At 44.1% G+C, this 72089-nt stretch overlaps 1 protein-coding gene across 1 annotated transcript; it reads left to right on the top strand.

The window, feature by feature from the left end:
- Positions 1 to 34268: 34268 nt before the first annotated feature.
- On the top strand, positions 34269 to 66104 carry fam83b (family with sequence similarity 83 member B). The gene is made up of 5 exons (XM_055635224.1): positions 34269 to 35619; positions 38848 to 39348; positions 45264 to 45428; positions 54753 to 54877; positions 59167 to 66104. The coding sequence occupies exons 2-5, from the start codon at positions 38896 to 38898 to the stop codon at positions 61316 to 61318; spliced, it is 2895 nt and encodes a 964-aa protein (XP_055491199.1). The 5' UTR covers positions 34269 to 35619; positions 38848 to 38895; the 3' UTR covers positions 61319 to 66104.
- The last annotated feature ends 5985 nt before the right edge of the window (positions 66105 to 72089 follow it).

Raw genomic sequence — 72089 nt, 5'->3', positions numbered from 1 at the left:
CAGCACATCCTTCCTCAAATATGGTGCCCAAAATTGCTCACAATTCCTCTCAGTGGAAGGAATGGCAGAAGAGTTGAATAGGTACTTCGGATCTGTTTTCACTAAGGAAGACACAAAAAATCTCACAGATGTACTGGAGGACAGAGGATCTAAGGGGGAAGAGGAACTGAAATAAATTTTAATTCGGCGAGAAATAGTATTGGGTAAGCTAATGGGACTGAAGGATGATAAATCCCCGGGGCCTGATGGTCTGCATCTCAGGGTCCTCAGGTAGGTGGCTAGAAATAGTGGACGCATTTGTTATCATTTTCCAATGTTGAATAGATTCAGGATCAGTTCCTGTGGATAGGAGGATAGCTAATGTTATCCCACTTTTCAAGAAAGGAGTGAGAGAGAAAATGGGGAATTACAGACCAGTTCGACTGACTTCTGTGGTGGGAAAGAGTCAATTATTAAAGAGATAATAATGGGGCATTTGGATAGCAGTAAAAGGATTAGTCCAAGTCAACATGGATTTATGCAAGGAAAATCATGCTTGACTAATCTTCTGGAATTTTTTGAGGATGTGACAAGTAAAATGGATGAAGGGGTGCCAGTGGATGTAGTGTATCTGGACTTTCAGAAAGCCTTTGATAAGGTCTCGCAAGGGACACTGGTGACTAAAATTAGAGCACATGGTATTGGGGGTAGGGTGTTGACATCGATAGAAAATTGGTTGGCAGACCGGAAACATAGAAACATAGAAACATAGAAAATAGGTGTAGGAGTAGGCCATTTGGCCCTTCAAGCCTGCACTGCCATTCAATATGATCATGGCTGATCATCCAACTCAGTATCCTGTACCTGCCTTCTCTCCATACCCCCTGATCCCTTTAGCCACAAGGGCTACATCTAACTCCCTCTTAAATATAGCCAATGAACTGGCCTCAACTACCTTCTGCGGTAGAGAATTCCAGTTACTTTGAATCCCTTCATCCAAATCATTGATGTATATTGTAAATAGCACCGAGCATTGCGGTACCCCACTAGTCACTGCCTGCCATTCTGAAATGAACCCGTTAATCCCCGTTTTCTCTCTCCCGCCTTTCTTAAAAAGTGGGATAACATTAGCTACCCTCCAATCCACAGGAACTGATCCTGAATCTATAGAACATTGGAAAATCAAAAGATACAGCACGGAAGCAGGCCCTTCAGCCCATCAAGACCATGTTGATCATCTATCACCCACTGAGCAATGTTTAATTATGTTATACGTTCTATGTTATCCCAGTTTCGTATCCACTCCTTACATGATTGGGGCATTTTACAGAGGCTAATTAACCTACAAATATGCATTTGGTTGGGAGGAAACAGTGGTGAGAGGATGGATGTGCAAACTTCACATAGAGAGCCCACAAGATCAGAATCAAACCCAGGTCTCTGGTGCTTTGAGGCAACTCTATCAGCTGTGTCATTGTACACAAATTCTTCCCCAGGTAATGGTATGAAACGCACTGGCAATGTCACAAAAAGTTAAAAAGCTTGAGGCAATACGCAACTGATTTTGCTGGATGTTGCTTCGATACATTCCCTGCCAACTCGCACCTAAAAATGTTTTGCCCTCAACCATTCTGAGCAGATCATTAATTTACCACTGGTCACTTAGAAACATAGAAAATAGGTGCAGGAGGAGGCCATTCGGCCCTTCGAGCCAGCAATGCCATTCATTGTGATCATGGCTGATCGTCCCCAATCAATAACCCGTGCCTGCCTTCTCCCCATATCCCTTGACTCCACTAGGCCCTAGAGCTCTATCTAACTATCTCTTAAATCCACCCAGTGATTTGGCCTCCACTGCCCTCTGTGCAGGGAATTCCACAAATTCACAACCCTCTGGGTGAAAAAGTTTTTCTCACCACAGTCTTAAATGGCCTCCCCTTTATTCTAAGACTGTGGCTCATGGTTCAGGACTCACCCAACATGGGGAACATTTTTCCTGCATTTAGCTTGTCCAGATTTTATAATTTTATAATTTTATATGTTTCTATAAGATATCCCCTCATCCTTCTAAATTCCAGTGAATACAAGTCTAGTCTTTTCAATCTTTCCTCATATGACAGTCCCGCCATCCCAGGGATCAATCTCATGAGTAGACAAAATTCTGAAGAAGGGTTTCAGTCCGAAACATTGCCTATTTCCTTCACTCCATAGATGCTGCCGCAGCCGCTGAGTTTCTCTAGCAATTCTGTCTATCTTCGATTTTCTAGCATCTGCAGTTCCTTCTTGAACAATCAATCTCGTGAACCTAAGCTGCACTGCCTCAATCACAAGGATGTTCTTCCTCAAATTAGGAGACCAAAACTGTACGCAATACTCCAGATGTGGTCTTACCAGAGCCCTATATAACTACAAAAGAACCTCCCTACACCTATACTGAAATCCTCTTGTTATGAAGGCCAACATTAGCTTTCTTCACTGCCTGCTGTACCTGCACGCCAATTTGCAGTGACCGGTGTACAAGGACCCCCAGGTCTCTCTGTACCACCCCCTTACCTAACCTAACCCCATTGAGATAATATTCTGCCCCCTTGTTTTTGCCACCAAAGTGGATAACCTCACATTTATCTATATTATACTGCATCTGCCACGCATCTGCCCACTCACTCAACCTGTCCAGGTCACTGTGCAACCTCCTAACATCCTCTTCACAGTTCACACTGCCACCCAGCTTTGTGTCATCCACAAACTTGCTAGTGTTGCTCCTAATTCACTCTTCCAAAACATTAATATATATGGTAAACAGTTGCGGCTCCAACACCGAGCCTTGCGGCACTCCACTCGCCACTGCCTACCATTCTGAAAAGGACCCGTTCACTCCCACTCTTTGCTTCCGGTCTGCCAACCAATTTTCTATCCATGTCAACACTCTACCCCCAAAACCATGTGCTCTAATTTTAGTCACCAGTCTCCCTTGCGGGACCTTATCAAAGGCTTTCCGAAAGTCTAGATATACTATATCCACTGGCACCTCTTCTTCCATTTTACTTGTCACATCCTCAGAAATTCCAGAAAATTAGTCAAGCATGATTTTCCTTTCATAAATCCATGCTGGCTTGGACTAATCCTTTTACTGCTATCCAAATGCCCCATTATTAATTATTTAATAATTGACTCCAGCATCTTTCCCACCACCGAAGTCAGGCTAAGTGCTCTGTAATTCCCAGTTTTCTCTCTCACTCCTAACTTCTAGTTAAAAACTAGTGACGGGCAAAACTCAGGACAGAATCCAGTTACTCCCCAGGGAAGGTGAATCATTATATGTTATGTTATGATGCTTCATTATTTCTCATGACAGGACATGACAAGCCAAATGCCCACAGTAACCCAATTATGCTATTTTCCACAGGCACAGTCTAAACATAACTACTTGTGCAATGCTTAATGGTAAGTGCAATTAAGTATTCCTTTTCTGTTAACAACATTGAGCCTCAACACCAGTGATTCAGATTTGCTCTGTCGTTCACCGTAGAATAAAGCTCCATGCATGGAGATGCACCATCCACTTTCTCTGTTACTTCCCGTCTACTTCTAAGCCTCAAGAGTTTATGCTGAATTTCATAAATTAATTAATCTACAGCTTTACTCCAAGGGCATATTTTTGTCTCTTAAGACTGAATTGGCGGGGTAATTCTTAATAAAAGACTAACACCGATGTGATTGTAATATAAAGTCTGAACCTGTTACTCAATAACTATGGAGGTGACATTGTGACTAATAATGACACCTGTTTTATACGGGCAGAGTTACCACCAGTTTATTGAGCAATGTTTAATTATGTTATACATTATATTGTATTTCACAACTAGACTGGTTGTGAAATTTTCTGCAGTCTCAAACTTGTTCTCAGCAGATTACTATTTATTTTACTGCAGACCATTATACAAAGACACAATAGGTAATGCAATAATATCTCAATGGATTCCCAATCATAATTCAAAATGTTTACGTTGCTTTATGGGGAGTTATAGAGTTACACAGTGAGGAAACAGCCACTTCGGCCCAACTTATCCACGTTGACCAAGGTCTCCACCTAAGCCTGCATTTGGTCCATGTATCTCTCAACCTTTCCTGCCTTTTAAACATTGTAATTGTACCAACCTCTACTACTTCCCCTGGCAGCTCATACCATTTACCCACCATTTACACATGTCCCTCGGGTCCCCTTGAAATATTTTGCTTCTCACTTTAAACCAACGCCCACTATGTTTCAGAACCGAGGGCAAGACAATCAGAGGGAGGCAAAGGGGAGAAGAACTTTCCCCCAATGTGGCACTAGATTTAGATGTGATTAACAAGGAATGAATACTCCATGGGATTACACTCTCATCTCAATCTACTAGTTGAGAAGTGAATCGACTTCAGGAAGCAGTATGGAATACATGTCCCAATCAGCATCAATAGTGTCAAAGTGGAAATGGGTAAGATCTTCAAATTCCTTGGCATTAACACTGAACAATAGCTTCATTTAAGCTTTGAGAATCCAAACACCTAGTTCAAACCAAACTCCTCAGTTCCTGGTCGATAGACATTTAATGGACAAAACAGGATTTAAAAGACATTTGGACAGGTGCATGGATAGGAAAGATGTAGAGGGAATGTAGAAACAAGGAACTATGAAGAAGGGTCGCGACCTGAATCGTCACCCATTCCGTCTCTCCAGAGATACTGCCTGTCCCGTAGAGTTACTCCAGCATTTTGTGCATATCTTCGGAACTGCAGATATACACAAAAGGAAATAAAAATGCCGGAGTAACTCAGCAGGTCAGGTCGCATCCCCGGTGAACATGGATAGGTGACGTTTCAGGTTAGGTCTGGAGAAGAGTCCTATCCTTTTCATCTATCCACTTCTCCAGGGATGCTACCCCACCCGCTGAGTTACACAAATTTCTTGTACCTTTTCTTCACTTCCTTGTTTCTACTTCATTGAAAATTTTGTCTAGGTTGTAGGACCCTTGCTGTGCACATTTGAATAACTTGATATTAACATCTCAATGATATTTTATCAGCTGAGATGTTTGCTTGGGCAGGTTCAATTTACTTTGAATCATTATTCTGTCAACTCTTTGGTGAACAAATTGACAACTAACATATCCGCAGATTTAGATGGAAATCTGAATTCTAAGAAGAAGCAAATCATTTGATAACTGACAGTAATCTGCAAGGATGGCATTTGAAGCAAAACATGTAATCTCATTTTTAATTGGCGGATCTTAACTCAGATCGCATTTGCAGGTCAGAAAAATGTAGTAATGTTGGTTGATATCATGTGATGATTGTCTTTCAGTCATGTTGTTCTGATCATAGAAACATAGAAACATAGAAATTAGGTGCAGGAGTAGGCCATTCGGCCCTTCGAGCCTGCACCGCCATTCAATATGATCATGGCTGATCATCCAACTCAGTATCCCGTACCTGCCTTCTCTCCATACCCCCTGATCCCCTTAGCCACAAGGGCCACATCTAACTCCCTCTTAAATATAGCCAATGAACTGGCCTCAACTACCCTCTGTGGCAGAGAGTTCCAGAGATTCACCACTCTCTGCGTGAAAAAAGTTCTTCTCATCTCGGTTTTAAAGGATTTCCCCTTTATCCTTAAGCTGTGACCCCTTGTCCTGGACTTCCCTAACATCGGGAACAATCTTCCTGCATCTAGCCTGTCCAACCCCTTAAGAATTTTGTAAGTTTCTATAAGAAATTTCATATTTCCTGGTAATTTACTTTTTGTATATAAATGTCGCTACGTCTTAACTCCAATTGTGCAGTGGTGCTGCCAGTTGAGTCGCTGCCTCCCAGCTCCAGGGAATCCAGATCAATCCTGATTTCAGGTGCTGGCTGTGTAGAGTTTGCATGTTCTCCCTGGAAACATGCGGGTTTCCATCAGGTACTCCAGTTTTCTCTCTTATCCCAAAGATGTGTGGGTTGGTTAGTTAATTGGCAGGTGTAAAATGTGTCTCCAGTGTAGGTGAGTGGTGGAATCTGAGGGGGATAGTTGATAGGAAAGTGGGGAGAATAAAATACATTGGTTACAATGATTTGAGTGCCACTCACTTCTTGTTAGCAAAGCCATAAGTATTATCCTCACCTGCCACATAAACTGCCACATAAACTATTTCCTTCGCTCCAATAGATGCTGCTGCACCCGCTGAGTTTCTCCAGCATTTTTGTGTACCTTTGAACACATAAACTGTTATACCTGGTTCACCATCATCAGCCTGAATGGACATTATGTGAGGGTGATTTGGCCCCAGACCATTTCTTTGCAGAATGATTTCTCCTTCTGTACTTGTAGTTTGCATATTACCAAGAATACAATTCTGACCAGTGCTCCTCTCACACTCCCAATGCTCTCCTGTCCTCAGGCTTTATTTAGCCCTAGAAAGTAGTTTTTAATCTGACACTTATATCCTGGCCCACTGACCATCCACATTTTCTTACACATGACTAATCTCTGCTGTTTTCTTTGAGATCAGGTTAGTTTCTCGGGGCAATTTTTCTTGATTCTGAGCTCTGAATATTTCAAACACACAACTACCACTGATTATTGAGCAAACTGTGAGATACAGCAGGTCAGTCAGCATCTGTGAGGGAAAGGTACAGACAACGTTTGGGTTTGGGACCCTTCTACAGACTCTGACTTAAGGTACCACCCCACCTCGGACTAATTTCCTTTTATGAAGTTGCATAAAACTCACAACCTGTGGTGGGTTTTTGCAATGTTGTTCTCTGCTGATGCTGCACGCATCTTGCCTCCTGTCTATTGTCCTGCTACTTGTATATGGAAGGGATTTTTTTGTTTTGCAGTTGGTAGTACTCAGTGAATTTCTTCAATACAAACAATGTGTTCTTTCTGTGACCACATGGATTTTCTCCGCATGCTCCGATTTCATCCAATACTCCAGCTTTGTAGGTTAATTGGCTTCTGTATATTGTAAAAATTGTCTTTAGTGTGTCGGATAGTCTTAGTGTACATGGTGATTGCTGCTCGGCGTGAACACGGTGAGCCGAAGGGCCTATTTCAATGCGGTTTCAGTAAAATCTAAAGTATACTCTTCACCCCTGGGTTTTAAAGGAAGTGGCCAAAGGGAAAGTGGTTGTAATTTTTCCCACACTTTCTGAATTCCAGCAGCTACAGGCAGACTCAAAATCCGTGGATCTGACCTCCACTGTTCTCAGAGGCAAAGAAATCCAAAGACTCATGACCCTCTGCAACAGGAAGTTCCAACACACCTCCGTTTTAAATGGATCACACCACAACCTGATTATATAATCGATTTGGATTGAGAATGTACAGGGCTGATTAGTGAGTTTGCAGTTTGACACTGAAGTGGGCGGAATTGCAGAAAGCAAAAATGGTTTTCGAAAATTAAAAGTTTAAAGACATTTGGACAGGTACATGGATAGGAAAGGTTTAGAGGGATGTGAACCAAATGTGGGCAGGTGGGACTACTGGGAAACACATAAGATAGATATGGACTTAGATGGACAGGGCTGATTAGGGATAGTTAGTATGGCTTTTGTACATGGGAAGTCATGTCTCATGAATCTGACATTTTTGAAGATGTGACCAAAACGGCTGATGAGGGCAAAGCTGTAGATGTTGTATATATGAATTTCAGCAAGGCATTTGACGGGGTTCCGCATGGTATGCTGCTCTGGAAGGTTAGATCGCATGGGATCCAAGGAGAGATAGCTGAATGGATTGAAAATTGGCCATGGAAGGAAGCAGAGGGTAATGATGGAAGGTTGTTTTTCGAACTGGAGGCTTGTGATTAGTGATGTACCTCAGGGTTCGTTGCTGGGCCCATTGCTGTTTATCATCAATGTCAATGATTTAGATGAGAACGTCCATGGCATGTTTAGCAAGTTTGCAAAACACAAAAGTGGGTGGCTTTGCAGATAATGAAGATGGTTGTGAAAGATTGCAGCAGGTTCTTGATTGGTTGGACATGTGGAATGAAGAATTTAGTGGAAGTCGAATATGGGCAGAATCTACACAGTGAATGGTAGGGCACTGGGTGTGTTGTCGAGCACAGGTACCTAGGTGAGTAAGTACATCGTTTCTTGAAAGTGGTGTCACTGGTAGATCAGGAAGTCAAACAGGTTTTCGGCACATTGGCCTTTATCAGAGAGCATTGAGTGCAGTAGTTGGGAGGCCATGTTTCAGTTATATAAGGCATTGGTGAAGCCACATTTAGAGTAATGTGTTCAGTTCTGGGCATCATGTTATAGGAAAATGTTGTCATGCTCGAAAGGGTGCAGAAAAGATTTACGAGGATGTTGTCAGGACTCGAGGGCTTGAGCTATGGGGCGAGGTTAAACAGGCTAGGGCTTTATTCCTTGGAGGGGTGATCGAAAGGAGGTTCAGTTTAGTTTAGTTTAGAAATACAGCATAAAAACAGGCTCTTCGGCCCACCGGGTCCGCACCGACCAGTGATTCCCCGCACATTAACACTATCCTGCACCCACTAGGGACAATTTTCTTTTGTACATTTACAAAGCCAATTAACCTATAAACCTGTACGTCTTTGGAATGTGGGAGGAAACCGAAGATCTCAGAGAAAACCCACACAGGTCATGGGGGAATGTACAAACTCCGTACAGACAGCACCCGTAATCGGGATCGAACCCGGGTCTCCGGCGTTGCATTCGCTGAAAGGCAGCAACTCTACCGCTGCGCCACCGTGACCACCCTAAAAGGGCAGGTGAACAAAATCATGAGAGGAATAGATAGCTAAACGCACATAGTCTTTTGCCCAGAGTAGGGGAATCGACAAACAGAGGACATAGGTTTATGGTGAGGGGGGAAAGATTTAATAAGAACTTGAGGGGTAACTTTTTTACACAAAGGGGGGCGGGTGTATGGAACGAGCTGCCGGAGGAGGTAGTTGAGATGGGTACTATTGTTATGTTTAAGGAACATTTAGATAGGTACCTGGATAGGGTAGATTTAGATGGTTGTGGGACAAACGCAGGCAGGTGGGACTAGTGTAGATGGGACATGTTGGTTGGCATGGGCAAGTTGGGCCGAATGGCCTGTTTCCCTGCTGTGTGACTCTGTATGAAAGGAAGGAAAGCAATGACTGCGGTCATCGGTTCCCAATCTCCTGCTACCTACTTTGGAAGGTTTTATTGCGTTCTTTCAAGAGTGTGGGATTCCTGTCTAGTTTTTAGTTTAGTTTAGATGTATAGCATGGAAACAGGCACTTCAGCCCACCGGGTCCACACCGACCACAGAACACCAGTACATTCATTTTATCCTACACACATAGGGACAATTTTACAGAAGTTAATTAACCTAGAAACTGCACATCTTTGGAATGTGGGAGGAAAGCGGAGCACCTAGAGAAAACCCACACAGTCATAGTGAAAGCATACAAACTCCGCACAAACAGCATCTATAGTCAGGATTAAACTCGGGTCTCTGGCTCTGTGAGGCGGCAGCTCTTATGCTGCGCCATTGTGCCCTTGAATTAATGAATGAATCTCTTTATTGTCATTGCACATGGTACAACAAAATTTAAAAGTCAATCCCACGGTGCGATTCAACAAGAGCAATTTTAAATATATAAGAAAAGGTAAAAATATATACATATAACATTTTTTTTTTAAATTACAGATAAATAACAATAGCAGCTGAGGTAGAACCATTCAGTTGAATGTGAGTGTTATTTCTTATTTTGCATTGTTAAGTTCACGTATGGCTATGGGGTAGAAGCTGTCTCTGAGTCTGTTTGTGCAAGTTTTGAAAGACCTGTACCGTCTGCCAGAGGGCAGCAGGTGGAACGGGTTGTGTCCAGGGTGGGAAGGGTCCTTCAGGATGTTGGCTGTCCTGCCAAGGCATCGAGAGCTGAAGATGTCCTTCAGGGAGGGCAGTGGGCAGCCAGTGATTTTATGTGCGGCGTTGATGACCCTTTGAAGGGCTCTCCTGTCCGCTGCAGAGCAGCTGGCATACCATGTGGTTATACAGTACGCCAGCACACTCTCGATGGAGCAGCGGTATAAGGACACCAGCAGCTTCTCCTCCAGGTTGTTTTTCCTGAGGATCCTCAGAAAGTAGAGTCGCTGCTGGGCCTTCTTGACTGCTGTGGTGGTGTTTGTAGTCTAGGAGAGATCCTCCGTAATTTGTGTGCCCAGGAATCTGAAGTCTGAGACCCTTTCCACACAGTCCCCATTGATGAATAGGGGTTTGGGGGCTGCACTGTTCTTATGGAAGTCTATGATAATTCACACTGTATAGTAGTAACTGTCTAATTGGTAAGCAGCAGCAACATTAACTACCATGCAATGTATGTCCTGTTGTGATATTCCAATGGCAATGTGTGCTTTGGAAACAACCTTGAATACAGGAACAGGCTTTGAGCCTGACGTGGTTACGACTTGTTGCATGAGGTGTAAGTGAGATTTTAATAGCAAGCTGAGCCATAATTATTGCTCGGCAAACATCGTTAAAAATCTTAATGTTATGTACCTTGATTTTAACTTGTCCATGTAAACCTAAATCTAATAGGGTAACGGAGATTTTTTTAAAACTTTTGTAGAATTTCAATGCCCTTGTAGGTTCCATTGCAAACATTGAGCATTCCCTGCTCTGTAAGAGGTTCAGTGGACACTACTGATAACAATGGATTAGTAGAGCAGCTGCCTCTCAGAGCAAGTGACCCAGGTTCAATCCCTGACCTCCAGTGCTGTCTGTCTCAATTCACACATTCTCTGTGACCACATGTATTTCCTTCGGGTGCTCCAGTTTCTGCCCACAGCTCAATGACGTGCGGGTTTGTCGGGTAATTGGCCACTACAAATTGGCCCTTGTTTGTAGCTGAGGGGCAGAATCTGGGAAGATGACGGGAATGTGTGCAGAATAGGTAACATAGAAAACTAAGTGGGATTGGGATTGCTCTGAGAGCTAGCATAGTCTCGATGGGCCAAACATATGTTATAAGGAGATATGGAGCGCTGCCAGCCAAACATAATGCCTGCCTCTTTGTAGACTACTTTGAACAATTGTTGTTCCAGGTGTACACTGGCCTTATCCCCAAACTCTATCTTGTTACATTAACGACTGCATCAGCGCTACCTTCTGTACCCATACAGAATAGATGGACTTCATCAACTTCACCACCAATTTCCATCCTGCACTGAAATTTACTTGGACCATCTCCCACACATCCCTCCCCTTTCTTGATCTCATAGTCTCCATCACAGGAAATAGACTATCGACTGATGTCTATTATAAACACACTAACTCCCACAACTACCTCAACTTCACCCTGCTTCCTGCAAAGATTCTATCCCCTACTCCCAATTCCTCTATCTATGCCGCATCTGCACCCAAGATGAGGTGTTCCATATGAGGACATCTGAGATGTCCTCATTCTTTAGGGAATGGGGGTTCCCCCTCCCATCATAGATGAGGCCCTCACTCTTGTCTCCTCGTACTGTGCAGCTCCGCACTTACTCCCCCTCCGCTAGTCGCAACAGAGACAGAGTTCCCCTATTCCTTACCTTTCACCCCATCAGCTGTCGTATACAACACATAATCCTCCAAATTGTTCGCCACCTCCAACGGGATCCTAACACCAGTCATATTTTCCCATCTCCACCCCTTTCCTCCTTCCGCAGAGACCGTTCCCTCCGCAACTCCCTGGTTAACTCATTCCTTCCCACCCAAACCACCCCCTCCTCAGGTACCTTCCCCTGCAACCGCAGAAGATGCAACACCTATCGCTATACCTACTCACTCGACTTTGTCCAGGGACCCGACAGTCCCTTCAGGTAAGGCAGAGGTTCTCTCGCACATCCTCCAACCTCATCTACTGTGTCCATTGTTCAAGATGTGGACTCTTATACATCAGTGAGACCGAACGTAGACTGGGCGATCCTTTCCCCGAATATCTTCGCTCAGTCAGCCTGAACTTACCTGATCGCCCGGTTGCTAAAAACGTTAATTCTCTTCCCATTCCCACGCAGACCTTTCTGTCCTTTGTCTCCTCCATTGTCAGAGTGAGGCTAAAAGCCAATTAGGGGAACTCATATTTTGCTTGGGAAGCCCAGTGGTATTAATTTCTCTGATTTCAGGCTCCTGTACCTTCTACCTGATGGCAGCAGAGAGATGTGTGTGTGGCCAGGATGGTGTGGGTCCTTGATGATGTTGGCAGCCTTTTTGAGGCAGCAACTGTGATAGATCCCTTTGATGGTGGGGAGGTCAGAGATGATGGATTGGGCAGTGGTCACAACTTGCTGCATTCTTTTCCGCTCTTGGACTCTCAAGTTGCCGAACCAAGCCACGATGCAACCAGTCAGCATGCTCTCTACTGTGCACCTGTAGAAGTTCGAGAGAATCCTCTTTGACATACCGACTCTCCGTAATCTTCTCACGAAGTAGAGGCGCTGATGTGCTTTCTTTATGATTGCATCAGTGTGCTGGGACCAGGAAAGATCTTCGGAAATGTGCACATCCAGGAATTTGAAGTTCTTGACCCTTTCCACCATCGTCATAAACGGGATTTTCGCACCAGCTTCTCGTTTTCACCCAACAAACAGTATCATAGAAATATAGCCAATGAACTGACCTCAACTACCCTCTGTGGCAGAGAGTTCCAGAGATTCACCACTCTCTGTGTGAAAAAAGTTCTTCTCATCTCGGTTTTAAAGGATTTCCCCCTTATCCTTAAGCTGTGACCCCTTGTCCTGGACTTCCCTAACATCGGGAACAATCTTCCTACATCTAGCCTGTCCAACCCCTTAAGAATTTTGTAAGTTTCTATAAGATCCCCTCTCAATCTCCTAAATTCTAGAGAGTATAAACCAAGTATATCCAGTCTTTCCTCATAAGACAGTCCTGACATCCCAGGAATCAGTCTGGTGAACCGTCTCTGCACTCCCTCTATGGCAATGATGTCCTTCCTCAATAATGTCTATCAATGGCCTGTTTCTTTTATCATTGTCACATTTTTGCATATCTTTCATTCATTGTTCTTTATCTCTCATTTCCCTTATACCTAACAAGTCTGAAGAGTCTTGGCCTAAACGTCACCCATTCCTTCTCTCCAGAGATGCTGCCTGTCCCGCTCAGTTACTCCAGTTTTTTTGTGTCTATCTTTGGTTTAAACCAGCATCTGCATTTACTTCCTAAACATAATAAATCTGTTTGCTTTCCAATGAGGGGGAAGCACAGAACTGGCAGAAACATTTGATTGCAGAGCAAACAAAGTTACTGGGTTCTGAAAACAGGGTGCACTTAAAGCGTGAGGAAACTGTGTTTACTTACAGTAGAAACCACAGCTTCTTCCAGTGACATGTTTCAAATCAATCAGCATAATTACAGCAATGTCATCAAGCAGCTTGACTGATAGTGGAATTGCACAATCATCTGCCTGGGAAGAGCATTGTTAATAACCTTCACTGGTTCACTGGTTCAATGTTGCCTTTAATGTCACATGTGTGAATTGCAAGCACACAATGAAGTTCTTTTCTTACAAACAGTTGAGTAGAGTATTGCCATAGCCAAGCACATCCCCGATCAGCAAATTGTACAGAAATAGTCTACTGTCTACCCTTAGTACATTAGTTATAAACTGTCCCATGGACTTAGCAAATAAGATGTGCTCAGCAACCAGGCAGTATCTGTGGAGAGAGAAGCAGAACTGATGTTACAGATTGATGATAGGAGAGATCGTGTGATGAAAGATCATTTGAGTTCATGAGTAGGAAGGAACTGCTGGTTTACACCGAAGATAGACACAAAATGCTGGAATAACTCAGCGGAACAGCTTTTCTGGAGAGAAGGGATTAGTGACGTTTCGGGTTGAGAGTCTCGACCTGAAACATCACCCATTCCTTCTATCTAGAGAGGCTGCTGTTCTGCTGAATTACTCCAGCATTTTGTTTCTATCATTTGAGTTCATGTTTCAGGTTGATTACCTTACATCAAACGTTCTCCACTGTTGTTGATCTGAAGCATTATCTCTGTTTCTCACTCCACAGGCGCTGCCTGACCTGCTGAGTAAACACAGCACGTTCTGGGGTTTTTTTCCACAAAGAACATTTCAAATGCAGGGAACGGTGTGATATGGATTATTTGCAGGCAGATAAGGGTTGGTCTTGGCACGGATATTGTGGGCTGAAGGGCCTGTTCATATGCTGTACTGCTCTATGTTCTGTCCTCTAATTGCTGCTCTGCATTCAATTACAACTCATACATTCATTAGAACAGGATCCCGTGTAACATCTCATATGAAAGATGCCAAGTGCAAGAATGCAACGATATTTCATTTACTCATATTTCAGCCTTCAGATTATGTGCTCCAATTTCAGTGGAGGTCTTTAGATGATCATCTTCAGGCCAGGGGCAAGAATGCAATCAACTGCACTAATGCCCCTGTCCCACTTAGGAAACCTGAACAGAAACCTCTGGAGACTTTGCGCCCCACCTAAGGTTTCCGTGCGGTTCCTGGAGGTTCCCGGAGGTTTTTGTCAGTCTCCCTACCTGCTTCCACTACCTGCAACCACCTGCAAACTCCGGGATCCACACGGAAACCTTGGGTGGGGCACAAAGTCTCCAGAGGTTTCCGTTCATGTTTCCTAAGTGGGACAAGGGCATAAGCCTCAAAATATTATTACTATTATCAAATGCTTATATTCATTATTTAGATCAGGTGAGCAATTATTATTTTCCTCCCTTTCAAACTACCATGTGATAAAATGGCAGCTATCTGCCTTCTTTCCATAGTGATGATTGCTGAGGTGAGAACCAAGCTCCAGATGGCCAGCTATTTGACTGCAGGCACCAGCAAGAACAAGCTTCACATCCATACTTGCTGACTACATCTTCCACTAAACTCGGCCCCATCTCTTACAAGCAAAGGGTGGCACAGTTGCACTGCCGATAGAGCTGCTGCCTTGCAGCACCAGAGATCGGGTTCGATCCTGACCTCGGGTGCTGTCTGTGTAGAGTTTTCACGTTCTCCCTGTGACCACGTGGGTTTCCTCCAGGTGCTCTGGTTTCCTCCCACATCCCAAAGTTGTGGTGGGCTTGTAAGTTAATTGGCCTCAGTAAAATTGACCCTAGTGTGTAGGGTGTGGGTGAGAAAGTGAAATAATAACACAGAACAAGAGTGAATGGGTGATCAATGGGCGGCATGGGCTCCTGTATCTTTAGAAAGTTAAAATAAAAAGAAGTTGTTGGAAGAGAAATAACTCTGTGGTTACTGGAATTCCAACCAGGAAGGTTGGTGTTTCATGTGGCTCAGACCCAAGCTTACTTCATGTTTACTTCCTTGATAAGAAGTGAGACGACACAACTGGCAGATATACCTTCTGCCAAACGCTATTAATAATCCTCTGATGCTCAAAATAAAGCAGCAAATAACCTGCATACATTGGGTGCCTGAAGAAGACGCAGGAAGTGCAGAGAAAATTCAATAGGTCAGACATTATCTGTGGGAACAATGTGATCCGATCGGTTTCAATTTCCACACCTGAAATGTCACCTTCCCCTGAAGTTGACAGGTGCATTCAGTCAGTGATCGGCTGTTTGATAAGTGCTTAGATTAGAGATACAGCGAAGAAACAGGCCCTTCGGCCCACAGAGTCCGCGTCGACCAGCGATCCCCACACATTAACATTATCCTACACACACTAGAATCAATTTACATTTGTACCAAGCCAATTAACCTACAAACCTGCATGTCTTTGGAGCATGGGAGGAAACTGAATATCTCTGAAAAACCCCACATGGTGATGATGAGAATGTACAAACTACATATAGACAAGCACCTGTAGTCGGGATCGCACCCAGGCCTCTGGCGCTGTAAGCACTGTAATGCCCCTGTCCTACTTAGGAAACCTGAACGTAAACCTCTGGAGACTTGCGTTGCACCCAAGGTTTCCTTGCGGTTCCCGGAGGTTGCAGGTAGTGGAAGTAGGTGGGGAGACTGACAAAAAACCTCTAATGGGCCTGTCACAATTTTTCAGGCGACTGCTGGCGACTGTCAAGCCCATTCATGTCCTTCACCAGCCCGTTATGCAGACGGGGGACAGGGCAAGCGGGGGGAGGACTGCCTGAGTGAAATTCACACGGTGCAAAGCCAATGTGATACAGACATACACTGCGATGAACAGGAAGGTTGGCTTTGTAATTAAGACAGTGAAAGCACAGTATACGTGATGGACTGCATAACTTCTTTAAAAGAGGGGGGAGGGGGAGAAGAGGGAGAAGGGGGGAGAAAGGGGAGAAGGGGGAGAAGGAGTGGAAAGGAGCTTTTAAAAAGCCAGAGATACACAACTGTGAAGCTCGGCGGACATTAACATTACCGGTCGGTTATCCTTGGTTCTGAAAACTACTGCTTACGTTTTTTTTTCCCCCAATGAGCCAATGAAATTCACTGGTCAGCACCAGCTACAACCTCCGAGAACCTATGACAACCTTCGATCTCCTGGCAATCCACTATCACTGCACCAACATGTTGAAAGATTTGTGGCAACCATAAAGAGGTTGTGACTAGTTCCCAGAATGTGGGAACTCCTCACGACCATGAAGGCGACTACCCGGCAACCATCTGCGAACATGTGGCGACTGCATAGTTTCCTGTGGTCACCTAAAAAGTCGCCAAAGTGGGACAGGCCCATATGGAATAAAGTCCTAGCCTGGTCAACCTCTCCCTACAGCTCAGGCCCTTGAATATTGGCAACATCCTTTAAAATTGTTTTAATTTCTTGATTCTCTAATAATTTCAAATTAAAATTAGCAAGAACCTTTAACCTTTCTCTGATGATGCATATGTTGAGTCTGAAGTTGCAATACCATATATTTTTTGATAACAGGACAATTAACATTTTGGTCAAGAAGCATAAATTGAAGATGGCTGCTCACCACCACTTTTTCTGGGACAACGATGATGGGCAATAGTACTGGTCTTGACATCAATGCCCAAAGATGAGTACATGAGTTAGGGGCAATCAAGAACTAGAGGACATTGGTTTAAGGTAAGGGGGGGAAATATTGAATAGGAACCTGAGGTGTAAACCTTTTACATAAGGGGTGGTGGGTGTATGGAACGAGCTGCCGGAGGTGTCATGGTACACCAGTCATTGAAAGTAGGCATGCAGGTGCAGCAGGCAGTGAAGAAAGCGAATGGTATGTTAGCTTTCATAGCAAAAGGATTTGAGTATAGGAGCAGGTAGGTTCTACTGCAGTTGTACAGGGTCTTGGTGAGACCACACCTGGAGTATTGCGTACAGTTTTGGTCTCCAAATCTGAGGAAGGACATTATTGCCATAGATGGAGTGCAGAGAAGGTTCACCAGACTGATTCCTGGGATGTCAGGACTGCCTTATGAAGAAAGACTGGATAGACTTGGTTTATACTCTCTAGAATTTAGGAGATTGAGAGGGGATCTTATAGAAACTTACAAAATACTTAAGGGGTTGGACAGGCTAGATGCAGGAAGATTGCTCCCGATGTTGGGGAAGTCCAGGACAAGGGGTCACAGCTTAAGGATAAGGGGGAAATCCTTTAAAACCGAGATGAGAAGAACTTTTTTCACACAGAGAGTGGTGAATCTCTGGAACTCTCTGCCACAGAGGGTAGTCGAGGCCAGTTCATTGGCTATATTTAAGAGGGAATTAGATGTGGCCCTTGTGGCTAAGGGGATCAGAGGGTATGGAGAGAAGGCAGGTACGGGATACTGAGTTGGATGATCAGCCATGATCATATTGAATGGCGGTGCAGGCTCGATGGGCCGAATGGCCTACTCCTGCACCTAATTTCTATGTTTCTATGTTTCTAGGAGGTAGTTGAGGCAAGGACCATTGCAACATTTAAGCAACATAAGACAGATGCATGGATAGGACAGGTTTAGAGGGATATGGACTAAACTCAGGCAGGTTGGACTAGTAAAGATGGGGCATGTTGGTTGATGTGGGCAAGTAAGGCCAAAGGGAGATTAAATCACAATACTCCATTTTGATGGAAAAAAAAACACTTTTATCAACACATGCAGAAACAAATACCCACATTGGGAAGACTAAGAAAGTCCCAAACTTCTATATCATGTTTTAAACTAATGATTACGCCCTAAGATCCTCTGCTGGAACTGGGGGAAGTAAGGCACAAGCATTACACCCAACCGTTCAGCAGTATTCATCTTGAAACAATCTTTTTCTGCAGTTCACTGATGTACATTTCATGCTTTTGCAAACACTGACAAACCTAAATCATTTCTTTATTTCATGCAGTTCCAAGTTGCCTTATTAGCTCCCTGGGGCGTTACTGAAATTAGTTCTCTCTTCCATTCATGTTTTTCTTCATAGTTATTCTGGGTGGCGAACCTAATGTTATGCTTGTCACACTGTTATAAATGCTCATTAAGCAACAGTCAAACAAAGGTATGGGTCTGGTTTTCCAGAAACACTATTAATTAAGACCAAAGTTGAAATCTCATTCTTTGTGGGGTTTTAAGATCTCGGCAACTTCTTCCTTAGAATTAAAGAATCCCAAGTGAGTGTATATATTCCAAATAGTAATATCATCTACCCTGTACGTAATTTTAAATATTGCACTCTCATGATAAAATGGCTTCCTTCACTTATTCACTCACAATCTCATGCCTTTCAGTCATCGTAATCTTGCACATAAATCCACACCGATAGGGTACAACGATAGCACTGACTCTAACTCATGGTCACAGATCTCAAACACGGAGCAAACATCTTAAATAGACAGCAAGTGCCGTGAGAGTGTAATGCCCCTGTCCCACTTAGGAAACCTGAACAGAAACCTCTGGAGACTTTGCGCCCCACCCAAGGTTTCCGTGCGGTTCCCGGAGGTTGCAGGTGGTTGCCAGAGGTTGCAGATAGTGGAAGCAGGTAGGGAGACTGACAAAAACCTCCAGGAACCGCACGGAAACCATGGGTGGGGCGCAAAGTCTCCAGAGGTTTCAGTTCAAGTTTCCTAAGTGGGACAGGGGCTTTAGTGACTGGAAATGCTTCTGGAAAATGACATGCACATTACTAAATCTTAGTTTAGTTCAGAGATGCATCATGGAAACAGGCCCTTCGACTCACCTTGTGCACGCTGACCAGCAATCACCCATTCACACTAGTTCTATGTTATCCCGCTTTCTCATCCAACACATCAGAGGAATTTTACAATCAACCTACAAATCCATGCATCTTTGGGCTGTGGGTGGAAACCGGAGCACCCAGAGGAAACCCATGCAGTCACACGGAGGACGTGCAAACTCCGCACATTCAGCACTCCAGGTCAGGATCAAACTCGGATCTCTGGCAACAGTTCTACCAGCTGCGCCACATAAGATAATGTGAGGTACCAATATTATATGCTTGAGATTATATAAGATTTACTTTTCTTGAAGAAGTACATTCCAAGAACACACAACACAGAAAAAAAGGAGCAAGCCTTTCTGTAGATCTAGAACAAGCAACCTATAATTAATGACTACAAATGCTGTAAATGATTCTGAGAAATCCTAGACTTGGATTACATTCTGTTTTGCATGGAATTGATAATAGATCAATAATTATTACTTTGTAAACAGGGCATGGACTTTGATCCTGCTGAAATTCTGAGGAAATAAATGAGGTAGAACTGATTTGTTTGAACATATTCCCAGTGGGCCGAATGGTCCTCCTCTATGTCATATGAAAAATAAAATGATCATGGAAACTAAAAGGGAATTGACAATATAAGACATTTAGAGTCATAGTCATACAGTGCGGAAACAGGCCCTTTGACCCAACTTGTCCATGCTGACCAAGATGCCTCATCTAAGCTAGTCCAATTTGCCTGTGTTTGGCCTTTATCCTTCTAAACCTGTCCTAGGTAGACACAAAAAGCTGGAGTAACTCAGCGGGACAGACAGCATCTCTGGAGAAAAGGAATAGGTGACGTTTCAGGTCGAGACGGGTGTGAAGAAGGGTCTCAACCTGAAACGTCACCTATTCCTTTTCTCCAGAGATGCTGTCTGACCCTCTGGTGAATTGTTGTTAGCTCACCATTCAGGAGCAACATTACGGAGGAATTTCAATGGACTCTGCTCACTTGGTAATTTTAGCCTGCGATGAGATTATCAACACAATGTTCTGGTAAAGCAGCTGGGAATTGCCGTACCACACCTTGTCTCGGATGCCTCGTAGTGTCATCCATGACATCATTGCCCAGTTAGTTGAAGTCGTGCAAGTTTCAGTGTTAAGTGTTGCCCCGGTAACGGCGACTGCACAGACAGGAATTGCAAGAGTGTTTACAACAGGATGTTGCCCAGTCCTGAGCACACCAGGTGGAGAGATACAGCATGGAAACAAGCTCTTATCCCACTTCTGCTTCCACTCCTTACACACTTAGGGGTAATTTACAGTGACCAATTAACCTATTAACCCGGACGTCTTTGGGGTGTTTGTGGGAAACCAGAGCACCTGGAGGGAACTCAAGCGGTTTCCCAGGAAGAACGTGCAATCTCCACACAGACAGCACCCGAGGTCAGGATTGAACCTGGGTCTCTGGCGCTGTGAGGTAGCAACTCTGCACCAGTGTACCGCCATGAAATTTGAAAGGGAAAACATGGGAAACTAATACCGGCCAAATGACATGAGCAGATTCTAATACTGTTCTCCAGTCTTCATAATGGGGCCAACAGCCATGCTCTCTGTTTGATCTTCAACATTTGTTGCACACAATATCCCTGTGAATAAATCTAATGCAGTAAAGTTTAAAGCTAAAGGTCTTTGCGAAAATGTGTAAATTTCCACTGGCCAGTGATTTGAAGCCCTCATGAGGTTCTGGGACATAATGCCAAGGTACAAATGTCACCATTATTATCTAAATGGTGGCCGATTGGGAAAGGGGGAGATGCAGCGAGACCTGGGTGTCATGGTACACCAGTCATTTAAGGTAGGCATGCAGGTGCAACGGGCAGTAAAGAAAGCAAATGGTATGTTGGCTTTCATAGCAAGAGGATTTGAGTATAGGAGCAGGGAGGTTCTACTGCAGTTGTACAGGGTCTTGGTGAGACCACACCTGGAGTATTGCGTGCAGTTTTGGTCTCCAAATCTGAGGAAGGACATTATTGCCATAGAGGGAGTGCAGAGAAGGTTCACCAGACTGATTCCTGGGATGTCAGGACTGTCTTATGAAGAAAGACTGGATAGACTTGGTTTATACGCTCTAGAATTTAGGAGATTGAGAGGGGATCTTATAGAAACTTACAAAATTCTTAAGGGGTTGGACAGGCTAGATGCAGGAAGATTGTTCCCGATGTTGGGGAAGTCCAGGACAAGGGGTCACAGCTTAAGGATAAGGGGGAAATCCTTTAAAACCGAGATGAAGAGAACTTTTTTCACACAGAGAGTGGTGAATCTCTGGAACTCTCTGCCACAGAGGGTAGTTGAGGCCAGTTCATTGGCTATATTTAAGAGGGAGTTAGATGTGGCCCTTGTGGCCAAGGGGATCAGAGGGTATGGAGAGAAGCCAGGTACGGGATACTGAGTTGGATGATCAGCCATGATCATATTGAATGGCGGTGCAGGCTCGAAGGGCCGAATGGCCTACTCCTGCACCTAATTTCTATGTTTCTATCCTGTAACATGCTTAATTTAGGAAGGATCTACGGATGCTGGTTTATAGCTTAGAGAGACACAAAATCCTAGCGTAACTCAGGCAGCATCTCTGGAGAAAAAGAATATGTGAAGTTTTGTGTTGAAACCCTTCTTCACACCTGACCCGTTGAGTTACTATTTGTGTCTATCTACATGTTTTGTTTAGTTTAGTTTAGTTTATTACCAAACTACAATGAAAAGCTTTTCTATTCTACATTTTCCTTGAATTTCATCCCTTTTGATGTCTTGTTTTCACACCTTACACTTCCTCCTCTCTGTCTCCCACTCCCCTGAATGTCCGTCTGAAGAAGAGTCTCAGCACGAAACTTCACCCATTCCTTCTATCCAAAAATGCTGCCTGTCCCTGCTGAGTTACTCCAGCATTTTGTGTCTATTTTCAATGAAAAGCTTTTGTTTGCGTGCTATCCAGTCAAAGAAAAGGCTATGCGTGAATACAATCAAGCTGTCCACAGTGCACAGATAAAGGATGTCATGAATAGGCTAACACAAAAGATGTGGAGCACCGAAGTTAAACACAAAAAGCTGGAGTAACTCAGCGGGTCAAGCAATATCTCTGGAGAGTAGGAATAGATGAAGTTTCGGGTGGAGCACGTGCGGTTTTACTATCAGCCCATGATATGTGGTTTCACTGCTAGCCTGTACAATATTATCTATCCCACATTATTATTGTTGGTCTGTGATTCACAGCAAGTATTGTTTATGGTATGTCACAAATCCCATTTGCATTAAAATGGGACAATGTAAACTCTGGAATTCCCTTCCTGGACCTCTGGAAAATAGTACAGCACAGGAACAAGCCCCTCGGCAGCAATGTCTGTGCTGAACATGATGTCAGCATAAACTAATATCCTCTGCCTGCATGTGATCCATATCTGTCTATTCCCTGCATTTATCCATGTGCCTATTTCTATCGTCTCAACCCAAAACTCCCATTCCTACTATCCAGTGATGCTGCCTGTCCCGCTGAATTACTCCAGCATTTTGTGTCTATTTGCTTTTGCTCTTTTGTGCAGCTGCTTGCAGTGTAGCTGCTGCTGGCGCCGACAAAGGCAGCCACGGGGCACTGCTCCTTGCTGTTTTGTATGTGTTTGTTCGTTTGTGTCGTCTGTGAAAACCCTACAAAGATGCAGACCTCTACAGGAGGGCCAAGTACAAGCTGAGAAGAGGAATCAGAGCTGCCAAGGAAAGGTACTCTGAATAGTTGAGGAGCAAGTTCTCAGCTAGTGACTCTTCTTCAGTTTGGAAGGGCTTGCATGAATTTACCAGCTACAAGAGGAAAGCCCCCCGCTCTTTGGACAATCGTCAGCTGACCAACGACCTGAATGAGTTTTACTGCAGGTTTGAAAATCAGAAACATAACCCTGGTACCCCCTTCTGTCCTCCCCCAACCAACACAGCCAGACCCCAGTCTACAAAGAATGAACCCTGCACCCTATCCTTCCCATTCACCACTTCACACATACTTAAGGCAAGACTCCAGTATGAAAAGACTGGACCATTTCCCACTCCACTCACAGCCTGACCTCATTCTGCAAAACTGGGCCCTTCTACACCCACCCCCCTCCAATCACTACTTCACACCCAATCAACCACACCCTCCTAGTTGCAAAACATCACTTTTCCATCATCAACAATAAAAATAGAGGAGGTGAAGAGGCTGTTCAGAGGACAAAAAAGCCAGAAATCTCTAGGACGTGACAATGTTTCCCCCTCTACTTGTAAGCTCTGTGCCAAACAACTGGCACCGGTACATACAGACATTTTTAACCAGTCCCTGCAAACATGTACTGTCCCTGCCTGCTTCAAAGTATCCACTATTGTCCCTGTACCAAAAGGCAAGGATTACTTGTCTTAATGGCTACAGGCCTGTCACACTGACCTCTGTAGTCATTAAGAGACTCGAAAGGCTTGTGATGGCTAAGCTGAAAAATACCACAAACTCCCTGCTGGACCCTCTGCAGTTTGCATATCGGGCCAATAGGTCTGTGGATGATGCAGTCAACCTGGGCCTGCACTTCATCCTACAGCACCTAGACCACCAGGGCACCTATGCGAGGATCCTGTTTGTTGATTTTAGTTGTGCATTCAACACCATTGTGCCAGAGCTGCTACACTCCAAACTTTCTGAGTTGACTGTGCCTGAACCCCTCTGTCGGTGGATCACCAGCTTCCTGACAGACAGGAAGCAGCATGTGAGGCTGGAAAAGCACATCTCGGACCCGCAAACGCTCAGCATAGGAGCACCGCAAGGCTGCGTACTCTCTCCTCTCCTCTATTCTCTCTACACCAATGACTGCACCTCCGCAGACACCTCTGTCAAGCTTCTCAAGTTTGCGGATGACACAACCCTGATTGGACTAATCCAGGATGGGGAGGAATCTGCCTACAGACAGGAATTGTCACAACTGGCATCCTGGTGCCATCGCAACAACCTAGAGCTCGATGCTCTTAAGACGGTGGAATTGATTGTAGGCTTTAGGAGAGCTCCCCCTCCCCTCACCCTACTCACCATCAACAACACCACAGTCACATCTGTGGAGTCTTTTAAGTTCCTGGGAACCATCATCTCCAAGGACCTTAAGTGGGGGGCTACCATCGTCAAAAAGGCACAACAGAGGATGGATGTACTTCCTACGGCAGCTGAGGAAGCACAATCTGTCACAGGCAATGATGGTCCAATTCTACACGGCCATCGTAGAGTCTGTCCTCACTTTCTCCATCATCATCTGGTTTGGCTCAGCCACCAAGCATAACACCTGGAGGCTGCAGCGAATCGTCCGATCAGCAGAGAAGGTTATTGGCTGCAACCTTCCTTCCATTGATGAACTGTACACTGCTCATGGAAGCGAGCGGGCAAGATCATCTCTGACCCCTCTCACCCTGGCCACAATATCTTTGAATCACTTCCCTCTGGAAGGCGACTCCGGACTGTCAAAGCTGCCACAGCCAGACATAAAAACAGTTTTTATCCACAAGTAGTTGCCCTACTCAACAGCCAAAAATCTGTAGCCTCCCTTTGATCTGGTATTTTGTTGGTTCACATACTTGATCAATGGTGTTTTATCATTAATGTTTTATTATTATTAATGTTTAGTGTTTTCTGAGTCATTCGTCACTGTATGTCATGTTGTTACTTGTGGGCGGAGCACCAAGGCAAATTCCTTGTATGTGAATACAAGGCCAATAAACTTACTTACTTACTTACTTACTATTTCTATCTCTATTTCTTTTTTAAGAAGCTTCTTTAAAATTAATGCAATGATTAGTTATTTCCATTCTCCTCTTTGGAAATCTTGGGGAATTTTATAAAGTTTTCAACATAAAAGATACCATGAAACTGCAAGTGGTTTTGTGAGGATATCAAAGTATCAAAACAATGACAGTAATGACATTAAACATGACATGCGCACATCATGAGACTTTGGGCACACATTGTGGAAACAAGCCCTTGAGCTCAACTAATCCACGCCGACAAGCACTACCCTACACACTAGGGACGACTTATAATTTACAGAAGCCAATTAATCTACAAACCTCCATGTCTTTGGAGTGTGGGAGGAATCAGGAGCAACCAGAGGAAATCCACAAGATCATAGGGAGAACGTGCAAACTCCACACAGACAGCATCTGAGCTCAGCAGAAGCTGTGGAATTAAGTATAATTTAGGATTCGTCTACCCCAAATTGTCTACATCCTATTGAATTGTATATTTTCCTCTGAGCATTTTGTTCCTTTGTGCATTTAAATAGTTATTAATGTAGATTTTAAAAAAAAACATAAAGCGCTGAAGTAACTGAGCGGGTCAGGCAGCATATCTGGAGAACATGGATAGGTGACACTTCACCTTGAGACACCTTCTTCCCTATCTGAAGAAATATCCCGACCCAATACCTTCAGAGATGCTACGTGATCCTATAAGTTACTCCAGCACTTGTCGTTTTTTATAAACCAGCAATCGGTAGGCGGTGCGACTCTCGTCAGCAGCGGCCTCTGCAGCCCGTCCGCGTTTTTATTATTTTTTGTCTATGTTTCTGTGTAGTTTTTGTTATTTTTTGTTGGGGTGTGTGTGTGGGGGGGGGGTAACTTTTAAATCTCTCCCTGCATGGGAGACCCGACCTTTTCTTGTCGGGTCTCCGTTATCGTTGGGGCTGCAACGAGGAGCGGCCTCCAACAGGAGAAGACCGGGGACTCTGGTGCCGACGACTCACCTCACCGTCGCGGAGCTGGCCGAGTCCGGAGCGGGTGGAGCAGTGGAGGAGCGCTGCTGCTGCTGCGGCCCGACCTCCGGAGATTCGGAGGCTGAAACTGCGGGTCTGGCGGACGGCGGCACCGGGAGCCCGCGGGTCCCTGGAGGGAGACCGCTTTTCAGGGCTCTCGCAACGGCGACTTCTCCCGCCCGAGTTGCGGGGTCAAAGAGCTCCTGGAGCGGGGCCTTACAGCACTGCCCCGCGCGGCTTGGAATGGCCGCGGGACTCTGCGAGCGCATGCCGGGGGCTCTAACACCAAGACCCGGTGTGCGACCTCGCACCACCCGGCGTGGCTTTAATGGCCGCGGGAAAATCGCCATCGCCAGCCGGGGGCTTTGACTTTGACTCTGACATCGGGGGGGGGGGAGAGTGCAGTGGAGAGATAAGTTTTTTTGGCCTTCCATCACAACGATGTGATGGATGTTTATGTAAATTATGTTGTGTCTTGGGTCTATTTGTTTGTAATGTATGGCTGCAGAAACGGCATTTCGTTTGGACCTCAAGGTGTCCAAATGACAATTAAATTGAATCTTGAATCTTGAATCTTGAATGTGCCTACATTTAGAGGCAGAGTTGACTGTCATTAGTGCTGTTTAAGAATACTACTTTATTAGGCATAGGTTTGTTAATGTAATGTACCGAGGACAGAGAAAAGCTTTGTTTTGCATTCTATCCAAACAAATCAGATACGCTGAAAAATAGATAAAGTTCAAACTCAAATGCAATAGATGGAGCAAAGGGGAAGAACAGAATATAGTTCTCAGTGTTGTATCACATCAGTTATTTAGACTGAGTCCAATGCCTGTCCAAGTTCAAGTCCAATAGACTAAGTGAATTGAACAGTAACCTAGCTTATGGAAGGACTGTTCAGTAGCCTGATAACAGAGGAAAAGATGGTGTTGAGCAGAGGTCATCTGTACTGGGTAGCCTACTCTGTACAGAGCCAATGTCATCACTATAATAATTGTTTTTAAATTCTCTCATCCTTATTGGAGAAAAAAATGTTATTTTAGTTACAAATTATGTTTCACAGAAAAGTGTTTCTTTTAATGGACGGCACGGTGGTGCAGAGGTAGAGCGGCTGCCTTACAGCACCAGAGACCCTGCTTTGAGACTATGGCTGGCCTCTCTACTGAGTTTGTACATTCTCCCTGGGACTGTGTGGGTTTTCTCCAGGTGCTCCGGCTTCCTTCCACATTCCAAAAACATCTGGGATTGTAGGTTAATTGGCTTCTGTAACAATTGTCCCTATTGTATAGGATAGTACTAGTGAACTGGGAATCACTGGTCAGTGTGGACTCGGGTGGGCCAAAGGGCCTGTTTCCACGCTGTATCTCTAAACTAAACTAAACTTATAATAGTGCATGGATCATTCAGTCAATGGTTGACTTCAATTACAGATGAAATATTTGTGAATTACAATCATACTTTCAAAAATCCTCAGCTCAATTGTTCTTAAGGGAAGGTGTCCTATGTCAATAAATCCTAGTTCAAGAAATGACCTACAAGTACTTTAGGTCACTTAGTGGTTAATTAATGATGTCTCTGAGGCTTCTGGAAGCATGCCAGCCTTAGTGAGTGAACATAATTTTCCTGTTTTCAACTGTGACGTTCTGTGCGCCTGTTTGAAGCAAGGTCTTTTGCATGTCTGTATTGTGTTGGTAAGTATTGTGTTGTTGTAGTATTGTAGCATTGTGCAAAGTACATTGCTGGATAAGAAGAAGGTTTATGAAATTACATATGCATTGTGGTTGCATATATTTTCACTGTGGTACAAGGTGAGAAAACAAACACTCCACAACACTTCATGCTGTCTTGAGAAAGCAGCCGTCTTCTTCTTCTTCTTGCGTATGGCGTACACAGCCTAAAGTTGTAGGACAACTTGTTCCATTTGATCTTATTTGATTGTGAAAGCCAGGTTGATTGCTTTTGTCGAAACAGGGCAGACCACGTGAAGGTTGCAATCTTCCACCCCTAGAAAGCAGCCAATGTGATGAAAGACCTCTTCTTTCCGGGATAGCTTCTTCACAAAGATAGACACAAAATGCTGGAGTAACTCAGCGAGACAGATCTCTCGAGAGAAGGAATGGGTGACGGTTCGGGTCGAGACCTTTCTTCGGATAACGCATTCCTTCTCTCTGGAAATGCCGCCTGTCTCGCTGAGTTACTACAGCATTTTGTGTCTATCTTTGGTTTAAACCAGCATCTGCAGTTCCTTCCAACACAGCTTCTTCCCCTCTGTTATCAGGCTTTTGAGCAGTCCTTCCATAAGCTAGGGTACAATCTGAATCTCCTCTGCCTCATTGTGGACATTGGACTTTGTTCCTGGAACTGCTGTGGTACAATGCTGAGAACGTTATTCTGCATTCGGTATCTTTCCCTTCGCTCCACTTATTGTGGTTTGGCTTGATTGGCTTCATGTGTCATTTGATTAACTAATGTTCAAATCAAAGCTTTGCACTGCGTGTTGTAAGCTACCCAAGCGGCATATGAGGTCTTGTGTATAGAGGATAGGATATTATGTTAGGTTTGATGGGCTATGGGGCTATAGGAGCACAGGCATGTTGGACTAACACAGTTAGGCAACTTGGTTGGCATGGATGAGTTGGGCCGAAGGGCCTGTTTTTGCGTTGTAAAGCTCAATTACTCTATGTATTAAAATTAATGGATTCTAGAGGATACATCAAATTAAAGGGGGATAACTATTGTAATTTAGAGTCATGGATAGGTAGCAAACGGAATCAAGCCCTTCAGTGCACAGTCTGCATTCAGCATCAGCCATGCATTTATTTATCTCCACAGATTCTCATCGCCCTGCCCCGAGCTTCGCCAGACTCTAGCACCCATCTACACATTGCAGGCAATTCACAGTGGGCAACTTGCCTATCAAACTGCACATTTTGGGATGTGGGAGGAAACCGTAACAACAAGGTGAAACCCACACGGTCACAGGAGAACATGCAAATCAATGCAGACAGTACCTGAAGTCAGGATTAAAGCTGGGCCTCTGGAGTTGTGAGGCAGCAGCTCTATCATCTATGTCACCGCTGTGCTGTGTACCATTATATCACAGCTATGTATATTCAGCATATGTCTTTCAATTGTGATGTTACATTGTCATTTCAAAGGTTTCAAAGGTTCAAAGGTTATTTTATTGGTCACATAGCAAAAGGATTTGAGTATAGGAGCAGGGAGGTTCTACTGCAGTTGTACAGGGTCTTGGTGAGACCACACCTGGAGTATTGCGTACAGTTTTGGTCTCCAAATCTGAGGAAGGACATTATTGCCATAGAGGGAGTGCAGAGAAGGTTCACCAGACTGATTCCTGGGATGTCAGGACTGTCTTATGAAGAAAGACTGGATAGACTTGGTTTATACTCTCTAGAATTTAGGAGATTGAGAGGGGATCTTATAGAAACTTACAAAATTCTTAAGGGGTTGGACAGGCTAGATGCAGGAAGATTGCTCCCGATGTTGGGGAAGTCCAGGACAAGGGGTCACAGCTTAAGGATAAGGGGGAAATCCTTTAAAACCGAGATGAGAAGAAGTTTTTTCACACAGAGAGTGGTGATTCTCTGGAACTCTCTGCAGCAGAGGGTAGTCGAGGCCAGTTCATTGGCTATATTTAAGAGGGAGTTAGATGTGGCCCTTGTGCCTAAGGGGATCAGAGGGTATGGAGAGAAGGCAGGTACGGGATACTGAGTTGGATGATCAGCCATGATCATATTGAATGGCGGTGCAGGCTCGAAGGGCCGAATGGCCTACTCCTGCACCTAATTTCTATGTTTCTATGTTTCTAGGTGTAGTGAAATGCTTCTTGCCATTTTGCAGCACATAAAGAAGGAATACAGACATAACATTAATAAGAGATTTAAACATAAAGAACATCCCCCCACAATGGCTCCCACCATGAGGGAAGGCACAATGTCCAGTCCCCATCCCCAGTTCACCCATAGTCGGGCCTATTGAGGCCTCTACAGTTGCCTCCACGGAGGCCCGATGTTCCAGGCCGTTCTCGCCGGGTGACGGTGCTCCGGCGTCGGGAGAGTCCTTTCAGCGGTTTGGGAACCCTGTAACGGCCGCTTCCGTACTGGAGGCCGCGGCTTCTGAAGCCAACAAGGCCGCGCCGGTTGGAGCTCTACAACTGGTGATCTTGCTGAGAGATCCCAGGTTCCCGATGAAAAGTCAGCGCTACCACCCACAGCTGGTCACTCCACAGTCCCGCAGCTCCGTGATGTTTTCATCGGCGGTCTCAGCTCACTGGAGTTCCAGCGCGGTGACCTGGGTAGGGCATCGCCCGCTCTGCGATAGCGCTCCAGCGCTGTGCTGCTGCCGAAGCCGAGGTTCTGGACGGTCCCCGACAGGAAACGCCGCTCCAGGCCCACTGGTAGGCCGCGAGGACGGGTCGACGGTGCAGGCCGGAGAAAAGCCGCCTCTCCGACCAGGTAGGGACCCTAGAAAAGCAGTTTCCTCCTTCCCCCCCCCCTCCCCTCCCTCCCCCCACATAAAAAAGGCTAGAACTCCAGAACAAAAAACTCAACTAACTAAAAATAAAAAACAGAGAGAAAAAACAGACAGCTGCAGGCTGGGCAGCCATACCATACAGGACGGCGCCCCCTCTGACATTTGACATTGCCATAAAAAATGTATCCTAATAGTTGGGATAGAGTGGATGTAAAGAGGATGTTTCCACTAGTGGGAAAGTCCAGAAGCTATAGTCTCAGAATAAAAGGACATACCTTTAAAAAGGAGATGAGGAGGAATTAATTTAGACGGGGGGGGGGGGTGGTGAATCTATGGAATTTGTTGCCACAGAAGGCTGTGGAGGCTGTCAATAGATATTGTTATGGCAAAGATTGACAGATTCTTGATTAGTACGGGTGTCAGGGTTTATAGGGAGAAGGTAGGAGAATGGGGTTGAGAGGGAGAGATTGGTCACCCATGATTGAATGGTGGAGTAGAATTAATAGGCCGAATGGCCTAATTCTGCTCATGTCACTTATGAATGGGAATTTTATTTGCATGACCTCTGCCCGACAGTTGTGACAAAATATACAAATGAACAACATGCTATCCCTTCACTTATTTTCTTACTTTACTCCACCCAGCAAAAGAGGAGCCACTTTCGCACCTGGCTGTGGTAGCCACGCCTTTGCAATGATTCTATCATTAGCAGGTTCAGACTCAATACACGTTGTTTCTTGCCTGGAACAGAAAGCAATCTAATCCCTCCAAACGGACCATTTTGTGCCCAATTTGATTTTCCAAAGCAGAAAGATTTATCACTCGCACAAGCAGGGTGAGGCACTTCAGTCCTCCTCCATCCCCAAGATATGCAGGAAGGAACTGCAAGTGCTGGTTTATACTGGCGATATACTGGCTTATACTGGTTTATACTCACGATAGACACAAAGTGCTTGAGTAACTCAGCGGGTCAGGCAGCATCTCAGGAGAAAAAGGTTGGGTGATGTTTCTGCTCGGAACCCTTCTTCAGGTCTGGAGAAGGGTTCTGACCCAAAACGTCACCTGTCCTTTTCCCCCAGAGGTGCTGCTTGACCCACTGAGTTATTCCAGCACTTTGTGTCTATCTTATGACACAAGGTATCTAGTTTCACAATGATGACACTAAATGATTGAGTTTTTTTCTCACTGAAGGACTACTGGAAAGCACAGTGGTGCAGCTGGCTTAGTTTTTTAGTTTAAAGATAAACCTTTATAGAATAAGTGTTCGGCACGGACTAGAAGGGCCGAGATGGCCTGTTTCCGTGCTGTAATTGTTATATGGTTATATGGAAACAGGCCCACCAAGTCCGCGCTGACCAATAATCACCCATACACTAGTTATATGTTATCCCAGTTTCGCATCCGACACACAAGGAGCAATTTTACCAAAATCAATTAACCTACAAACCTGCAGGTCTTCGGAATGTGCGGGGAAACCAGAGCACCGGGAGAACACATACACTTCATACAGACAGCACCATAGTCAGGAACGAACACAAGTCTCTGGTGCTCTAATGCAGCAACTCTGCCTAACAGCGCCAGAGACCCGGGTTTGGTCCTGACAATGGATGCTGTCTGTACAGAGTTTGTACGTTCTCCCCGTGACCACGTTGGTTTTCTCCGGGTGCTCCAGTTCCTCCCACACTCTAACGACATACAGGTTTGTAGGTTAATTGGCTTTGGTAAAGATTGTAAATTGTCGCTAGTGTGTAGGATAGTGCTAGTGTATGGGGATCGCTGGTCTGTATATCTAAAACTAGTGAGTGGAGTCCAATATCACGGAATCATTACGTTAACAGTTGCAGTTTCCATAAGCCAGGCATTCCGCAGATTCCACATTATGAATGGGAACCCCTCCTATTTTTTGAAGAACTGAACTATTATGCATTAGGGAACTGAAACAAGTTCTGACTAATTTTATTTTTCCAATTGAAATAATGACTTTAGATTTAGATTTATTATTGTCATGTGTACTGAGTTACAGTGAAAAGCTTTCTGTTTTGCATGCTATGCAATCAAATCATAATACTTTACATAAATTAGGGTGGCACGGTGGCGCAGTAGTAAAGCTGCTGCCTTACAACACCAATGATCCAGGTTCGATCCTGACTACGGCTGCTGTCTGTACGGAGTTTTTACGTTCTCCCTGTTCTCCCTTCTTCCCAAGGGGGCTCCGGTTTCCTCCCACACTCCAAAGACGTGCAGGTTTGTAGCCTAATTGGCTTTGGTAAAATTTGTATATTGTTCCTTGTGTGTGTAGGATAGTGTTAATGTATGGGGGATTGTGGGTCGACACAGACTCGGTGGGCTGAAGGGCCTGCTTCCATGCTGTATCTCTAAACTAAACTAAATACTATCAAGGCAAACTCAAGGGCAAAAGGTAGAGCAAATGAGAAGATAAAAGAGTACAGTTTTGAAAATACAGAGTGTGTTTTGATGCTAGAGCAGAGAAAATAATATATCCCACAAGCATATTTTTCACTGTGTTCTTGGAAATGGTGGAATGGTGTATATATAACCATATATAGAAATGCTACAGCTCTTGACTATGGGAAGGAGCGATTAGATACGACAACAGATGATTCAACATTACAGAACACTAATCTCAGCAACTATCAACTTACATTACTATCTTTGGTTGCACAAGGGACTTCAGTTTTTGCACTAGCATTACAGTTATTAATTTGGGATGGGCATGGTGCAATTTAGGCTACATATTGGCAAAGTGGGCACAGCTGCTGTCTCCCAGCACCAGAGACGTGCCTGGGTTCAATCCTGACCTTGCATGCTGTCTGTGTGGAATTTGCATGCTCTCTCTGAGACCATGTGGATTTCGTCCGGGTGCTCCGGTTTCCTCTTATATCCCAAAGATGTGCGAGTTTGTGGGTTAATTATCCTCTGTAACAAAAAATGCCCCTAATGTGTAGGGAGTTGATGAAGTGAGGTAACACAGAACAAGCTTAAGGATAAAGGGGAAATCCTTTAAAACCGAGATGAGAAGAACTTTTTACACGCAGAGAGTGGTGAATCTCTGGAACTCTCTGCCACAGAGGGTAGTTGAGGCCAGTTCATTGGCTATATTTAAGAGGGAGTTAGATGTGGCCCTTGTGGCTAAGGGGATCAGGGGGTATGGAGAGAAGGCAGGTACGGGATACTGAGTTGGATGATCAGCCATGATCATATTGAATGGCGGTGCAGGCTCGAAGGGCCGAATGGCCTACTCCTGCACCTAATTTCTATGTTTCTATGTTTCTAAGTGTGAACTAATGTGATCCATGGTCGGAGTGGGCAGAAGGGCCTGCTTCTATGCTGTATTTCTGAACTAAACTAAAATAACTTATTTTTTAAAAGGGCGCAAAGTGCTGGTAACTCAGCAGGTCAGGCAGCATCACTGGGGGACATGGATAGGTGATGTTTCGGGTCAGGACCCTTCTTCCCAAACTGGGGAGAGGGGAAAGCTAGAAACTAGGGAGAGGCAGGACAAACCTGACAGGTCGAGATACGAAGGAAGGATCTGCAGATGCTGCTTTACAACCGAAGACATACACAAAATGTTGGAATAACTCAGCGGGTCAGGCAGCATCTCTGGAGACAAGGAATAGGCAACGTTTCTGGTCGTGATTCTTCTTCAGACTAAGAGTCAGGGAAGAGGGCAACTGTATGAAAAAGCTACAAGGAATAAAGGAATAAAGTGGGCGGCGCGACTCACGTCGCAGCGGCCTCTGCAGTCCGTCTGTCTTTTTATTATTTTTTGTCTCGTTTGAATGTAGTTTTTGTTATATTTTTTTGTGTATGTGTGTGGGTATGTGTGCGGGGGGTGGGGGAAACTTTTAAAATCTATCCCCTGCATGGAGAACCTGACCTTTTCTCTGTCGGGTCTCCGTTGTCGTTGGGGCCTAGCACCGTGGAGCGGCCTCCAGCAGGAATGACCTGGGGCTCCAGTCGCGGAGCCTGCGGACCTACTCACCATCGTGGAGCTGGCCGAGTTCGGAGCGGGAGGAGCTGTGGTGGCGCTCGACTGCGACCTGACCCCGGAGATTCGGAGGCTTACCGCAGGTCTGGTGGACAGTAACACCGGGAGCCCGCGGGTCCCTGCTGGGAGACCGCTTTTCGGGGCTTCCGCAACGGCGACTTCACCTGACTGAATTGCGGGGTTGAAGATTACCTGGAGCAGGGCCTTACATCATCACCCCGCGCGGCTTGGAATGGCCGCGGGACTTTGCTAGCACCCGCCGGGGGCTCCAACAACAAGACACGGAGCGTGGCCTTGCATCACCCGGCGCGGCATTAATGGCCGTGGGACAATTACCATCGCCCGCCAGGGGCTTTGACTCTGACATCGGGAGGGGAATGGGGAGTGCAGGGGAGAGATAAGTCTTTGCCTTCCATCACAGCGAGGAGGAGATGCGCTGTGATGGATGTTTGTGTAAATTGTGTTGTGTCTTGGTTCTTTCTTGTGTGTATGACCGCAGAAACAACATTTCGTTTAAACCTCAATGGGGTTCAAATGACAAATAAATTGTATTGTATTGTATTGTATTGTATTGTAGGAATGAAAGCTATGAACGCATAGGTGAATGTTTGGAACAAAGTAGGTAAGACTGATTTGAAGGGTTGTGGATTGTGAAGGGGGGGGGGTATTTTCTATTAATGTTGTATATTACCTGTGCTATTGTGTTTACAGGTCTGATAAATTGCTGCATCATTGATCCCTGGACGATAAAGATCATCACAATTAAACACTCTTGACTCACTAATTGGCTGGGAAGCGAAACGTGATCAAACATTTGCTTGGTTAAACATTACCTGGAATAGCACCCCGTAGATTTTGTCGGCAAAATGCATTTCCAGCTAACAGGGGTCGGTTTGGAAAATATCCTTCCCAGCAAAGATCTTATAGCATAAGATCTTTGCTTCCCAGCCCTTGGCTCGATTGAAGCGAAAGGGTGGTGCACAGAATGGAACAGGTTTTACATAACTCCTGGCTCGACTTCAAGTGCCAGACGGGTTAACACACAAGTTGCATGTTGAAACTGGTTTCCACGCCCAGAACTCCAGTACCTTTCCTCCCCCCGTCGCCTCGTTAGTCACTCGTTCACTTTGGAAGGTGCTACAGAGAAAGTACCCGCAGAGCGAGGTTCTCCAAGGAGGGGGAATCGGGCAAAGGTTCCCCAGTTATCGCCGGGCCTGTGTTTACAAAGTAAGTCAATGCTGATTAAAACAAAACATAGCGCTGGAGTAGATACAAGAAACTACACATGCTGGAAGCGGGCACAAACACAGTGCTGGAAGAACACAGCGGGTCTGGCAGCATCTGTGGAAGGAATGGAAATACAACGGTGGGACCTTTTTTACCCCTCCATCGATGATGCCGGCCAGTTGAGTTACTCCAGCACTCCAGTGTTTTGCCCAAGATTCCCGCATCTGCAGTTTCCTGTGCCTCCACTCCGCTCTACCCCCCAATTACTGTCTTTTTCAAAATCTCCCACCTGCCGCGGCCGCTTTTGCACTGGAACTCGCGGCGACTTAAATTCTCCCACCTCCCTGCGATTAAGGAAAACTCGTTTAAAGGAAAATTATTTTTTTTAACCTCGTTAGCGGAAATAAGACAGCGCGTCGGTGCAAGTAGGTAGATTGGATCGCCTAGTCGGATCTCAGCCTTTCTTGCCGCTACTGAAGCCACTCTTTACTAGGACGTTGCCACTGTGTTGCCGTCAAGTTGTTTAGAAGAGGGCTGTTTGGAATCACTGAACTATAATAGAGAAACTGGCGATTCAGAAAATGTTCCTTTTAATGTGTGTTTATAGTTTCGACATAGTTCTGTTGCTCCATGTGTAGAGCTCTGTGGCCCAGAAAGTTGTTTGTTTTTTTTTGGGGGGGGGGGGGTAAATTAAACTTGACCAGGTCTAGGAGGATACTGAACAGATGTGGTGGAAATCAGAGTTCCCGGAGGAAACCCCCGCAGTCACAGGGAGAACATGCAAACTCCACCAAGACTTGTTGTAGTTGTGCCGCAAGCTAATTATATAACACCATTTTTTTCACAAGCCTGTTCACTTCTCACTGATTGATATTGGTGTTGGATTATTGTTACTGAGGTGCGATGGAAACACTTTGTTTTACAGCCACCCCATTCAAATTATACTGTAAATGAGCATGGCTTGATTTTCCTTTCACCCTGCTGTGTTGCTTGGTAATTGATGGATGCCAATCAACTTGTCCTTGGGATGGCAGAGGACTGCAGCCATCGTGGTGCACTCGCTGGGTTGAAGGGCCTATTTCCATGCCTTATCATTAAACAAAACTTTTTATTTTAAATGAACATGAACATGGGAAGAAACCGGAGCACCGGAGGGCATTACCGATAAAGAGAGTTTGCATTGGACTGCCAGAGGTTATGAGGAGATATGAGGAGACAATGCATTTCGTAGTCTCTGTACTGTACACTGACAATGACAATTAAAATTGAATCTGAATCTGATCTGATAGAAGCATATAAAATTATAGGAGATATGGACAGGGTAGACAGTTGGAACATTTTCCCAGGGTAGAAATGTCAAATATGAGAAGGCCAGGGGGAACATTTAGAAAAATAGAAAATAGGTGCAGGAGTAGGCCATTCGGCCCTTCGAGCCTGCACTGCCAATCAATATGATCATGGCTGATCATCCAACTCGGTATCCTGTACCTGCTTTCTCTCCATACCCCCTGATCCCTTTAGCCACAAGGGCCACATCTAACTCCCTCTTAAATATAGCCAATGAACTGGCCTCAACTATATTCTGTGGCAGCAAATTCCAGAGATTCACCACTCTCTGTGTGAAAAATGTTTTTCTCATCTCGGTTATAAAAGATTTCCCCTTTATCCTTAAAATGTGACCCCTTGTTCTGGACTTCCCCAACATCGGGAATAATCTTCCTGCATCTAGCCTGTCCAACCCCTTAAGAATTTTGTAAGTTTCTATAAGATCCCCCCTCAATCTTCTAAATTCTAACGAGTACAAGCCAAGTCTATCCAGTCTTTCTTCATATGAAAGTCCTGCCATCCCAGGAATCAGTCTGGTGAACCTTCTCTGTACTCCTCCTATGGCAAGAATGTCCTTCCTCAGATTAGGAGACCAAAACTGTACGCAATACTCCATGTGTGGTCTCACCAAGACCCTGTACAACTGCAGTAGAACCTCCTTGCTCCTATATTCAAATCGTTTTGCTATGAATAGATATGTGCAGGACAAGTTTTTTTACAGAGACTGGTGTGTGCGTGGAAGGCGCTGCTAGGGGTGGTGGAGGAGGTGGGTACGACAGTGTTTAAGAGGCTTTTGGAAAGGCCCAGGTAAATGCAGATAATTGAGGGATTAGGGAGATTAGTTTAACTTGGCTTCATGTTCAGCATGGACCTTGTGGGCCAAAGAGCCTGGGTCTGAATAAGGGTTCCGACCCAAAACATCACCTATCCATGTTCCCCAGAGATGCTGCCTGGCACATTGTGTTACTCCAGCATTTTGTGTCTAGGTGATAATCTCCTTTACATCCTCTCTGATGCCGTTGCAGAATTATACAGTATTTTAGCTGTGACCTGGCTAGATTTCCTCGTCTTGTATTCTAATAGCACTTTGTTTTTGAATGTACTCTTGGCTACCTAAAATAATTATTTTTCATATGTCCCTGCAACATGGAAGGAAGCCATTTGGCCCACTGAGTCCATGCCAGCTCACAGTGTTATCCCTTCCCACCAGTGGAGGAGAGCCGGGCGGCAGCTGAGTGCATGGGCGGCTCTGAGCGAGCGGGGGGTTGGAGTGGGCGGGTTTGAGTTTTGTGATCAATTTTACTCAATCTGGGGAAATAATTGACCAAGGAGTGGATGTGTGAATGTAAAAGTAAAATCACTAACGAAATGGTAAAAATGTCGGCGTTTTTGCGTCTGGTTTTTGCGGAGTAACTAATCAAAGGCAAAATGCCGTACACCCATACACAGTTTTAAAAGTATATAGATATGGTATTTCACTGAAACTCCAAGTACACTGTAAATAGCATGAAAGCTTCAAACATGCTTTGACAAGTACCCCTTAAATCCTTAAATACTTAAAATCAACCAATATTTTAAAATCTCAAATCATTTGGCTTCTAACTACAGTCTATTCATTTCAGATAGACATAAAATGCTGGAGTAATTCAGCAGGACAGGCAGCATCTCTGGATAGAAGGAATGGGTGACATTTCGGGTCGAGATTGTTCTTCAGACTGAGAGTCAGGGTAGAGTGAGATACAGTCTATTAATTTCAATTTGTTTCAAGTCAAGCTGGAGCAAACTTCTTTTCATAAGGAATTCTGTAAGGGTTTGTCCTTGTAAGATGCTTCCATTGACTTCTCTGGTGTGCACTTTCTGCTGTTATTCTGAATCCTAAAATTGTATTTTTTCATCCCGCAGGAGGTGCACTGAATCAACCCTGGGTATTCCACGTGAAAATCTGCCAACATGAACTTATCTTCCCACATCTCTTCCCACATCTCTTCCCTGGGAGACGAATACAAATCTAACGATTATGTTGAGCCGCACTATAAAGAGTGGTATCGTTTGGCTATTGACAAGTTGGTGGATGAAGACATTTCTGGCTATGAGGAGTTTCTGGCAAAAGAAGGGCTGAGCTCATTCCTGGCTGAGGAGGAACTTTATTTCATCAAGGACAATGCCAGGAAGTTGGCTCAAACAAGCATCAATAGTTCCGAGGAAGATACGGATGGCTCATCCTCTGGCACTTACTGGCCTCTTGAGTCCGATACAGAAGTCCCCGACTTAGACATGGGATGGCCGTACGTTGTAAAATGCTTGGAGACCCAAACCAATGTTGAGTTACATTTCCATCCACCAAGAGAAGATTCGCCCACGGTCAAGGAGATAGTGAGGAAACTCATCAAGAATGCACGACAGGTATCGGAATTACATACCATTAAACATTACTCCTGAATGAGAGAGAATGGCCTAGGAATTGTATCATGTAGCACAATCTTTATGACTTATTGCACACTCAATGGCATAGAATTACCTCTAGGACATTCATACATATGACACATTATTACAAGGAGGTTCCTACATGCACATGCATTGGTTTCCATATTGTCCTGGACTTTGAGTCGCCCTGCTCCTATTCTAACCCTGCTTTATTCTCCCCACAATCCCATGTGGTCGCAAGGAGAACGTGCAAACTCCACACAGGGAGGACCAGGTGTTGGGGAAGAACCCTTGGTCTCTGGCACTGTGAGGCAGTGGCTGTACTGCTGTGTTGTCCCCAGTTCTTAGGCCAGGGTCATTACAAGGCAAGAAAGGGCTGCTCTGATAAAGTTGTGGTTACGATTGGGCTGTGATTGAAAATAATCTGAGCTCAGCAGTAATTACACAAAGCAGAGTAATTTTCAAAGCATGGGTGAATTATGGTTTAGGTTTATTATTGTCATGTGTACTGAGGTACAGTGAAAACCTTTGTTTTACATGCTTTCCAATCAGATCCGGTAATGCAATACATTTACACAATTGAATCAAACACAAGGGCAATAGATGGAGCAAAGTGGGATATGCAAAGCTCAGAATATACTTCTCATGCTTATAACACTCCAGTTCCAAAGGCCAATACCCACAATGGGGTTGAGGTGAATTGGATAGTACCCTGGCTTATGGGTGGACTGTTTAGAAGCTGTTCCTGTGTCTGGTCATACTTTCATACTTCTGCCCAACAGAAGCAGGGAGAAGAAGAAATGACCGGCATGGACTCGCCTTTGATTATATTGGTTGCTTTTCAGGGGTAGTGTGAAGTGTAGATGTAGTCAATGGTGAAGTAAGCAGAGATTGCAACATGTTTAAAATATACTAGACTAAGTGGGACCCGTTGGGTCCCATTGTCACACGGGAGGCCTGGTCCCCCAACGCAATATTCCACCACTCACGCATAGCCCCCAACTGCGCAGGCGTGGCTGACAGGTTCCCGTTGTGGTTTTTTTTAATGATTTTTAAACCTTAATAACTTGTGTAAGATTCCACCGACCAGAACAAAATTTGTTGCATGTGCAGCACAGGAGAATGGTGAGCAAGGTGGTGAAAAATCGTGGCACCATCGGGTACCATTTTTGCGCAAATGTAAGGACAACACAAACCAGAAGAGCACAAGATGAGAGTTTTAGTTATGTATAGATATTCACTATGTTTGTAATATGATCTAATCAGTAAGAAGTTTAAGTTAGTTACACTCCAGGTAAAGATGTGCCTTTCTTTCCCATAACTTCATCAACCCTATAACCCAATGCAGAAGGTAGGGACAAGGTTGTCTTGGGTCCAAGGAGGGGAATGCAGCAGAACAGGCATTCAGAATTGGACAAAGAAACAGCAAGGTCAACATGATATAAAAAGGAAAGTGAAAAACAATAAAATAACCTGCATTTATACAGTCCTGAAAGGATAAAGGACATTCCAAAGCAGCCTGGGTGATATTGTCTCCAATTCCAATAAGCAATGGTCTGCCCAGTGTTGTTCTGATTTAACAATTAAGAACCCTAATAGATTTGGATTGGAGTCCAAATTATTGCCGAACGTTTTGTCAGCAAGTGGTCTATTTGAGGGTTGACGCAAGCAGGCTGCTGGAATTTCAGCTAATGAGAGACACAAAATAATATTGTCCACCTAGACTGCATTCCCCTCTGCCTTCCAAAACCCTCACTGGCACCTACCTCTGGAGTGGTGAGTAAGCCCATGTCTCTGCTATGGAGGTATTTCACTAGCACATTGAAAGGAGAAAAGTCAGCTCCTGCACACTGTAGATGCAATGTTTCAAAATCAGATTTTTGCTCAATACTTAGGGTGGCAGGGTGCGCAGAGGTACAGTGCCAGAGACACAGGTTCGGTCCTGACTATAGGTGCTGTCTGTACGGAGTCTGTATGTTCTCCCCCGTGACCGAGTGGGCTTTCCATGGGTGCTCTGGTTTCCTCGCACACTTCAGACATACAGGATTTTAGGTTAATTGGCTTTGGTGAAGATTGTAAATTGTCCCTCGAGTACAGGATAGTGCTGGGGTGCGTGGATCACAGACTCGGTGGGCTGAAGGGCCTATTTTCGCATTGTATATCTAAACAAATCTAAACTGATATTTTCCTCAAGGCTGGATTCACTCTGAATCCAGCTCCCACATAGTGCCCCACCCACATTGCCTCTTTCCAGCTAAACTAGTTCTTTGTGACGTAACATCCCGCAGGTGTCTCCCATCTCTGAGACACAATGTACAGCGATCAGGTTGCAGTATGCCCTCCTGTCCAAAGGCAAATGAAGATGATGCAAATGAAGATGCAAGTTGACGAGAGTTGCACAAAAAAGATAATGAAAATATTGCGTCCAGTTCTGGTCCCCCCATTACAGGAAGGATGTACAGTTCAGTTTAGTTTCTGGTCCCATGTACCTACTTACAGCAAAAGGCTTTTGTAGTGGATATTTTTTGTTATGGATGATGTAAATACTTTGGAAAGGGTGCAGAAAAGGTTTACCGGAATGCTGCCTGTTTAGTTTAGATTAGTTTATTATCCAGTGTACAGTGAAAAGCTTTTTTGTTTCTTGCTATACAGTCAGCAGAAAGACTGATTGATTACAATTCAAACCACCCACAGTGTACAGACCCAGTATATAGGGAAAGTCCAGTAAAGTCCAATTAAAGATACACAAAAAAGCTGGAGAAACTCAGCGGGTGCAGCAGCATCTATGGAGCGAAGGAAATAGGCAACGTTTTGGGCCGAAACCCTTCTTCAGACTTCCAATTAATCTTCCAATTAAAGATAGTCTGACGGTCGCCAATGAGATAGATGGAAGCTCCGGATGGCACTCTCGTTGGTGATAGGATGGTTCAGTTGCCAGGTAATAGCTGGGAAAAAAATTGTCCCCGAACCTGGAGGTGGATGTTTTCACATTTCTATACCATTTGCCTGATGGGAGAAGAGAGAGCATCCAGAATATGTCTCATCCTTAATTATGCTAGTAGCCTTGTTGAGGCAGCGTGAATTTGAGGACATTGGCTATGAAAAGAGTTTGGACAAACTTGGATTGTTTTCTCTGAAGCGTCAGTGGTTGGGGGAGACCTGATAGAATTATATAAATTATGTGAGGCATAGATAGGGTTGACATGGTTCTTCCCAGAAAATGTCAAGGACTGAAGGGCATAACTTTCAGGACAGAGTGGAAAAGTTTAAAGGAGATGTGCAGGGCAAGTTTATCACACTGTGGTGGGTGTCTGGAACAAACTGCCAGGGGTGGTAGTGGAGGCTAAGTGGTGGTCAATGTTGCATTCTGGTTGTGAGAGGGCCAGTGGGGGTCCCTCTACGCAGGGATTCCCCCCTCCACATTGGGGACTTGGGGTGGAGGGTACTGCACCGAGAAGTCCTCTGCAACCTGTTTCTCTCGTGGTTCACAGACTCGCCAGCGGCCCACCACTTTTGTGGGCTGGAAGAGTCTATTTACCATGTGTATATGGAGTGAGTGAGGCTGCAGCCCCTGTTCCACTATCGAACGGGGCTGTTCCTTGCCTTCTGGCTGCATTTCTCATACACCATCCTCATCTTTGGACACCCTGTGCGTAGGGGACAGGGTAGGGCCAAGGATGTCCTGGTTGGGTTGCTCCTGGGCCTGGCTGGAGCAACCCGTCACGGGGCCAGATGGAGGCGGGCTCTGCCCGAGACAGGTGCCAGCCCCTTTTCCAGAGTTACGTCCATGCTCAGATGGTGTTAGAGAGGGATTACGTGCTGTCCACGGGTGCCCTGGGAGATTTTCACGACCACTGGGCACCTGGGGAGGTTGAATGCATCCTTGACACTGATTGTAACATAGTTGTATAGTAGTTCGTTTAGTATATTTGTTTGTCTTGTATTTTGGTGGTGGGTTCTGATTTGTTTTATTGTCTTGTAAATATTTAAATAATTGAATACATTTTTTTGATTTAAAAAAAAAAAAGGCTGATTACCATCCAGGGTAACGTCTGTGAGATTTCTGGGTCAGCTGGGCATCACGGGGGGTTGAATGCATCCTTGACAAGGATTGTTATGCCCCTGTCCCACTTAGGAAACGAACCTTGCGCCCCACCCAAGGTTTCCATGAGGTTCCCGGAGGTTTTGGTCACTCTCCCTAATGGTCGAAAGTGGTTTCCGCGTGGTCGAGGCTTCTTCTATTATTATTTCAACAAAATCAAAACCGGCCTCGACTAAAAATCGGTTGTCGTTTGGTCGAAGCCAGTGGAGTGTGGTCACTATTTACTTACAGGCAGTCGAAGGCCATCTCTTTCGCTGACCGGCCATTTTGATTGGCTCATTGGAGTTTCACGACCTAGAAGGACCCACCAGAAGGTAAAATGCCCGCTAATTTTATTAAACTTCTTTAAACTGCCGCCACTCCTTCTCCTTCCCCCCCCCCCCCCCCCCCCCCTTCCTCTGCTCTCCAGTTGATGCAGCTCACGCTTCGGTCAAGGCTTTCCAGGCGAGTGACCAAAACCTCCGGTGACTCATAGAAACCTTGGGTCACAGGCAAGGTCACCAGAGGTTTCCGTTCAGGTTCATCTTCAAGTTCGCCGACGACACCACCGTTGTTGGATGAATTACAAATAATGATGAGTCGGAGTATAGAAGTGAGATCGACTGATTGACCAAATGGTGCCAGCACAACAACCTGGCTCAATATCAGTAAAACCAATTAACTGAATGTTGAAGGATGAGGACCCACAATCCTGTTTATATCAATGATACCAATGATGCTAACTTCCTTTTTGAGGCAGTGACTCCGATAAATTCCTTCGATGGTGGAGCGTTAAAAACTCCTTAAATTCCTGTGCGTGCATATTTCCGAAGATCTTTCCTGGATCCAGCACACTAATAAATAACGCACATCAACGCCTCTACTTCCTAAAAAGATTACAGAGATTCGGTATGTCAGAGAAGATTCTCTTGAACTTCTACAGGTGTACAGTAGAGAGCATATTGACTGGTTGCATCACGGCCCGGTTCAGTAACTTGAACGCACAGGAGCAGAAACAACTGTAAAAAATGGTGAACACTGCCCAGTCCATCGCCGGCTCTGACCTCCCCACCATTGAAGGGATTTATCGGAGTCGCTGCCTCAAAAAGGCTGCCAGCTTCATCAGAGACCCACACCATCCTGGCCACACACTCATTTCACCATTGCCATCGGGATGAAGGTACAGGAGCTTGAAAACTGTAACGTCCAGGTTCAGGAGCAGCTTCTTCCCTACAGTCATCAGGCTATTAAACATGACAACAAATAAGCTCTGAACTAAATTAGACTAATTATTATTATTGCACTACTATTGTCTGTTTTTTGAGTATGTGTATATGTGTATGTGTGTATATGTATAGATATATTTATATATATAATATGTGTGTGTACTTGTGCTTGTGCGTATATATACACTGCAAACTTTATCTTCTCTCGTTTATCATATTGTTTACAGTGTACTTGTTTACATATTGTGCTGTGCTGCAGTTAGGAAGAATTTCATTGTTCTATCTGGGACATATGACAATAAAACACTCTTTATTACTCGTAATAAACTCTCTGTTATCTTTTCCACTGGAGCAAACACTCATTAAGTTGTTAAGAAAGTTCAGTTGTATCAGTCACTATCTCTATGCTAGTTGGAACAGACTTTGCCTGGGATAAGATATATTGCTCCATTTCATAATTTCAGTCAAAACCTATTATTCCTGTTTTCCATGGAAGGATATAATTGGAAAATTGAGGTAATAATTGAAAGTTTCAGTGCCAAAGACTAACGAGATTCCTGGATTTTTTTTGTTTGTTTTCTGAACAGGTCGTTGCAATAGTGATGGATATGTTTACTGATGTAGACATCTTCAAGGAAGTGCTGGATACAGCTGCCAGAGGTGTTCCAGTCTACATTGTGCTCGATGACACCAACTTCAAACACTTCACCACCATGTGTGAGAAGCAGGGGGTTCACCTCCAGAGGCTCATGGTAAGAGTTTCTTGCTTGGGAGTGTCCGGGTACAAATTAGTTGGTCCACAATTTTATTTCCCACGCGTCGATGGAACAGCAAAGCATACACAAACCGAGGACTCTGAAACGCTGTACAAACTAGTTTATTGTCATGTGTACCGAGGTACAGTGAAAATCTATTGTGTAAAGTGTGAGAGCTGCCAATCATTGTGCTGCCGACATGATTCTTGAACCAAATCTTTGGCCCTCGGTCTCTCTGGTGAGTATATAGAGGATATTAAAGAAGAGGAGTACGGTAATCGCGCTTCAGCCTTTTGGCCACGTGTTTATGACTCATTGTTCATTACAAATGCAACATGCCCAAAATGATGATGATGTGTGACTTGAAAGGGAGGTTGTGATGTTGCCATATGCCTGCTGCTTCTGCCCTGGTAGATTGGGTAGTACGGGCACTGGACACTTGCTTGGAAACAGGCCCTTTGGTCTACCGAGTCCATGCCAACCATTGATTCCCCATACACTAGGTTTAGGTTATCCCACTTTTGCATTTTACACACTAGGGGAAATTTACAGAAGCCGATTAACCTACAAACTTGCACGTCCTTGGAATGTGGGAGGAAACCGGAGAAAAACCACGCAGTCACAGAGAGAACATACAAACTCCACAGAGTCAAGGACACTGCTGATGCTTCTGGAAACTACACCTGCAGAAATTGTGTCTAGGTGCAGCTCCTGAATAAACGTGTTGGGGAACTGGGGCAGCAGTTGGAGGACCTCAGGGCCATCCAGGAAAACGAGAGTTTCCTGGACAAAATCCACAGTGAGGTTGTCATACCAAGGATACAGGAAGAGCGAAGGTGGGTGACTGAGAAAGAGGAGTAAACGTGGAGTGCAGGGAGACTCTGGTGGCGGTACCTACTGAAAACCGATACACCCTCTTGGGAACGGGCAACACTACAAGATTGAGTGGTAGCTAGGGCTGTGATTTCAACCCTGGTGTCGAGGCTCAACGGGGAAGAGTGACGTCAAGCAGAGCCGTAGTGGTGCAGATGGGAGATTCTGCAGCAGAATCCAGGATGGTGTGTTGCCTCTCTGGTGCCAGGGTCCAGGACGTCTCGGAGCTGCTGCACAGCATCCTCACAAGCGAAGGGGAGCAGCTGGAGGTTGCTGTGCATGTTGGCACAAACGATGTAAATGGGAAGAGGAAGGAGGTTCTGCAACAAGAGTTTATGGAATTGGGCAGAAGTTTGCAAAGCAGGATCTGCAAGGTAATGATCTCAGGATTGCTTCAGGTACCTTGTGCTAGTGAAGGTTGGAATAGGAAGATAGGGGAAATGAATGTGTGGCTGAGGAGTTGGTTCTGGGGGCAGGGGTTAAGAGTTCTAGATAATTGGGATCTCTTCCGGGGCAGGGGTGACCTGTATAAAAGGGACGGGTTGCACCTAAACTGGAGGGAGACCAACATCCTAGTGGGAAGGTTTGCTATTGCTACATGGGCGGGTTTAAACTAGTTTGGCAGGGGGGTGGGATCTTGTGCAGGACAGAGGCATGTGAGAGGCTAGAAGTAGGTATGAAGGATGGTGTGGGAAAAGTTAGTGGACAGAATAGGCAGGTGAAAGGCAGAGAGCGAGGAAGGAGGGTTGGTTTGAACTGCACATATCTTAATGCAATGGAGCCTGATGGGCAAGGTAGATGAGCTCGGGGCATAGATAGGTACGAGTGACTGGGACGATATAGCCATGACCGAAACCCGGTTAAGTGAGGGGCAGGACTGGCAGCTCAATGTTCCGGGGTACAGGAGCTTCAGGAGAGACGGGTGAGGTAGTCTAGTCAAAGTAGTACCTTCACCCACCACTAATTGCAAACTAATTTATTTCACTGCAGTGAATTACAGTATGGTCTCCTAAACACCATACTAAAAGTCCTAAAAAATCCTCACATGGGAAAGTGTGCAATTTGTATAATATGCAAATTAGCTTTTGCCATTAGAGAAAATTCATATTCTCCAGTGTCATTTGTAATATAAGCAGCAATTCAAGTATCCAAAACCATGTTTTAATCTATGAAAAAGATTAACATATGCCTTTATGTCACCCTTGATAAGCTTGTGTTTATTATTCGTATCTTCTCCATATCGGGTTCCTCTTTTTTTCTGCTCCTGGTAAAAGTCATGGAGAATATTTGCTGCTGTTCGTCTAAAGGTTACAACATTTGGCTTCCCATTCAGCTCGGTGATTATGATATTGTCATTGAAATGTTCCACCAGCTTACTTTTCATATGTGTAAAGCCATAAGCTGCAACCTCTAAACCTTTAAGACATGTCACCATTTTCTCAATCAATTCTGTTATTATAATTTGTTCATCATCATTTTCCTCCAGGTACTTTGCAACCCACAGGAATGCTTCATGTCTTTCTACATCTTTCGGTCCCCCAAGCCTTTGTTTCTTTGCAATATTACCTAGTCTAGAAGAATGTTGCTGAGGAATTTGTTTTCCAGTCCTGAAGTTTACATTACAGCTTTGATGAAACACTGCATCAATTGCAATCGGATCCTGAGCATATGCTATTCTGCCTGCAATTAACGTAGACCATTCATCTTTCCTTTCTTCACATGAATGTAAGACAGTATGATGTAGTTTTTATTGGATAGACATCCGTGCCATCATGCTTTTTCTCATTGTAAGTAGCTGGTTCACTGCTACCAGTTAGACAAGTTGTTATGTTCCTGAATTTATGAAATATTAACTTTCTCTAATGGCTGATGCTAATTTGCATATTATGCAAATTACACCCCCTTTAGTATGGGGTTTAGAGGACCATACTGGAATGTAGAGAAACATTAATCAAAGGGATGATGACCTTATTGGGGGTGTACTACAGACCCCCGAATAGTCAACGGGAATTAGAAGAACAAATATGGAGGGAGATTGCAGATTGACATGACATGACATTCCACTGAGCACAGTTCTCCAGACACTGTCTAACCAGCCTTTATAAAACCTAACTTTAGAAAAGTCTCTAGATGCTGGAAATCTAAAACTGAGCAAGGAGTTCTAGTCATCGTGTTCCACCCCACCTGCCTCCACATTCAAAGGATCATAGAAACATAGAAAATAGGTGCAGGAGGAGGCTATTCAGCCCTTCGAACCAGCACTGCCATTCATTGCGATCATGGCTAATCGTCCCCAATCAATAACCCGTGCCTGCCTTCTATCCATATCCCTTGACTCCACTAGCCCCTAGAGCTCTATCTTACTCCCTCTTAAATCCATCCAGTGATTTGGCCTCCACTGCCCTCTGTGGCAGGGAATTTCACAAATTCACAACCCTCTGGATGAAAAAGTTTTTTCTCACCTCATTCTTAAATGCCTCCCCTTTATTCTAAGAATATAATTCTCCACAGTTTCCATCACCTTAAAAGCGATTGCACCACCAGGTGTATCTTCCCCACCTCTTTCAGCATTTTGCAGGAACCCTTCCCTTTGGTGTTCCCTGGCCCACTCCTCCATTCCCACTAACAATCCCTTCCTTAAAGCCACTTTCCCCTGCGGCCACAGGCGAGCCTTGCCCCTTCAATATGAAATGATGAGAGGCACAGATAGGGTAGACAGGCAGAACCTTTTTCTCAGGGTGAGTGGAAATATGCCACACTAGATGGCATAGCTATAAGGTGAGAGGAGGAAGGTTTAATGTTGATGTGAGGGGAAAGCATTTTTATACGGCGGGCGGTGAGGGCCTGGAACGTATTGCCAGTAATGGTGGTGAAGACAGATACGAGTGGTGTTTAAGAGGCGTTTAGATCTGCACATGGAAATGCAGGGAAAGAGGGATCATGTGCAGACAGATGAGATCGGTTCAGCTAGGCATCACGCTCGGCACAAACATTGTGGGCGCAACGGGCCACTCCTGTGCTCTACTGTTCTATGTTCTTATTTGTTCTCTTCTCACCAGCCAGGGACCCAAATGGTCTTGGAGCAGGAATTTACTTGCACTTTTTCCACTTTAGGTGACTTCCCCGCTATCTCTCTTTCTCTCTTCAGGCTTTTGCTTCCCTCATCTCCCTTCCTCTGGCTTGAAATGTTACACCTATTTTCTTCCTAACTCCCAACCTTTTGTCTCCTCTCATCTCTAGCCTTGGCCCACCCATCCTTCCATTGAACTCCCCTCACCTGTATCCACCTCTCACTCGCGTCTTTTCCAGCTGTCTCCCCCACCACCCCCCCCTCCAGCTACAATCAGTCTGAAGAAGATTCCCAACCTGAAACGTCACCTATCTATGTTCTCCAGAGATGCCATGTTATCCGCTGAGTTACTCCAGCACTTTGTGTCTTTTTTTGTAAACCAGCATTTGCAGTTCCTTTGTGCCTCCATCTTGTTTTCACTGTCTGTATCAGTCATTAATCTGCAATATTAGCTCAAATAGTTTCTTTGTTCTCTTTTACTCTTTCACCTCTGGGAATAGAGGACACACCCAGCCACACCTACTGGTCACGTTTTCCTGTCTGCACTGCATGATCCTTTGTGTCAGTTCTCACTCTAACTGCTCCTGTTCACGCCCATTCTGAAACCTTTTGAAAGTAAATAAATTGGTTGAGAAAATTCTAGAAACGAGGAACTTTCCTCCACTTCTCTTACCTCAGTACTTTGTGTCTTTTTTTGTAAGTCAGTACCTGCAGTTCCTTGTATGCACAGTAACCCAATGGTTCAGGTAGCATCTCTGGAGAACAGCAACAGGTGATATTTTGGGTCGGGACCCTTCTTCAGACTGATTGTTTTGGCGAGGTGGGGGAAGGAAACTGGAAGAAACATAGAAACATGGAAAATAGGTGCAGGAGGAGGCCGTTCGGCCCTTCGAGCCAGCACCGCCATTCATTGTGATCATGGCTGATCGTCCCCTATCAATAACCCGTGCCTGCCTTCTCCCCATGTCCCTTGACTCCGCTAGCCCCTAAAGCTCAATCTAACTCTCTCTTAAATCCATCCAGTGATTTGGCTTCCACTGCCCTCTGTGGCAGGGAATCCCATAAATTCACAACTCTCTGGGTGAAAAAGTTTTTTCTCACCTCAGTCTTAAATGACCTCCCCTTTTTTCTAAGACTGGGGCCCCTGGTTCTGGACTCGCCCTCGAGGAAGGGCAGGACAAAGCCTGGAAGGTAATAGGTGGATACCGGCGAGGAGGCTATTGATAGGCAGATGGTGGGACAAAGGTGTGGGACTGAAAGATGGAAGAGTTTTAAATTGTGAAGCTCGAGGATGGAATGAATGTAGGTTGAGAAAACTGATTTAACACCACGTGGGAGGGAAGTTCCAATGTTCTTAAGTCATAGGAGCAGAATTAGACAATTAGGCCCATTGAGTCTACACCGCCATTCAATCACGGCTGATGTATCTTTCCCTCTCAACCCAATTCTCCTGCCTCCTCCCCATAACCTTTGACACCCGTACTAATCAAGGGTTTATCAATCTCTACTTTAACAATACCCATTGGCCTGGGCTCCATGGCCGTCTGATGGTCCCGCTGAAGTGAAGGATTTGACTGGATTTGTTCCAATTCTGGAACATCAACGAGTTAGGAATGAAGATAATTCTATAGAGAAGGGATCAAGGAGATTTGCTTGACTGGGGCTTTGGGAAGATAGTGCTGGAGTAACTCAGCAGTGTGCTGGAATAACTCAGCGGGTCAGGCAGCATCACTGGAGAAAAAGGGATTTTGGGTGGGAACTTTTCTTCAGACCCATTGGGTGACAGACTGGGGTTTAGAAACTTGACTTATGTGGACGATTGGACAGCTAGGTTATTATCCAAGGGGTAGAGGAAGATTTCATACATGTGCTCAAAATCATGAATAAATCAGCAAGGGGAAAACACCTGCGGTACCTAAAGATCAGTATCTGGGGGTAAGGTCTCAAGGTAAGTAAGACAGGGATGTAAAAACAAGGAACTGCAGAAAAAAGCTGGAGAAACTCAGCGGGTGCAGCAGCATCTATGGAGCGAAGCAAAAAGACAACGTTTCGGGCCGAAACCTTTCTTCAGACTGAAGAAGGGTTTTGGCCCGAAACGTTGTCTATTTCCTTCGCTCCATAGATGCTGCTGCACCCGCTGAGTTTCTCCAGCTTTTTTGTGTGCCTTCGATTTTCCAGCATCTGCAGTTCCTTCTTAAACACAAGGAATTGCAGATGTTGGTTTATTTAAAAAAAAAATGTTTTAAAAGGTTTTTTTGGAATTAAAGTCCTAGATCTGTTGTGAATCCAATGAATGATGGAGCAAGGTCAAAGGGGCTAAATGGTCTCTTCCTGTTTCTGTGATCTGGGCCACAGTGCTGGAGTAAATCAGCGGGTCAGCCTGGAGAACTTGGAAAGGTGATGTTTCGGGTTGGGACCTTTCTTCAGTGTTAATTTTAGCTCCTCTTCCCATTTTTATTCCCCTTCCCATTCCCATGCTGACCTTTCTATCCTGGGCCTCCTCCATTGCCAATGAGAGGCCACACATTAACTGGAGGAACAGCACCTCCTATTTTACAACCCAATGGCATGAACATTGGATTCTTCAATTTTAGGTAACCTCTAACAACTCTGGCTCCATTCTCCTCCCCCACACTCCCATTTCTTCCACTGCAATCTCACCTGTATCCCACCTGAACTTGCACCTATTTCCCTTCTTCCACCTACACCTATATTCCTTCTTTTGGCTTCACCATTTACACTCTTCACTCCTTTCATCTCACACTTTCTGATTCCTCATCTCTGGCTTTATTCAAGTATCTGCCTTTGAAACTCTAGAACGTTTCAGGTTCTCCTGTCTCAGACAATGGAATGCCTTGCTTTCATTTTTAACCAGCTATACGTAAACAGTGTTGTGAAAGTATCTGTTCATATGGAGAAGCCAATGAAAATAAGGGGAAGTTCAGTGGCACAGCAGTAGAGCTGCTGTCTCACAGTACCAGAGACTCAGGTTTGATCCTGACTGTGGGTGGAGTCTGTGGTACTGTAGTCTGTGGTACTGTAGTCTGTATGTAGTGGTTTCTCCGAGTGCTCCGGTTTCCTTCCACATTCCAAAGATGTGCATGTTTGCAGGTCCTAGTGTGTAGGATGTGAAAGTGGGATGACATAGAACTTGAAGGTCAGCATGGACTTGTTGGGCTGAAGGGCCTGCTTCCACATTGTATCTCAAAACTAAAAACAAGGTGATGCTTGTGTTGTGAGTCAGTTTACAGTTTATTTGTTGCTTCATGCTCTGGAGTAAAAGTCGTTTTATTTGCCTTGGCAACCACTATGTTGGAATTTACCTCCGCCCTCAAATTATCGTGCGCTATTGATTTTACCGCAGCAACATACTCAGAAGTCAGAGCGTGTTGACTACCTATTCAGTGTGGGGCCATGTGTAAAAAACATTATGAATATGCAAAACTAATCTCATTTAACTGACAAAATTGCTCCTCGCCTGTTGACAAGCTGATGTGTTTAAGTTAATTGAAAAAGTCAATAGGGTAAACTTATTACTGGTGGGAGGTTCAGAACAAAGGACTGGAACCTGAAAAGTAAAGTCTGATTATTCAGGGGTGTTCCCACAAGGTGTGTACCAGAAGAATGAATTGAATTAAATTGAAAGATACAAAATGGAAACAGGCCCATTGGCCTACCAGGATTGAAGGCTTTGCAAAATTTCAAGGTCACCTACACGCTAAACATTAAAGTAGCGAGTTCAGAGGTCCCATGTCCAAAGAGTTTACTATATATTGCTTGACAAGGACGGTGGACAATCAAGTAGCTAACGACCTCGATCTCGACCATTATGTGAGTTCAGGAGACAGGACGGAAGTCCATAGAACAGGAACATGCCCTTAGGACTACAATGTTTGCGTCAAACATGATGCCAAGTTAAATTGATCTTATCTGCCTGCACCTGATCCATATCCCTCTATTCCTTGCACTTCATGGGGCTATCTAAAAACCTCTTCAATGCCATTATCGTATCTGCCTCCACCACCACCGTGGGCAATGTGCTCTAGGCCGTCATCACTCTCTTTGCAAAAAAACCCGCTCTGCACATCTATTAAAATTCCCCGCTCTCTCCTTACAGCTATGACCTGCAGTGTCGGACTTTTGCACCCTGGGTACATAGCTCTGACTGTCCACTCTATGCCTCTCATAATTGTATGTACTATAAGTCTCCTCAAGCACTGATAGTCCAGCGAAAACATCCCAGCCTCTCCCTGTAGCGGAAACCTTCTAATACAGGCAGCATCGCTCCCCTGACATATGAATTACTCCCCTGGCTGCTGCGGGATCTCCACTGTGTAGTCCTACCTCCATTGTGGTGCATTTAGTGCAGCTGTTGACTCGTAGCTACAGGAACTGGGTTTAATCCTGATCTCCGGGTACTCTGGTTACCTGAGTGAGTTGGTGGGATAATTTACTGCTGTAAATCACCAAATCATCATCATCATGTAAATCATCGTTCTGTAAAAGATCGATGCCAAAAAAGTATCAAAGTAAAATAAGACGGGTGCGTAGGAGAGAATAAATAGAAAGGCCGCAGGGTCAAGCGGAGAGGGGAATGGGCTGATGAGATCTGTTCTGTTGGGAACTGGTATGAATTTGATGGACCACATGGCTTCCTTCTGCATTATATGGGTTTCATTGTGTCTCAGTTGGAGGCACTTCCACTCTGAGTTGGAAGATTGAGGTTCAAATCCCACTCGAGAGAACTGATCTCATAATCCAGGCTTTTACATCATAGTATGGTCAGAGGCGCTGTGTATTTGCAGAGATGTCAGGACTTAAAGAATTATGTGGCACAGTGGTACAGCTAGAAGAGATGCTGCCCATATCACCCGGATTCGATCCTGATCTCGGGTACTTTCTATGGGGAGTTTGCACGTTCTCTCTGTGACCTCGCGGGTTTTCTCCGGGTGATCCAGTTTCCTCCCACATCCCAAAGACATGTTGGATTGTTGGTCAATAGGTCTCTGTAAATTGCTCTTCGTATGTAGTAAATCAGCGGGGCAGGCAGCTTCTCTGGTTAAAAGGAATGCGTGACGTTTCAGGTCGAGACCCTTTATCAGACTGAGAAATCAAAATACGAAAGTCTAGCATTTGAACTCGGCAACCATGTTGTGGTTTGTTATAAAGCAAGTGATGTGACTTGGACTTGGACCCAGAGATTGCAATGTTTCCATCTCCTTGCTCACACATACCAAAAAAATAACAGATATTTCTGAAAATGGTTGTTATTATTAACTAAATGCTCGTGAAGTTTCATTTTGATCTTTATTTTACCCTTTATCTTATACTGCTGGATTGAAGTTGTTTCTAATTTCAACTCAAACTTCGTTCAACAGAATATTAGGATCCGAACAGTCAAGGGATTAGATTATCTTTGCAGATCGGGAAGCAAGTTCCATGGAAAGATGATGGAGAAGTTTCTGTTGGTGGACTGCAAAACAGTGGTATATGGAACATACAGGTAAGTTTTCATTTTTTGACTAGATAACACATGCAAGGAAGATTAAAAACTTGTGTCCGGAAATATTAACATAAAAATCATCAATAAATCTCATGAATAATTCAGCTGGAGCTTCCTTATTCAAAGACTGGTTAGAATTTGGAGCATGCTATCCCTTCCTCTAGCTTCTTTCACTTCAATTTCGCTTTGCTTCTCTCCCTGCCTTACATCTATTTGTCTTTGTTTTTTTTATCTCGAGCCTTTTTCAAGATTTCAGCATCTGCGTCACCAAAAGCCAACATTTGTACAATTACAGTGTAATTCGCCTTGAGATTGGAATCTCCTGAAGCAGACTAACTCCAGAGTTGAAGCAATTTCAGGGAAGTGTACAGTGCCCTCCATAATATTTGGGACAAGGACCCATCATTTATTGATTTGCCTCTGTATTCCACAATTTGAGATTTGTAATAGAAAAAAAAAATCACATGTGGTTAAAGTGCACATTGTCAGATTTTAATAAAGGCCATTTTTATACATTTTGGTGTCACCATGAAGAAATTACAGCTGTGTTTATACATAGCCCCCCATTTCAAGGCACCATATTGTTTGGGACACATGGCTTCACAGGTGTTTGCAATTGTTCAGGTGTGTTTAAATGCCTCCTTCGTGCAGGTGTAAGAGAGCTCTCAGTACCTAGTCTCTCCTTCACCTTTGGAAACTTGTATTGCTGTTTATCAACATGAGGACCAATGTTGTGCCAATGAAAGTCAAAGAAGCCATTATAGGACTGAGAAACAAGAATAAAACTGTTAGAGATATCAGACAAACTTCAGTCTTACCCAAATCAACTGGAACATCATTAAGAAGGTAGACAAAAACTCAGCGGGTGAGGCAGCATCTGTGGAGAGAAGGAATAGGCGACATTTCGGGTCGAGACTCTTCTTCAGACATTTGTGGCTGACATCAACCACCTCAAATGTTCCACTCCCCTTATCTACTCTAACCTAAAAAAAACATGTCTTAACCCATCATTAAGAAGAAAGAAAGCACTGGTGAGCTTAATAAAGAAAAATCCTCAAACACCTGACCAACAGATCAGAAACACCCTTCAGGAGTCAGGTGTGGATTTGTCAATGACCACTGTCCGCAGAAGACTTCATGAACAGAAATACAGAGGCTACACTGCAAGATGCAAACCACAGGTTAGCCACAAAAATAGGATGGCAAGGTTACAGTTTGCTGAGAAGTTCTTAAAAGAGCAACCACAGTTCTGGAAAAAGGTCTTGTGGACAGATGAGATGAAGATTAACTCGTATCAGAGTGATGGCAAGAGCAAAGTATGGAGGAGAGAAGGAACTGCCCAAGATCCAAAGCATGCCACCTCATCTGTGAAACACAGTGGTGGGGGTGTTATGGCCTGGGCATTTATGGCTGCTGAAGGTACTGGCTCACTTACTTTTATTGATGATACAACTGCTGATGGTAGTAGCATAATGAATTGTGAAGTGTATAGACACATCCTATCTGCTTAAGTTCAAACAAATGCCTCAAAACTCATTGGCCAGCGGTTCATTCTACAGCAAGACAATGATCCCAAACATACTGCTGAAGCAACAAAGGAGTTTTTCAAAGTTATAAAATGGTCAATTCTTGAGAGGCCATTGTCAATCACTCGATCTGAACCCAATTGAGCATGACTTTTATATGCTGAAGAGAAAACTGAAGGGGACTAGCCCCTAAAACAAGCATAAGCTAAAGATGGCTGCAATACAGGCCCGGCAGAGCATCACCCAGCAACTGGTGATGTCCATGAATCGCAGACTTCAAGCAGTCATTGCATGCAAAGGATACGCAACACAATGTAAACATAACTACTGTGTTCCCAAACCTTGTTGTGTCCCAAACCTTATGATGCCCTGAAAGAGGGGGACTATGTATAAGCACTGATTTAATTTCTACATGGTGAAACCAAAATATATAAAAATACCCTTTATTAAAATCTGACAATGTGCGTTTTAACCACGTGATTTTTTTTTTCTATTACAAATCTCAAATTGTGGAGTACAGAGGCATGAGGCATAAATGATGATTCTTTGTCCCAAACATTATGGAGAGCACTGTAAATGAAAACATTTCTGGCACCCCCCTTCCCCCTTGCTGGAGGGCAGCGGATCTAGCCTCTTCACTGCACAGTCCATGGAATTACCTGCACGGCTATTAATAGTTAATGTTGCTAGCTATGTGGCAGAGTGCGCGCAGGGGTGGCACTGTGGTGCAGCGGTCGAGTTGCTTACAGCGACAGGGATCCAGTTTTGATCCTGACTATGAGTGCTGACTTTACGAAGTTTGTACGTTCCCCCTGTGGCCATGTGAGTTTTTTCCGGGTGCTCCGGTTTACTCCCACACTCCAAAGACAAACAGGTTTGTAGGTTAATTGGCTTCTGTAAATTGTAAATTATCCCTAATGTGTAGGATAGTGCTAGTGCATGTGGTGATCACTGGTCGGCACTGACTCAGTGGGCTGAAGGCCCTGTTACCACGCTGCATCTCTAAAATGTAAAGTGTAAAGTCAATGCATTAGTCATGTTATTGCATAATGATATTGATCGAGCAACCTAAACATACTGATTTAACCATATAACCATATAACAATTACAGCACGGAAACAGGCCATCTCGGCCCTACAAGTCCGTGCCGAACAAATTTTTTTTCCCCTTAGTCCCACCTGCCTGCACTCATACCATAACCCTCCATTCCCTTCTCATCCATATGCCTATCCAATTTATTTTTAAATGATACTAATGAACCTGCCTCCACCACTTCCACTGGAAGTTCATTCCACACCGCCACCACTCTCTGAGTAAAGAAGTTCCCCCTCATATTACCCCTAAACTTCTGTCCCTTAATTCTGAAGTCATTTGTCCTTTAGTTAAAACATTTTTTAAATTAGTACAGGCTAAGAGTTCAGGTGGTATCCTTAAAGCTCTGCATGTGAGACTCTCATCTCACTCTCAGATGGAGATTTATTTGTAAATTTACAGTGAACGCCAATAATTCTCTTATATTACATAGTGGCTGTGCAATAACTGGTCACTTACAGTGCATTCTGAAAGTATTCAGACCCCTTCACTTTTTCCACATTTTGTCACATTACAGCCTTATTTTAAAATGGATTAATTTTTTTTAAATCATGAATCTACACACAGTACCTCCGAATAAGGAAGTGAAAATATGTGTTCAGAAATGTTTGCAATGTAATTAAAAATACATAATTGAAATATCACATTTACTTAAGTATTCAAACCGTTTGCTATGACTCCCAAAATTGCGCTTGGGTTCATCCTGTTTCAATTGATTATCCTCGAGATGTTTCTACAACTTGATTGGAGTCCACCAGTGGTAAATTAAATTGATTGGACATGATTTGGAAAGGCACACACCTGTCTATATAAGTCCCACAGTTGACAGTGCATGACAGAGCAAAAACCAAGCCATGAAGGCAAAGGAATTGTCCATAGATCTCCGAGACAGGATTGTGTCGAGACACGGATCTGGGGAAGGGTATAAAATAATTTTAGCAGCATTGCAGGTCCCGAAAAGCACAGTGGTCTCCGTCATTCTTAAACGGAAGATCTTTGGAACCACCAGGACTCTTCATAGAGCTGGCCGCCCGGCCAAACTGAGCAATTGGGAGAGAATGGCCTTGGTCAGAGAGGTGACCAACAACCTGATGGTCACTCTGACATAGCTCCAGAGTTCCTCTGTGAAGATGGGAGAACCTTCGTGAAGGACAACTATATCTGCACCAATCAGGCCTTCATCATAAAGTGGCCAGACGGAAGCCACTCCTCAGTAAAAGCCACATGGCAGCCCACTTGGTGTTTGTCAAAAGGCATGAGAAACAAGAATCTCTGGTCTGATGAAACCAAGATTGAATTCTTTGGCCGACTTCTGCACCTAGTTTCAATGTTTCTATGAATTAAAAGGTTGTTGAAGTAATTATAAACTAAATACTGAAATAAACAGAACATTGCGTATACAGAAAGTGCTGGAGTAACTCAGTGGGTAACTCACCCACTGAATTACTCCAGCACTTTATGCCTATCTTCAGTCTAAACCAGCATCTGCAGTTCCTTCCTACACATTTTGTATTGGCTAATATGATATAAGCAACATCTCAAATGTGGCAAATAATGGAGTTTTACCATAGCATGGCTACATAATTCTGAATTATGTTTACATAATTTTCTTTTAGATGTACGAGAGCCAGGTCTTTATGCAACTAAAATGAATGAATTATTCTTTTTCAGTTTCATGTGGTCCTTTGAAAAGATACACCTTAGTATGGTGCAGGTGATCACTGGGCAGCTCGTGGAATCATACGACGAAGAGTTTCGGACAATATATGCCCGCTCTGATATCCCCAGCATGTTCTCGACAGAAAATACGGCAGAGAAAAGGCAACCACAGATCTTTCAAAACGGAATTAGCCGTGACATTTACCAACATTCGGTGAAGTCGAATGTTTCATCTTCCAATCTGCACCAGCCTTTCAGCCGAACGAACCCCACGAGACACACCCTCGACACCTTGTACCAAAAGTTTAATGTAGGACGCAATGTACAGCAAAATGAGTGGGATAACATCAGCAACAAAATGAACCCGCGGACTGTGTACACCAAGCCTTTTGTTACAAATCATATGGATCCAACGAATAGAGTGGGTCGTCACCAGGCTTTTGAGAAGAGTGATTATTGGAAAAGGCACAGCTATGCTGGGGAGCAGCAAGAAACATCTGCCAGACTTTTGTTGAATCAATCGACAAATCACAGACCCTTATTTCAACGAAGCAGCCATAATTTACTGGAGGAAAATGAAAGCATAGGTTCTTCAATCCGAGGTGATTTTATGCAACGAACACATGGGAAATACTTTGAGCAGCGGACTCAGGAAAGAAATATGCCAAATTTCGATAGGAGTTCAAGAATGCGGAACACTTACCACGGGCCCAATATGCTCCAATTGGCCCCCACCCACAAGCTGCCCACCCTGGCGAGCATGAAAAGGACAGGGCTGCGGAACTGGAGGATAGAAAGTTACTTAAATGCACCCAATGCTTCACAAACAAACTCCATCATTGACCCATTAGAACATAAGGCTCCCAGCATGATGGACAGGGGAGTGAACTCCATTGGCCACAGAGTGCAAGAACATTCAGAATTAATGGGCAGAGCAGAAATCAATACCAATCCAAATCTAGTGCATTCCAGGTTGCGTGCTTCAATTCTATACAAGGCTCCTCAAGTAGGGGAGGAGGGCACCAGAAGTCATAACTCAGAATCAACATCTTCAACTATAGGTTCAGATTCCATGCCAGCAATTCCACAAGTCCTGGCAGCGAACAAAACGATACATTCATTGTTTAACACGGACAAAAGTAACTCCCAGAATTATGTGAATGCACAAGCTGGGGCAGTGTTAGAGCATCGATCTGCAGCATTAAAGGCTTTCCAAAGTGACACCGAGTTGAATCAAACTTCCAACCTCCAACGTCAACATAGTTTTAATCAGAAGTTCCAAATGCATGCGAATGAACAAAGCTCAGCAGTGCCCACATCAAACATGAACGCCGCTGTTGGCAGGACATTATCAATCCCAGCTCTGAGCAATATGAAGGGGAATGAATCTCCAAGGATGTGGCGTTTAGAGAGAAACGGCAAGACGCATGACCAACATTCGACCTTCATTCGGAAGAGCTCAGACAAAATCCGATCTCTACTCAACATCTCGACTGAGAAGAGAGATCATGGATTGAGAAGCAGAGGATCCGTTGCATCCTACAAAACGAGTAGCAGCACTGATACTTTGACCTCAGAAGATGGCCGTCACGATAGGATAAATCTTACTGGGAATGAGGAAAGTGTTAAGACAGTGAGCATATCTTCAAATTCCTCAAACACTCCACAAGTTGCTCGATCCAATCAGAATGTGCAGCAAAATGCAAAGACCCACTTGCATGCAAAAGATTTTAGGTCGATGGGCGATGAGTCCACTCCAAGATTTTCCACAGAAAAAGTGCAGATCAGACAGGAGAACACAAGTACCAGTCCCACTGTATCATACACTTCTCGGGTAATTAGGACCAACACCGAGGAGGCCCAACCCAAAATCAACACCACAAAAACGCAGCACAATCCCAGCGAGCGGAGAGTCTTCAGCCGTTTTGAAAAGCAATACGAAACACCAAATAGTAAGCCAACACTGGAAGAAACAGGTTCAAATTCATTGCCAAGACGTCCACTAACGAGCAGCAACAATACCGCAGCTGCCAATGATGTACGCCGGAGTTTACGATTGTTTACGACTCAAGGAAATCATGCTCGGCCAGCAGCTCCCCATCATGAAAACAAGTTTGAAAAATTTATGCAGAAGTTTGTGGGGACATTCAAACCTAAAAAATAAGAAGTTAAAATCTTTTCCACTGAAATTGCTTTTATGCCACACTAATGCTGATGTTAACAAATTTAACACATCAACAGCAACCCAAAATATAACGTGGTAAGCTTGCACTAAATGTGATTGTATTTTGAAGGCTTCGGTCTAAAATGCAAAAATGATGTCGGAGATACTGCAAAAAGCAAACATTTCTGTTCAACTGGTTTTATGTTTTGAACTCATTGTACAATATTTTCTTTGAGAAGGTGAGGATTACTTAATGCCATCTATTCAGTATTTGAGATTCTTGTTCTGTTTATTGCACTGGAGGTGTGAACTCCTGCATTCACTAACTGGGGATGCACATTTTGCCAAATCTCTGAGACGCTTGAGTATTATAGAGATGTCTATGATGAGAAAAATACTTTTCACACAGAGAATGGTGAAGCTCTGGAACTCTCTGCCAGAGAAGGTAGTTGAGGCCAGTTCATTGGCTATATTTAAGAGGGAGTTAGATGTGGCCCTTGTGGCTAAAGGGATCGGGGGGGTATGGAGAGAAGGCAGGTACGGGATACTGAGTTGGTTGATCAGCCATGATCATATTGAATGGCAGTGCAGGCTCGAAGGGCTGAATGGCCTACTCCTGCACCTAGTTTCTATGAGGTATGCGAGCCAAAAACATTAGGTAAGCTGCAATTTAGGTAAGAAGATCACCCTGTGTAAATGATATGAAATCAAGGAGGAAAACAATTGTCTGAAGGTAGTGGTATACTTTCTCTCAACATCAGATGCCTGCTGGCACTCTTTGGAGAAGTTGAATGGTATTTTGTATTGGTTTGTGCTTCAATTTCCAACCTTTCCAGGTTGGGGATATCCACAGGTCGTACTGATGTTGACATCAAGCGGGAGACTCACTGTTTAGCATTTGTTGCCACAGGAGGTGGGACCTCTTGCTTCTTGGGACACTGGCTCACACTCTCAAGAACTCAACATCAGCATTCACCAGAGAACTCCTCCCAGAACTTCACCTGAAGACAACGAATGTGTTGCCACTCCTGACTGACATGCCAGTTTTCCACAAAAGCATCTTTTGTAGAATGGAGGTGAGGAGGAAAGGATGCTTCCAATAATGGGAGAGTCTAGGATCAGAGGGCACAGCCACCGAATAAAAGAAAGTAGCTTCAGAATGGAGTTGAGGAAGAATTTCTTTAGCTAGACAGTGGTGAATTTGTGGAATTCATTGCCACATTCTGCTATGGGGCTAAGACATTGTTTATATTTAAAGTGGAGATCGATGGGTCATTGAGTAGCAAGGGGTTCAAATGTTATGGTGAAGAAGGCAGGAGAATGGTATAGAGAGGGAAAGATAGATCTGCCTTGATCGAATGATCGAGCAGACTGGATGGGCCGAGTGGCCTAGCTCTGCACCTGTGCCCATTGGTCTTGAGCTGTGTCACACGGCATCTTTTGTGACTGGTCTTCAAGGGGAGACTCACTGTTTAGCATTTGTTGCTAAACTCACGCTTCACAGTGGCTCACAGTTCAACGAAGAGGCTGCGGTCAGTGAGTGTGACAGTGAGTGTGGGAGAGGAGGAGGGAGGGCCTCTGCATCCGCCATTCTCTTGGGCTCACACATTGTGAGACATGACGTCTTTTGCAGGACCCACTTAGAATAGCAGAGCTGATGGAAGGAACGGGCAGAGGTTTAAGCGGAGCAGCAAGCACTTGTGCAGGAGGGACGGGCAGGACAGGGCAGGGAGGTCTCCCACTGACACAGACTCAGACCCAGACCCTGCCCCTTCCTCTCCCACTGCCACATCAACACCTGTGCCTTCTCTCCCTCGGACAGTGAGCCATGGTGCATCAACCATTGCCCTCCACACCATCCGTGAACACGACTTCCACTGTTCTACCCCACAGAAGTTGGATTCCTTTAGTCCAGGCACTCACCCTCGGGGAAATTCTCCCTCAGTCAGTTGCTCTCAATGTCAATGTTCAGTGTCCTTCACACAGACAGTCAAATTTTGAATGTGGAGTATTATTTACACCACCATATTGTGCATGCAGTACATGCAGTTAAGGATACATTTCTACGCTGAAACTCAAGAATCTATTTTGGTGACTCTGAACAAGTTTAAATTGTGGGGGTCAGCAATTACCAGGGAAACTGTGTCCAAATCCATTTTAAACATAGTTTAGTTCAGGGATACGACATGGATAGAGGCCCATCGGCCAACCGAGTCCACGTTGACCATCCATCACACGAGTTTTATATTATCCCAATTTCTCACCCACTCGCTGCACACTGGGGGCAATGTTATAGGGAACAATTAATCTACAAACCCTCACGTCTTTGGGATGTGGGTGGAAACTGGATCACCCAGAGGAAACCTAATTGAACCCAATACAGGGAGAATGTGCAAACTCCACACAGATAGCATCCAAGGTCAGGTTTGAACCCGGGTGCCTGACACTGGTTGAGGCAGCTGCTGTGCCACTGTGCCACCCTGTATATAAATCCACACTTTTAAACATAGTTCAATGTCCATTTGTGCACCCTTTATTTCCATGTGTGTCTGCTCTCCATTCAAATCCCCTATGTTTGCCTTGATAGACCTCGTTCCATTTTACTCCAGTGCTCTACATACTGAACTAATGATATTTGAATATGCACATTCAGGGAAACCTCAGCCTCCACATCCTCCAGTATTCTTGAGAAACTGAGCATCATCATTTCTGCGATGGGATGATCCCGGAACTTTCACTGGTTATAAACAAAGATTATATTGAATGCAGGCACAAAATGCTGGAGTAACTCAGCGGGACAGGCAGCATCTCTGCCTAGAGTAGGAATGGGTGACATTTTGGGTCGAGACCCTTCTTTGACCCATGACACCACCCATTCCTTCTCTCCAGAGATGCTGCCTGTCCCGCTGAGTTACTCCGGCTTTTTGTGTCTACCTTTGGTTTAAACCAGCATCTGCAGTTCCTTTCTGCACATAATATTGAATGTGTTGTATCAAATGCTTCTCTCTTGTTTCCTGTATTATATTCAAGGCACAGAAATAGAAACATTTTTGAATTTCAGCTGCTATCTTTAACAAATTTTGTACAGAGGGGTTTATGAAAAAAATGGTTGATTTATTAAACTTTTGGGATTTTTATTGAAATCTGCGACTTGGTATTTTTTAATGCTGATGGTAAGAACGTCTCTTGTGCCCATTTCAATGCCGTGTTTTCTTCGTAAAGGACTCCGCAAATATCCCCAAGATAACCGAAAATAGACACAAATTGATGGTGTAACTCAGCGGGCCGGGCAGCATCTCTGGAGAGAAGGAATGGGTGATGTTTTTGGTCAAGACCCTTCTTCGATTTAAATCAGCATCTGCAGTTCTTTCCTACACATTTTAACTTCTCCCCAAGATAACTGATGAGCTCCAAATAGCCTATAATGAGGGATAAGCTCACTGGGCTCAAGGCAGACGAATCACTGGGACATGTTGGAACATTGCCAAATGATTTTAAAGGAAGTGGATGCAAAGATTGTGGAGCCATTGGATTAGATCGTTCAAAGCTCATTAAATTATGGAGGATACCAAAAGAATGCAAAATATGACTTTCTTGTTCATAAAGGGCAGAAGACAAAAAGGAGTGGAATTTTTTGGGCATTAAATCAAGTAGTCAAGTTATTGTCATTTGTGCAAGCAGGGTGCGGTGCAGGTAAGATAAAAAAAATTGTGCTTGCAGCAGCAGCACATGTATGTAGATGCAGACAATGCACAAAATATAAATTCTATACAAATGATGCATAAGTTGTATTTAAATTACAAAAAGACAATGAAAAGAAATAGACTGCAAAAACAAAATCAAACCGTCAGTGCAAACACAATTAGAAAACAAGTCCATGGTAGGGCAAGAGGTTTAGTCTGGTTTAGTTTAGAGATACATCATGAAAACAGGCCCTTCGGCCCACTGAGACACTGCTGACCATTGATCATCCATTCACACTCGTTCTATGTTATCCCACTTTCTCATCCACTCCCGATACGCTAGAGACAATTTACAGAGAACAATTTACCGTAAGAGCATAAGCTATAGGATAAGAATTAGAACATTCGGTCCATCAAGTCGACTCTGCCATTCAATCATGGCTGATCTATTTTCTCCTCTCAACCCCATTCTCCTGCCTTCTCCCCATAACCTTTGATGTCATAACAAATCAAGAATCTATCAATCTCCGCTTTAAAAGTACCCAACGTCTTGGGACGTGGTGGAAACCGGGACGCCCTGAGACAACACATGCGAGCAAAGGGAGAACATGCAAACTCCACACGGACAGCACCTGAGGTCAGGATTGAACCCAGGTCTCTGGCACTGTGAGGCAGTGGCTCAGCCAGCTGCACCACTGTGCCGCTCTACAGAGGCGGGCTGTTTCAAGGAAGAATGAGGATTGTGCCATAGGTTCAAGAAGCTGATAATTGGAAGAAGGTGGATGCTCTTGAATCTGGTGGTGTGGGACTTCAGGCACCTGCCTGGCGATTCAACCTTCTGCCCGACAGTTGCAATGAGAAGACCACACAGCCTTGATTGTCCATCTATTGTTGGCGAGGTGCCAGAGTCAGTATTCAAAGAGGAAATAACTCATCATATACTGTACAAAACCTGAATAGAATCAAACTTGGTCGTTACAGATCATTAGACAGGTTCATGGGTAGGACAGGTTTGGAGGGATATGGACGAAGGTGGGACTAATGTAGCTAGGACATGTTGGCCTGCGTGGGCAAGTTGTGTCAAAAAGCCTGTTTCCACACTATTATACGAGTGATAGATCTCGATTGTTGTAGGATAATAGGTAGCAGTTCCGTTACATCTAGATGGCTAAAATCACTCTCAAATTCAGGGTTTAGTTCATGAGCTGTTGAACGTTGCTTCCCAACACTAAGGTATAATTGGAACGCTTCAGTTATGAGGAGGAACTGGAGAGGCTGAGTTTGTTTTCCTTAGAGCAGCCGAGGCCAGACTCCTGATTTATGGATAATTTATCAATAATCTGTGTGTTGGTGTGTTACATGTGTCTATGTGGTGCTGTTGCAAGCGACATTTTCATTGTACCTGCATCTCACCCTAGTTGTGCAGGTGACAATAAGCTCGATTTGATTTGTTGCCTTGGCTGGAGGCACTGTTAATTCAGGAATGCATGTTTTCAGCCGGGACATTGGCTGATCCCATAGCCTTTGTTGAATTCAGTGTGCTCAGCTGATGAGAGTGGTGAGTACCTGGAATACACTGCCAGAGAGTGGTGGAAGCAGAGTGACTGACAGCAGGTCAAAGGTGTCTGGATAAGCACTTGAATCAACCAGGCATAGAGAGCAACGGCACGGTAGCGCAACGGTAGAGTTACTGCCCTACAGCGCTAGAGAACCGGGTTCGATCCTGACTACTGGTGTTGTCCATACGGAGTTTGTACGTTCTCCCCATGACCACATGGATTCTCCCCAGGCGCTCCTGTTTCTTCCCACACTCCAAAGACGTACAGGTTTGTAGGTTAATTGTCCCTAGAACAGTGTGTAGGATAGTGCTAGTGTATGGGGATTGCTGGTCGGCAAGGACTCGTTAAGCCGAAGAGCCTGTTTCTGCACTGTACCTCTAAACAAAAGTAAAACTAAGCTACGGCTCAAGAATTGGAAGGTGGGATTAATACTGACGGGTACCCACTAGGGAGCATGAACATGGTGGGTTGAATGGCCTGTTTCCATTCTATATGACTCAATGACTATCACACAAGTTCTGACAATACCTCCTTACTGGTCACAGGCTCCAAGATGTTCAAAAATACAAGCTGAATCATTCACTCCTCCTATTAACTTATGCTTGGTAGTTCAAGTTCAAGTTCAAGTGAGTTTATTGTCTTGTGTCCCTGTATGGGACAATTAAATTCTTGCTCTCCTTCAGCACACAGAAAATAGTAGGCATTTACTACAAAACAGATCAGTGTGTCTATATACCATAATATAAATATATACACACATGAATAATAAACTGATAAAGTGCAAATAACAGAAAGTGGTTATTCATTAATAATCAGAGTTTTGTCCGAGCCAGGTTTAATAGCCTGATGGCTGTGGGAAGTAGCTTTTCCTGAACCTGGTTGTTGCAGTCTTCAGGCTCCTGTACCTTCTACCTGAAGGTAACAGGGAGATGAGTGTGTGGCCAGGATGGTGTGGGTCTTTGATGATACTGCCAGCCTTTTTGAGGCAGCGACTGCGATAAATCCCATCGATGGAAGGAAGGTCAGAGCCGATGATGGACTGGGCAGTGTTTACTACCTTTTGTAGTCTTTTCCTCTCCAGGGCGCTCAAATTGCCAAACCAAGCCATGATGCAACCGGTCAGCATGCTCTCTACTGTGCACCTGTAGAAGCTAGAGAGAGTCTTCTTTGACAAACCGACTCTCCGTAATCTAATCAGGAAGTAGAGGCGCTGATGAGGTTTCTTGATAATTGCATTAGTGTTCTCGGACCAGGAAAGATCTTCAGAGATGTGCACACCCAGGAATTTGAAGCTCTTGACCCTTTCAACCATATTTGATAGAAATGGGGCTGTGGGTCCCCCTCCTACTCCTTCCAAAGTCCACAATCAGTTCCTTGGTTTTGCTGGTGTTGAAGGCCAGGTTATTGCACTGGCACCATATGGACAGTTGCTCGATCTCTCTTCTATACTCTTGACTCATCCCCATCAGTGATAAGTCCCACAACAGCGGTGTCGTCAGCGAACTTGATGATGGAGTTCGCACTGTGATTGGCTACGCAGTCATGGGTATAGAGTGAGTACAGCAGGGGGCTGAGCACGCAGCTTTGGGGTGCTCCCGTGCTGATTGTTATCGAGGCTGACACATTTCCACCAATACGAACAGACTGGTCTGTGAATGAGGAAGTCAAGGATCCAATTGCAGAGGGATGCACAGAGACCCAGTTCTGCGAGTTTGGTAACCAGTTTGGCGGGGATGATTGTGTTAAATGTCGAGCTGTAATCGATGAATAACAGCCTGACATATGAGTTTTTGTTGTCCAAGTGGTCCAGTGCGGAGGGCCAGCGAGATCGATTCACCATTGCATGGTAAGCATGGGTACTTAATATTCAAACTGATTTTATCATCTCTATCATTTTATTCCAATGCACTCTATAGTTAGCAGAAATAGAGTTTGTTCTGTTCAAACATTCTTAAAAACATGCCAAGAGTTTTATTTTGGAATGGACTGCAAATCGCAGTTATTCGTGGAGGCAAATTAAAAAGATGAATTAATGGCAAGCCTTAAGGTCGGGAGTCATCAGATTCCAAATAACTACCTTCCTGTCGCTAAGTTGACATTTCAGGTTCCAAAGACTGTGATTTGTTGCTAGGAAACCACTTGTCAGAATGCAATAGAATTAATTTAGTTCGTCCACCATATATGTAAAAACTGAGTGCAGTATGTTCTGCTTGAATCAGATCCAGCAATCAACACTCTGAAAAACGAATTACTGGAGGAATCCAGTGGGTCAAGCAGCATTTTTAAAGGGAAATGGTCAGACAATGTTTTGTGATGGGCCAATTCTTCAGATTAGCGTGGGGGGAGGGGGGGGGGGGGGGGGGGGGGGGGACATGGTTCACTTGTGTTGAATGGAAACTGCTGGCGATACCAGTAATTATTGTCCATCCCCATTTGCCCACACTGAGAGGGCAGTTAAACAAATGCATTGAAGATAGACACAAAATACTGGAGTAACTCAGCGGGTCAGACAGCATGTCTGAAGAAAAGGAATAAGTGACGTATTGGGTTGAGACCCTTCTCCAGAGAGAGAAGCTGCCTAACTCGCTGAGTTACTCCAGCATTTTGTGGTCTAGCTTTGGTGTAAACCAGTATTTGCAGCTCCTTCCTTAACCTTATTTTTTGGTTTGTGTGAAGTTACATCAGGGAGCTGCTGATGTGACACAATACAACAATCCCCTTTTAAAATAATTAAAGATAAATTTAAATACTTAGGAATCTCTTTTCCACTTTTGAAAAATATAAAAGTGGATAAGTCTCCAGGTCCTGACCATATTCCCTAGGACATTGAGGGAAGTTAGTGTAGAAATAGCCGGGGCTATGACAGAAATATTTCAAATGTCATTGGAAACGGGAATAGTCCCCGAGGATTGGCGTACTGCGCATGTTGTTCCATTGTTTAAAAAGGGTTCTAAGAGTAAACCTAGCAATTATAGACCTGTTAGTTTGACTTCAGTGGTGGGCAAATTAATGGAAAAGATACTTAGAGACAATATATATAAGCATCTAGATAAACGGGGTCAGGACAGCATTTGTCTGAAGAAAAGGAACTAAGTGAATTTTTGAAGGGTTTGGGAGACCCTTCTCCAGCAGAGAGAAGCTATGCCTAACTCGGCTGAGGTTCTCCATGGAAGGTTGGTTAAGAAGGTTCAACTGTTGGGTATAAATGCAGGAATAGCTTTCAACAGTGGCTGAAAACCAGTATGGTGGAGCTCCTTCCTTAAGGTGACCTTATTTTTGGTCCTTTGTTGTTTGAATGTACACATCAGGGAGCTGCTGGATAGTGACACAATACAACAATCCCCAGAGTTTTAAAAAAAAAGTTAAAGATAATTTTTAATGCTGAAATACTTAGGAAAATCTATGTAACATGGTAAATAGGGAATTGAAGAATACAGACAGAGGGATCTGGTATATCTAGTTGGAATCTCATATAGATAGGGTGGTAAATGCTGGGATGTAATGTGATGTAATGTTAAAATACAAGGCATGGGTGAGACCAAATCTGGAGTATGGGGTACAGCGCCAAATTATAGAGGTGTCTCCAAAATAGTGAGAGTGAGGAGATGTTATCGAGAGATAGGTTGAATGTTATCGAGCGCAGAAGGTACGGGGGGACCTGATGCAGGTTTTAAAATTATTGTCTTTTCTGTACTGTACAAACAAGACACATGACTTCAATTAAACAGAAGTTGAGGGGTAATCTGAATCTTTACGAGAGAGTCTGAATAAGAATGATTCAAAGTACTGGAAAACACTCCCCATTTCTATGCTTGGATGAGAATTAATGCAGGCAGGTGGGACTAAAAAAAAATTTTTTCGGCGCACTTGTAGGGCTGCTGTACCTACTTCAATTAATATGGTTATATGGTTAATCTATATAAGATATCCCAAAAAACTGATTTTTCAAAAAAGTCGACCCCCCATTGTTACAAATTAATGTTTGGTCTGGGATTATAAGAAAGTCATAGAATAAGTAAAAGAATCAAATTTATGTAAGTCAAAGACAAATGGAGGTTTGGCTTTGCCAAATTTCTTATTTTATTTTTGGGCAGTCCATATTAAAAACATGAATTTCTGGCTGGAAGAAATGGATCAACAACCAGATTGGTTAATGATGGAAAAGGAAGACTGTCTACCTTTTGAAATTGGACCAATCATATTTGCCCCCACAAAACTGCACAAAAAAACCTATAAAGAAAACCCCATAATACATAGTGGAATACGAATTTGGAAACAAATAAAAAAAGATTTAAAATTGAATAATATACCACTATGCCTTCCCATTGTGAATAATCCTTTATTCAAATCATCCTTTATGGACAAAGGTTTCACGCAATGGAAAAATTATGGAATCAAAAATATAGGACATCTTTATGGGAAAGGCACTTTTCTTTCATTTCAAGAGTTACAACAGAATTATGGACTGCACTCAAATAATTTCTTCAGATATCTACGAATTAGAGATTATGTTAAATCTAATACACAAGTCTACAGGAGTAGGGAATCAGAAATTCTTGATGAATGTTTGAACAAGCATCCAAATACTGAAAAACTAATAGCTTATATTTATAACACACTACTAAACAACGAGGTACCACCGTCCGAATCATATAGATACAAATGGGAAAATGAAATGGGTCACCCTATAACGAAAGATATGTGCAAATACATCAATGTTCATTAAATGCCAGACATACTTTAATACAATTCAAGGTCTTACATAGACTACACTACTCTAAAATAAAACTAAATAGAATCTTCCCACAAATCTCTCCTATTTGTGATAAATGTCTACATCTAGAGGCTAATTTAACACATACGTTTGCAAACTGTATAAAACGTAAACATTTCTGGACTGATATTTTTGAAATAACTTCAGAAGTTATTAATACAAAACTGGACCCAGACACAAAATTAATAATACTTGGAATATCAGAACAAAGTTTAACACTCACAACAAACCAAAGAAATTTCCTCGACTACAGTATAATAATAGGGAAAAAATTAATATTAAAATTTTGGAAAGGCCCTACAAACCCCACAATTAAAATGTGGATTACGGAAATGTCGGAGACCCTATACTTAGAAAGAATTAGACTTGTCTTAATGGACAAACAAGACCTTTTCGATAAAATCTGGGCTCCATTCATTAACTATCTGAAGGGATAGATTGGCACAGCACGAGGACCCAACTGAAACTTGAACTCAGGATCAGATGAAAAGCTATACTTTATAATCTACGAACCTATCTCCATTGACGTATTACAGGTAATCCATTCCACCTCCTTTGTTTTTTCTGTTTTTTTTTTGGTTTTTTTGTTTTTTTTAATTTGTAACTTTCTACCCTCTCTTTCTCTCTCTTTCTATATGAAAATAATAACACTAGAAGCAGAAGTAATTGATAATTGAAAATTTTAATAATGTATGACTGATGTATATGAAAAGTCTTCTTACTATAATATGTAACTATACTTTATAATATGTCTA

The sequence above is a fragment of the Leucoraja erinacea genome, chromosome 5, assembly GCF_028641065.1.
Source record: "Leucoraja erinacea ecotype New England chromosome 5, Leri_hhj_1, whole genome shotgun sequence".
In the NCBI taxonomy this organism is placed as follows: domain Eukaryota; kingdom Metazoa; phylum Chordata; class Chondrichthyes; order Rajiformes; family Rajidae; genus Leucoraja; species Leucoraja erinaceus.
This window is presented reverse-complemented; position numbering and strand designations above follow the sequence as displayed.

What these genes read in the sequence shown, in the direction of transcription:
- fam83b (XM_055635224.1), top strand. Translation starts at nt 38,896, where the DNA reads ATGAACTTATCTTCCCACATCTCTTCCCACATCTCTTCCCTGGGAGAC. An exon ending in TCATCAAGAATGCACGACAG is followed by an intron (nt 39,349 to 45,263) that starts GTATCGGAATTA and finishes TTTTCTGAACAG; the next exon opens with GTCGTTGCAATAGTGATGGA. An exon ending in TTCACCTCCAGAGGCTCATG is followed by an intron (nt 45,429 to 54,752) that starts GTAAGAGTTTCT and finishes TTCGTTCAACAG; the next exon opens with AATATTAGGATCCGAACAGT.